Consider the following 65,204-nt stretch of genomic DNA (forward strand, 5'->3'; position numbering starts at 1 on the left):
GCCCTTTAGTCAGAGGCAACGCTATAGTGTTGCCCAGAGGCACTTCATAAGGAAGGGATGGTCATATAAACTTAGGAAGAGGCTCATTCGATTAGAAATTGGAATTTCTAGTGCCCTTTTTCAGAGTCAAAAGTGATCGGCAGGCAACTAGACCCCCCAAGCCCTTTTTTCCCCGAGTCATCTGATAAAAATTTTGAGATAGCCATTTTGTTAAAAATAGTTCAAAATCAGATAGAAAAAACTCTTGGGTCGACACAACCACCCAGAGCCCAGGGGCAGGCGTTTTAAATTATGCCCTGGGGCATATATGGTTCTTATGAAAGGGATGCTTGTATAAACATCAGAGGGGGCTCAGTTGATTGAACATTGAAAGTTATTGTTCACATTTTAACAGTCAAAAGAGACCAGAGGGCAACTAGCCCCTCACGATCTTATTTCCCCAAACACATTTAATAAAGTTTTGAGATAGCCATTTTGTTGAATATAGTTCAAATATCAGATTTAAAAAACTCCAGTGTTGACACAGTCCCACAGAGTCTGGGGGCAGGTGTTGTAAGTTACGTCTCTGAGGCATATTAGGTTTTTATGGAACGGGTGGTCATATAAACTTCAGAGGGGGCTCATTTGACTGGAAATTGAAAGTTCACCTTCTCTTTCTACGAGTCTAAAGTGAAAGGAGGGCAACTAGACTTCCACGTTACACCCTCTTTGCCGCAAGTGCATCCGATCAAAATTTTTGAGATAACCATTTTGTTTAAAATAGTTAAAAGATCAGATAACAGAAAATTCAGGGTCGACCCCCACCCTAGAGCCTGGGGGCAGGCGTTGTACGTTATTCCCCGGGGGAATGTTAGGCTCTTATGGACGGTGTGGTCGCATAAACTTTGAAGGGGGTACAAATTATTGGAAATTGAAAGTTCTAGTTCCCCTTTTAAGATTCAAAGGTTTTCAGTGGGCAACTAGACCTCTCCCCTCCATTCCCTCTTTACCCCTAATGCATCCGATCGAATTTTGACATTGTCATTTGGTTCAAAATAGACCAAAGATCATATAACAAAACTCCAGGGTTAACACAGCCCCCAAACCCGGGGGCAAGTGTTTTAAGTTATACTCCGGGCACCTATAAGGTTTTTATGGAAGGGGTGGTCGTATAAGCCTTGGAGGGGGCTCATTTGATTGGAAATTGAAATTTCTAGCTCTCTTTTTAAGAGTCAAAAGTGACAGGAGGGCAACCATCCCCACCCCACGCCCTCTTGTCCTAAAATCCATCCCAACGAATTTTTGAAATAGCAATTTTGTTCGAAATAGACCAAAGGTTATATAACAAAAACTCAGGGGTGGAAACAACCCCCCTCACACACACAAAAAACAACTTATTAACGATATTTTATTTCGAAAATCATGGCAAACGACCCTGGCCCTCCCTTCATGGCCCGACCAACCCCCCCCCCTCCCCATAAAAAAAATTATTAACGATATTTTATTCCAAAATCAAGACAGCTCACCCTTGGGTGAACTCCAAGGGTGGTACTTTATTCCAGTAATCATGTAAGCTGACCTCTGGCCTTCCATCTGTGGCCTGACCCCCTCCCCCCCCCCAAAAAATACATATATTAAAAATATTTTATTCCAATAAGCATGGGAGATGACACCTGGCACTTTCTCCATGGCTCGACCCCCTCCCCCCCCCAAAAAAAAACTTTAACGATATTAACGATATGTCTTCTAGCAGATCCAAACCGAACGCTTTCTTTAGGTCCATCGCGATGAGGTAGACCCAGCGTTCCTGTTCGTCTAGATGCTTTAAAATCTTATTAAGCAAACTAACTAAGTAATGGCTTGTCGAAATTTTGGGAATATTGCCAAATTTTTGAAGGTTAATTTTATACAGAATAGCAGTTTTCAGCCACCCAGCAATGAAACTGTGTTAGATCTTACTATAAATAGATGTCATCGCAATAGGCCACACACCAGTAAAATCACATGGGGCTCCTTTTTGGGAATAGGGGTTATGAATCCCTTTTTTCAATTTTGCGGATACTGGCCTGACATTGTAATCTTGTTGAATATTAAAGTTAATGGAACACCCAAAAATTCCGGAAAAGCCCTAATGAAATCAACAGGAATATCAAGTGGTGTAATACTGGTCCTCTTTAGTTTCATCAATTTGAAGCAAACTTTGGATTCTGTGATGATTGGGAAATCCATAAAATCTGAGTTGGATGCGGAAAATCCTCCGAGCTTAGTGGTGAAAGTGACTGAACAATCGCTGCCAGGGGAGTATTTAGGCAATCTACAGTTTCTTTGTACGGCTCATCATAGCCAAAATCCAGTCCAGTCTGCGTTTTAGCTGTCATTTGCTTTATCCTTTTGTACCACTATCCAGGCTTTGAATCCAATAAATGAGGTACTTCCTTTCGGTAGTACACTTCCACTCTCTGGTGGGTCATTCCTCTGATTTTATTCTTCAGGGCAGTCGCTTCTTTGTGTTTTTTTATTTCTGAAAAGTTGTCTCATTTTCCTGATTAGTGCTTTTATTTCTATTGTGACGCATGGACGGTCTGCTGAAAAACATTTGTTAACTCCTTCAAGAAAATAGAAATGGTACTTGCCGAGAAGTTTTCGTGAAAATTGGCGGCCATTTCATCAGCATTAGCCGTAGAAATTATGCGGCCCAGTTTTCAGTCTTGAGCCAATTGTCGAAACCAAACAAATCGCCAATTGTGATTGGCCGACTTGTAGTTGTTCCTTTAGTGTAAGTGACCCGGGCTTTGCTTTTAGGGTGTATCTCAAGGGTGAAGTGGTAGCTTCCTCCTATTTGGGGGCCTGGGGAGAGTTTCCTATAGAATTAACACATGTTAGTAGCTTTGCGGTCCAGAAAAGTATCACCTTTTTTTGTTGGGCGATTAACTAACTGTTTTAGACCTAATCCTGCTCCCAAAGACTCAAGGCGTTGTTTGTTAGCGTCACCAAGCAGGAACATACCGCCCGTCAGATATTTACCCTGTGCATAGTCAGTGCTTAATTGAAGATTTTCCCGGAAAGCTTTTTGAGAATTGACATCTTGTCCTGGCGAATAATAAAAAACGCAAGTGGCAATACCGTTATAATGTGAGGGGATGCGTTTAGGATTTGCAAATACCCACAGAATCTCATCATATTAATCAAGCACTGGTACCTCTATCTGGAGAGTAGGAATTTTTTGTAAATATAAATTGCAAGATCTCCTCTTATTTTTCCAAGCCAGTAATCATCTGGGCGTAGCTTTATCATTTAATTATAACCAGACAAACTGAGTAGATCTGGATTTTGCCTATGAACCCTGTTACCGCTACTATTGAGGCCCCAATTACTTGAGCTAAATTCTCCATCTGAATAATCTTATCCGTATTTAAACTTTCCGCATTACTATGCAAAACACTAGGCAGAGCAAGAATGTCAGAAGAGTATTCCTTTCCCTTGGTTTTCACCTTAGTCCTTGGGCAGACAGATCCCTGGTGTTCAAACAAGATTAGTTTCTTCTAATAGCGAAAACCTGTTACTAAGTGGGGCGGCTTGGCTTTTAGTCGAAACGCGGGAGGCTGATATTTTAGGAAGGATAGATCTAGGGATTGCGGGAGGCTCGGTGGGGAGGGAGGAAAAGGGAGACCTCCAAGGGGAGCCGGAGAGTTATGCTGAGCCCATCTGACTCGCGGTGACCGCGAAAAAGGGATCCAGTAACGTGATGTCGGTATTGAAAAAGGTTGTCGTGGGCACGATTGAGGAGAAGGTAGCAGAAAAGGCGGATTTCTTTGGCTCATCTGCTGGCCCCTCGTCTCAACACCTTTTTGGCCCGGCTTGGGTTTAGGATTATTGCTTGAAGCGTTGCTTCCATAAACAACCTGGCTATGGCTTGGTATACTATAATCGAATACTGGATAACGGTTAAAACGATTGAATAAGACAAACGGACAAAATGGTTAAAAGGCACCGAACGATTAATGTACCGTTTTAAATCAATAACACTATGAGGAAAACTGCACTACTTGTTGGCACAAACCATTATAGGGCAAAGATCAACATGATCGAAATTGCAAGTTGTTCCTTTGCACTTGTTCAGTTTGTATTTTGGCATATGTGTAGAAATTTTAAGTTCTACTTTCTGTAGCAGGAACCACTCTTGAAATACTTGCACACTTTATTTTCTCGTTGATTTGGTTGTTTCTTCTTATCAGTAACATTTTTGCTTTCCTGAATAAATGGATATTGTTCACCATGTTTGCATACGTCAGTTGACATAAAAAAGAAACACTTGTTCTTAGTTTGTCTTCTTTCGGTTTTCATTTAAAAAAAAAAATCAAATGAATTTATGGGCAAAATACGCATTGTCAGTTTAATATACATATGCTGATATTTATTCCTTAAAATCTTAATTTATTTTTGTTTTCTTAAAGTTATAAGTGAAAACATTAAAAAACATTTTTTTTCAGTAAAGTACAAATTATATTCTGGCTTTTAGAAAGCAAAGGATTTAGAACCCGACTCAGAATAATTTCTGCTGTTTTGAGTTTAACTTATTTTGATTTCTGTTTGTTTTGGATTTCATTTATTTCTTGATACTGATTAGTTGGTAGTTGGATGCTTGGTAGATTATTTGATTCTATTTTTGTTCGGTTTTGGTTTAATGGAGTTCTTTACTTTTTTTTGGAAAAACTTATTTTGTGCAAATTTTTTTTTGATTAATATCTGTTTGTTTTATTTTGACATTAATTAAAAAAAACTTTTTCCAAAGTTTTTTTTTGGGGGGGGGGCTAGTTGCCCTCCAATCCCTTTTGACTATTAAAAAGAGCACTAGCGCTTTGAATTTCCAATCGAATGAGTTTTTTTTGAATTTTCTACGACAACGCCTTCTATAAAAAAAACCTTATATACCCCCAGGGCATAACTTAAAACCCTTGCCCTGAGGGCTGCGGGGGATTATCCTCCTCAAAAACGTATTTTCTATCTGGAAATCCACTACACTGAACAAAATGGCTATGTCAAAATTTTGATTGGATGTGTTTGGGGGAATGATGGGCGTGGGAGGGGGGGGGGGGCTAGTTGCCCTCCAATCACTTTTGACTATTAAAAAGGGCACCAGAACTCTCGATTTCCAATCGACTGAGCCCCTTCTATATGAAGTACCCTGCTCTAAAGGAAACAAAATAATATATAATAAGTGATACATTGTGCCAACATCGTTCTTATATGCCCTCAGGGCATAAATTAAAACCCTTGCCCCGAGGTTTGTGGGGGAGTGTCCTCGTCAAAAACATATTTTCTATGTGGAAATCAACTAAGCTGAACAAAATGGCTATCTCGAAATTTTTATTGGATGTGTCTGAGGGAATGATGGGCGTGGGAGGGGGGGGGGAGCTAGTTGCCCTCCAATCACTTTCGACTATTAAAAAGGACACTACCCACTCCAATTTCCAATCGAATGAGCCCTTTTCAAAGTTTCTACGACAAATTCTTCGATACGAAGTGCCCGGGTATGGAGAAAAAAAACATTGTGCCCACATCGTTCTTTACTTAGGTAGCGCTATCGCGCTGCCTATGATAGGAAGAAACACAAGACGACGGTGACGGCAACGTTCTTCTGTTCTGAAGACACAATCGCGATGAAATTTCCTACGTCACCGCACTTGCCAGCAAGTTTTTGTCTATTCCTGCGACTAGTGTGACCGCCGAAAGACTATTTTTGGTTGTAGGTCTGATAGTGACTATGATAGTGACTTAGAAAAGAAATGACCTCAGTCCACACAGAGTGGATAAGTTGATACAGTAAATTTTGTATACAGTAGTTTTCGAGGAATAAAAATAATACTAATTTCGATTATTAATTCTGTTAGAACAACATAGCTCTTAGATATTTCAACTATTCTGCAAGGATTCTGAAATGCCACAGCCATTTCGTTTTTACCAAATTTCTACTTCTCTTGATGAATAATGAAGAAGACCAGCGTCCAGCCAGCGACTCGCAAATTTTCTACCTCATGAATCAGTAGAATATCTTGTAAATAAGAATCGGATTTGAGGAAGACTAAAATCTATTCTGTAAATCATACACAACAACTTTCTATAAAAACCTTATATGCCCCCGAGGGCATAACTTACAACCTTTGCACTGAAGACTCTGAGGGGGTTATCATCCTAAAAGACCTAATTTCCAGAACTTTCAACTACGTTGAACAAAATGATATCTCAAAATTTTGATTGGATATGTTTGGGAAAATGGTAGGCGTGAGAGGGGCGTTTGGTGCTATCCAATCACTTTGAACTATTAAAAAAGGCACTAGCCCTTTCATTTTCCAATTCAATGAGCCCTTTTGAAGTTTCTACGACAACGCTTTAAAAAAAAAACTTTATATGCCCAAAGGGCATTACTTACAACCCTTGCCCTGAGGGCTGTGGGGGGAGAAGTTGTCATCCTTAAAGACCTAGTTTTCAAACTTTTGTTTGGGGAAAAGGTGGGCGTGAGAGGGGGGCTAGTTACCCTCAAATCACTTTTGACTATTAAAAAGGGCACTAGCACTTTGATTTTCAAATCGACTGAGCCTTTTTTGAAGTTACTACGACGACGCCTTATATAAAAACCTTATATTCCCCCAGGGCATAATTTACAACCCTTGCCCTGAAGGCTGTGGGGGAGTGTCCTCTTCAAAAAAATAATTTCTATCCCGAAATCAAACGGGGAGACCCGCCCACGTTCATCACTTTTTTAGAAAATAATTTTTTGCTGCTATGCTTGTCAACCTACAGTTAACTTTTTCCCAGCAAAATTTACCTACACATTCAGGACATCAAGCAAAATTTTGATATTTTTTTAGCCTATCAGTTATAGCCATAATTCAAAGAACAATGACCTTGGTCAGATATGGCGAACCTGTACGACCCCGGTACAGCTTCGCCATCCCCCGGTTCTGGTTCGCCAAGCATTGAAAACCACTTTTAAAAAGATCAGAAGAGCCATTCTCATTTAAGAATATGTTTAATACTCATCAGCTATTGGTATAAGAAAATTTAATACAGGTAACTCATATTAAATTTGTCTGATCATTTTATATTGTATGTGGAAAGATCGACACCAAATGTCAGCTTTTCTGATTGCCTTTTAGTCCCTCCGTATGAGACAGGTTGATCAAGTTTAATTTCCACTGATTGTCTCTCTACAAAAGCCTGTTCATCTGTATAAACAAACTTGTTTGGTTCAACCTTTTTGAGAAATTTGACATCAAGAGCACCGACGCAACATAGTATGTTTTCTTACTTCTTTTCCAATCGATTCCGGTGAGAATGAAATCACCGACTGTAATCTCTCCAGATATTTCAGTTTCAGCCTCGACATCGCCAACATTCAGACTCTCGTCACTGCAACAATCAGAATCAACTAAAAAATCTTCAGGGCTGCTTTCATACTCAACTGCTTCGCGAAACCGCTTCCTTTTTGGAAATTTATATTGCTTCGCAACTGTCTTGCTTAGTTTCTTCATTTCTAGCACTTTTTGTTTCTTGTTTTTCTTTTCCACCTCTTGCTGAATTCTTTCCTTTACTGGTGTATGTGTTAGGATTTTTGTTTTCTTTCTATTTGCTGTTCTTCTTTTCTGCTTCCTGAGAAATCCTTTTAGCACTGGGACAAGATCTACAATTTCTGACCAGCTCTTGTTAAAAGACCCAGATATTATAACAGGCAACTGTTCTGGACTCGAGTCTCTTAGGGGTGGTTCACTTGCACATGGTGCTTCTGAATATCCTGCAGAGTTACCTTCTGAGCTGAAAGGGGCCAGTGGCGGTATTTCTGGTCTATCGGAAACGAATGAACTTAGGTATTCGTGGTCTTGAAAAATTTCTGGGTTGAATGGATGAATTCCTGTGCAGCGGAACCCGCTGATTATGCTTTCTTGAGTAACAGCCTTGAAGTAAGATGAGCCAAGAATTTCTGCAACATTAGCAATGGCTATGGTTTTGCATTTGTTTCTGCTCATAAAAGCTGCGGCTTCTCGATTGTAGTATGCCTTAATCGGAAACATAACGGAGCGATCCAGAGGCTGCAGTTTATGAGTCGTATGTGGGGGCACGGTTAAAAGATTAACACCATTCTCCTTAGCCAGCTCAAGCAGATCGCTAGAATATTTGGTAATACGATTGTCCAAAATAAGAAGAATAGGTTTTGATTTTGCTGGTTTTACATGACTAATAAAGTGGTTCAGCCAAATAACCAAGAGTTCAGTCGTCACTCATCCAGAAGCTTTTTCATTTCTAAACCCAATGGTCACTGATGGAGCTCCCTTTAGTAGGATATCAGGGCATGTTTTTCTTGGAAAAATCATCATTGGAGGAACTGTATTTCCGATAGCGCTAACATAGATACAAAGCGTGATACTATGCCCTCTTTCACCAGACGTTACCTTACCGACTTGCCTTTGGCTCTTTTCAGCAATGACAGTGCATGGCTTGTGAACAGTCGATAATCCTGTCTCATTGACGTTCCAAATATTTTCTGGGCTAAAGCAGTGACGATCGTATAGAGTCTGAAGATTTTTAAAGAACTGCTGAACTGTAAAGCGGTTGAAGGCAGTAGCCCTTCCCAGTCTGGTAGCTTCTGCCTGTCGGATTGTAAGCTCGGGGTGTCGCTGCATAAACCCCCGATACTAATCCTCTCCTGCAGCTTGATTTTTCTCACCACAAGTCAATGAATCTGGAATTTTAAGCTGCTTCGACGTGGCATATTTGTAACAAAGTTGACGTAGCTCAAGTGGTGATAGTCCATAATGCATATGGCATATTATTTGCAGGTATTTGACAAGAGCCCGTTCTTGTTCGTCGGTAAAAATTCTACGAGTGGCGTATCGTGGTGAAAAAAAAGAGAGAGACAAACTTCTAACCTCCAGGCCGTTCTTGCTGATTCTTGTAACATAATCTCGTAAGGCTGCACGAGGAATCTGGCATTTTCTCGAAGCTGTTGCCTTTGGAACTTGCTTCTCAATGGCTTCTAGCACAGCTTCACGAAGCAGTTCAGGTTCAGTCATACCTTTTTGTCTTTCTGTAGCAGGCTTTGGCGTTCGCATGATGTCTGAAAACAAAAGAAAATATACTTTTAGTAAAATACAGAATAGTGCACCAATATGCTTGATGTAACATTGAAGACTTTTGCAGAAGAAGTTTACATGTCCAGTCTTAAATTTTTCAAACTTTTCAGCCTTGTCTTTTGTCATGATGTATAACCTACTTATTTTGGCAATGAAACAACATTGACTACTTCAAACTTTTAGAATATGCTAGTTGGATTGCCTACTTTGTTTTTATCAGAAATATGATGAGTTCTGAACTTGAAAGATCAAATAAAATTTCAAGAGCTCTTTTTTACGTAATAACCTCAAGGTAATACGTTTCGTCTAAATATTCTTTGTCGAATGTTACATCAACATAACAAACTCTTAAATTTCGAATCAATGTCGCAACTTTTGGGTATGCAAATCGACTCGATTCAATTGTTTTTATCCTATTATTATTGCCAGTAACAACTCTTCATTTAGATGGGCTAGTAAAATACAGAATATTACTAGTAAAATACACAATATTTCTGAAAAATACATAACTAGTAAAATACAGAATAGTACAACAACACATAACAAAATACTACAATGAAAACAAAATGAAAGCTCACCAGCCCAGGTTCACCAGCCCTGGTTCACCATACCCTAGCCTGGCGAACCTGAGCAGGAAATTTGTGGCGAACGTGGGCAGAGGGTTATCTACATGAAGTTTTGATCTAATTTGTAATTCTTGATAGATGGTGCCAAATGCTTTTGAGGAGAGTGGTAGCATAAACTGAGAGATATATTAGGTAACAGACAATTACCAAATCTTTTAAAATAGCTCTTTAATAGCTTTTTTTCTAAGACATAAAATATAGCATTCTGCAGGAAAAAAATATACCAATTATTAAAAAAATGTACTTACAATTGAAGGCAAATTCTCTGCACTAATAAAGTATCGCTAGTAGATGGCTCTTCCATTGGCAAAGTTTCCTGGGTTTTGAACGCTACGTGTTCGAGTAATTTTGAAATGACGAACCTGGGCCGTGGTGAAGGTGAGCTGGTCTCCCTACGCTAAACAAAATGGCTATTTCAAAATTTTGATTGGATGTGTCTCGGGAAATGGTGGGCGTGGCAGGGGTGTTAGTTGCCTTCCAATCAATTTCCAATTGAATGACCCCTTTTCTAAGTTTCTACGACAACTTTTTCGATACGAAGTGCCCTGCTCTAAAGGAAAAAATAATAAATAGTACATTGTGCCAACATCGTTCTTATGTGCCCTCAGGGCATAACTTATAACACTTGCCCCGAGGGTTGTGGGGGAGTGTCCTCCTCAAAAACATATTTTCTATCTGAAAATCAAGTACGCTGAACAAAATAGCTATCTAAAAATTTTGATTGGATGTGTTTGGGGGAATGATGGGCGTGGAGGGGGGCTAGTTGCCCTCCAATCACTTTCTACTATTAAAAAAGGCACTAGTCCTTTGAATTTCCAATCGAATGAGCTTTTTTGAAGTTTCTACGACAACGCCTTCTATAAAAATCTTATATGCCCCCAGGGCATAACTTGAAACCCTTGTCCGGAGGGCTCTGGGGGAGTATCCTAATCAAAAAATATTTTCTATCTGGAAATCAACTACGCTGAACAAATTGGCTATCTCAAAATTTTGATGGGTTGTGTTTGGGGGATGGTGGGGCGTGGGGGAGGGGCTAGTTGCCCTCCAATCATTTTCGACTATTAGAAGGGGCACAAGCCACTCCAATTTCCAATTGAATGAGCCCTTTTCGAAGTTTCTACGACAACTTCTTCGATACGAAGTGCCCGGCTCTAAAGGGAAAAAAAATAACAAATAATATATTGTGGCAACATCGTTCTTATATGCCCTCAGGGCATAACTTAAAACCCTTGCCCCGAGGGTTGTGGGGGAGTGTCCTCCTTAAAAACATATTCTGTATCTGGACATCAACTACGCTGAACAAAGTGGCTAGCTAAAAATTTTGAGATAGGATGTGTTTGGGGTAATGATGGGCGTGGGGGGAGGGGGGCTAGTTACCCTTCAATCACTTTCTACTATTAAAAAGGGCACTAACCACTCAAATTTGCAATCGAATGAGCCCTTTTCGATGTTTCTACGACAACTCCTTCGATACGAAGTGCCCGGCTATGGAGAAAAAAAAAACACATTGTGCCCACATCGTTCTTTACTTAGGCGGCAATAGCGCGCTGCCTATGATAGTCTTTTTCAGGGAGAAAGACAGAACCTCTTCTGAAGTTAAGCAACCATCCCTTCCATAAGAAAATTTAGTATCCACTGGGCATAACTTGCAACCCTTGCCCCTAATCTTTGGAGTTTGTTTCAACCCCAAAAGCCTTGTTATATGATATTTAGACTATTTTGAATAGAAAGGCTATCTCAAAATTTCTATTAGTTTTACGACAACACTTTCTATACAACATTATATGCCCCCAGGGCATAACTTACAACCTTAGCCCTGAGGGCTGTTGGGGGTTGTCATACTCAAAAACATAATTTCCGGACCCTTCAATTACGTTCAATAAAACTGTTATACCAAAATGATGATCATAAGTGTTTGGGGAAATGTTGGGTATGAGGGGGGGGGGGGGGTATTTGCCCTCCGATCGCTTTTGACTATTAATTAGGGCATTAGCCCTCTCAACTCCCAATTGAGTGAGTCCTTTTTGAAGTTTATACGACAACACTGGCAAAGACCTAATTTCCAGAACTTTCAACCACGTTTAACAAAATGTCTATCTCAAAATTTTGATTGGAGTTGCTTGGGCAAATGGTAGGCTTGGGAGGGGCGTTAGTTGCCCTCAAATCACTTTTGACTATTAAATAGGGCACTAGCGCTTTCAATTTCCAATCGAATAAGTCCTTTTTGAAGTTCCTCTTTCTAGACAACTCTTTCTATAAAATTTTTTATGCCCCCAGGGAATAACTTACAACCCTTGCGCTGAGGCCTGTGGGGGGAGTGTCATACTCAAAGCCATAATTCCGGACTTTTCAACTACGTAGAACAAAATGGCTATCTCAAAATTTTTATTGGATGTTTTTGGGGAGATGGTGGGCGTGGGAGGGGTGTTAGTTTTTGCTCCAATCACTTTTGACTATTAAAAAGGGCACTAGCCCTTTGAAGCTTTCGAAGTTTCTATTACAACGGTCTATAAAAACCTTATATGCCCACAAGGCATAAATTACAGCCCATTGCCCTGAGGGAAGTGGGAGGTAGTTGATCATCCTCAAAAACATTATATCCAGAACTTTAAATTACGTTGAAAAAAATGGTTATCTCAAAATTTTGTTTGGCTCTGTTTGGGGAAATGGTGGCCGTGAGAGGGAGGTTCGTTGCCCTCTGTTCAGTTTAGACTAGCCTATTAAAAAGGGCACTAGTCCTTTCAATTTCCAATTGAATGAGCCTTTTTTGAAGTTTCTACGACAACATTTTCTATAAAAAAACTTATGTGCCCCCAGGGCATAACTCAGAGCCCTTAAGGGCTCTGAGGGGAATGTCATCCTCAAAGATCTAATTTCCAGAACTTTAAACTACGTCTACTTTTCTTCATCTACTTTTAACAAAATGGCTATCTCAAAATTTTGATTGGATGTGTTTGGGGAAATGGTGAGCTTGAGAGGGGGACTAGTTGCCCTCCAATCCTTTTTGACCATTAAAAAGTGTACTAGCCCTTTCAATTTCCAATCGAACGAGCCCTTTTTGAAGTCTCTATGAAAATGCTTTCTATAAAAACCTTACATATCCCCAGGGCATAACTTACAACCCTTGCCCTGAGGGGTTTGGGGAGTTTGTCATGATCAAAATCATAATTTCCAGAACTTTCAACTACGTTGAACAAAATGGCTATTTCAAAATTTTAATTGATTGTGTTTGGGGAGATGGCGGGCGTGAGAGGAGGGTTAGTTGCTCTCCAGTCACTTTTGACTATTAAAAAGGGCACTAGCCCTTTCAATTTCCAATCAAATGAGCCCTCTTTGAAGTTTCTACGACAACATTTTCTATAAAAACCTTATATGACCTCCGGGTATAACTTACAACCTTGCCCTGAGGGCTCTGAGGAGGTTCTGATCCTAAAATACCTAACTTCCAGAACTCTTAACTATGTTGAACAAAATGAATGTCTCCAAATTATAATTGGATGTGTTTGGAGAAATGGTGGGCATGAAAGTAGGGTTAGTTGCCCTCCAATTACTTTCAGCTATTAAATAGTGTACTAATTTTATCAGTTTTCCATCGTATGAGCCCTTTTTGAAGTTTTACGACAACGCTTTCTTTAAAACCTCATATGCCCCCAGGGCATAACTTACAACCCTTGCCCTGAGTGCTGTGGGGGGTTGTCATCCTCAAAAGACATAATTTCCAAAACTTTCAACTACGTTGAATAAATTTTTATCTCAAAATTTTGATTTTATGTATTGGAGGTTTAAGGTGCGGGGGTCACCACTTTTAAAGGCAAAAATGGCGCAAAGGGGTTGCTATGCCACTTACTGGAGGGGGAGATCCCTCGTCGGCTAAAAATAGTGGGATTTCCGCGGTTACTCCAACGGTTCCGTACCTACTAGCGTGATCGAATGGTCCAGGGCCACTTTTAAAAGCCAAGGGTTACCGATAAGATTTCTAACTACCTCTTTAGACTTGACCTAGGCTGAAAAGTTAAAAGAGTATATAGTATAAAAATTCTTACTGTATTCAAGTCACGCTGTATAAGAACTGAACTTAAAAAGGGAATTCTTTCTCCCAGCCCGCTCCGCTAGCCGCGTGCTGCAACATGGGGTACGGGGTGGTAAACAAATTTTTCCAGCCAATCCTAGGACTTACAAACTTAATGGTCAACCTCCCTAACTGCGCAATTTTTTACCTCGTGGTCTATTAAGCAACTATGCAATTAAGAGGACCCAAAATGGCGTCACAAAATAAAAGGAAAATTATTAATTATTACTCGGGGAAGGAAAATTATTAAGGGGCCAAAAGAAAGGAATCTGGGAGGGACATTTATCTGAGCAAACTGGGACCAAGGGTTCCAACACCTCCCTCCTAAGATAAATGACCCGCATCTCCGGTGGATTGGCTGGAAACTCAGACATAACATAAATATCACCAAACTTAAAATCACTAAACTTGTTTATCTTCTCTTCCACCAATGCCTGTGCTTCCTCCGCTTGGCTCTTGATCGGTCGTCCTCGACACGTCTCTACTGTAGGACCACCATGGTCTAGATCGTCAAACATCCGCATTTGGTTATCAAAGTTGAAGTCCCCAAGATTCATAGAAATTCATTGTGCACGGCACAATCAAAAACAAAAATTTTCTTGTTCTCACGAATTTACATTTGAGAGGAGCAGAGAATCAGTTCCTGGCACTTTCGATGATGCCAGCCATCGTGAAAAATTGGCTGCACTAGCCTCTTAATTTCCATCTGTGGGAACAACCCCACATCTCGATAAAAAAGTAAATTGCTTCTTGGCATAATTTCAAATAGTCTAAGGCCGAAAATGCAAAGGCCTGTGAAAGAGATAAGGGTACTGGGAATGAAGTAAAATTTTGAGCAAACCGTGAATCGCCTTTTTTTTCTGGGTTCCCTCACCTGGGATAATCAAATGCAGAATATGCGTCGATGCTAATTGAAAATGAAATTTGGGTACAACTCCCACTGAATACAATTTGCCGGAAATAGTTTTGAGATTGATTTACTTTTCGTTAGTTCACCCGTATTTAGTATATTGCGTGAGTATATGGTCTAGCACATTTTCAGTGCATTTGCAGCAGTTACGTGTGATACAAAATATGGCACTGCGAGTGTTGTCCGGAGATAATCGGAGAACCTCGGTGAGATCCCAATTTTGTACAGTTAAATATTATCCCTGTGTCAGGTCTTGGAAAATTTTACCATGGGTTATTTATGTTTAAATGTTTTTCTAATTTGGTTCCCAAGTGTTTTTAAATTTTTTAAATTTATTTATTTCTGGTGATGGTGCACACAATTATCCTACTCGTCATGCTAGAGATATACGGACACCTCAAGTTACTAGTACTAGATCGCTATTTTCAATACGTCATGTGGGGCCAGTTGTCTGGAATAATTTGCCTGTTTCTTTAAAAAGGTCAGCGAATCTATCTGAATACCGTCGGGACCTTAAAACCCTTTGTCTCCATAGGTATGAGTTTGTATGAATTTGTTTAAAGGGTGGTATAGTTGAGTCACTCTCAGGTTTGCCCGGAACCCGTTTTTCCCGTTTTTCCTATATATTTTTATTTATTTTTTTTTTTTTTATTTATTATTTATGGGATGGCGGCGGGAAGTTTTGGAGTATGTGAAGTATTGATTTTTGGTTATTTCGACCAGGAGCCGAGTGAGTGTAAGATTTTAATTTTTTCTTCTTTTGTTTCTTTTTCTTTCTTTCTTCCTTTTCTCTTTTTTTTCTTCTCTTCTTTCTCTTTAGTATGTTATTATAAGTGTTGATTTTAAGAGGGTAAATACTTCCGAACAAGCGTTAGCTTATGGAAGGTCATTTCTTTTTTTTGTGTTGTGTTGTTTTTGGAATAAACCCTTATCTTATGTATTAAAGCACCAAGATAGAAAAACTGAAGAGGTAGTACACCATAAGAGAATAAAAAAAGGATTTTTTTCATAGAAATCTGATCCTATTTCTTCAGATGAAGAGAAAAACGAAGCAATTGCACCTATAATTGCACCTATATAAGGAGAGCATGTTAATGTTATGACCTTTTTAACGACCAAAATAAATGGGAATAATGGAAGGAGTATCTGGCCCCGTCTTGTCTACAAAATTTCCACAACCAACAAGAGGAAATGAAGTAGGTTCAATGACTATCTCATAGCAGTGATGGAAGTGACGAAGAAGAATTACAAAGACAACCTAAGGATTCAAGAAATAATAAACAAGAGGATGAAACTAAAGAAGCAGAAAAATTTGAAGAAATACAAGAATTGTCTAATTTTCATACACTAGACTCACCGGCAGTCTTGACACAGAAGTGGCTTTCTGAACAAACGCCAGGTACGAGAAGAGAGCTAACAGCCTGTGAAACAGACAACTCTCCTACAGAAACGGATATGCCGAAGCCTGGTCCCTCAAAGAAAAATACTTTAAGAGAAAAACTGTGGAGAAAGGTTAAAAACCGAAAATTCAGCAACAAGTTCTAACTTCGGCCGCTCAAGTAGCCGAATCGCTAATACAAAAGGCGAATGGTCAAGAGGAACAAAGATTACAAAGCTTTGATGAACCAACAAAACCAAGATGAAATTCAGAGCCCTGTAAACCACACAATATGGACCACGGAAAACCTTATCAATATTATAAGGAAGAAAAAGTAAAGTTAGGACTTCAAAACCCAGAAGAAGAAAATGCGAATGGAAAAAGGAAGAACTAGCAATGCCCCCCAGCCACGTAATATTCGAGTAAAGTAATACTAATTTAAAATAAATTAAAATAATTTAAAAAAGCTTCTAAACAACTATCTACACTTTTCTTAATCTACATGTTAATAAGTCAAAATGTGCTTCGTAATATATATTTGCTTAGTAAAGAAATCAGATAGAATGATGCTAATAGTCCCTGTATATTCCAATTAGCTACGAAGAATATTGTCTCCAAAGCAAAGTAGAAATTTGTCACGTGAACAAACACACAGTTATGTCACAATTTCTATTTCAGTAATTAATTATTTTCTCGTAACTTTTGATAAATTAAGTTAAACGAAATAAGTTAAACATATTCAAAATCAGAATTAAAAGACAATTCGTTTGATATGTATATTGAAAAAATTACATCACCCCGACCGAAAAAAAAAGAAAAATAATGATGTAAAAATAAATATAGGCTATTCATATACTTACTTACTTGTACTTGTGGCGGGAATCAGGCGTTTCCACCTCGCCCGGCATCGATGATCTTGGAGACCTTCTTGGACCATGTTGAGCGATCTTCTGCCAGCTGCTCTGCAAAAGTAAGCCACTGAGTTGACCATCTGTGTACGAACTTTCTGAACCCCCTGATAGATTCAAGATCTGATTTAGCCAGGTTCCACCAGTTTTTCCGCTGTCCTCCTTGGTGTCTCTTCTATGAGCTAATAGGCTCGACTAGAAGTATTTGGCGAGGCAAGTATTCTGGCGGCTTCCGTAAAACATGGCCCAACCATTTCAAACGGCGTTCTTTAATAGTGAGCGCAACATCTCTCTGAATATTGCACATTCGACGTAGATCCGTGCTGGAGATACGGTCACGCAGCTGTATTCTGAGAATTCTTCGCAGACAGGTATGCTCAAACACCTTCAGCGTATTCTCATGCTGTAGTTTTACCGACCATGTTTCGCATCCGTAAAGGAGAACGGTGCGGACTAGTGCCATGTAGATTCGCACTTTCGTTCGGACACTGACTTCGCGGCGAGTCCATAAGGGTTTCCGAAGGGAGGCAAAGACTGTCTGCGCTTTCTGTATTCTCTGTTGGATATCAGCGTCGGAAGATCCGTCAATACATATTTGGGAGCCTAAGTATGTAAAACAGTTGACTTTTTCCAGTTGAACTTGATTGACAGTTAGTGTGAATGGTCCTTTGTCGTGGTTAATTGCCATGAATTTCGTTTTCTCTGTGCTGACTTTCAAGCCGATCAGGTCTGCCCAGGCCACCACGTTGTCCAGCATGTTTTGAGCTTCTACGGGTTCTGACAGGAGGCCAACATCATCCGCATAATCGAGGTCAGTCAGTGAGAGATTCTGTCCTATCTGAACTCCTGGATAGGACGACAGTGCATTTTCAAGCACCCAATCGACGCAATAATTGAACAGAGTCGGAGAGAGGATACACTCTTGTTTTACTCTGAACTCAACAAGGAATTCATCAGTTTCTTCACAGTTGACTCAAACTCGGCTCACTGACGCGTCATAGTTTGCCTTCATCAGTTCGACAAACTTCACTGGCATTCCGTCATTCTCTAGGATCTTCCAAAGTTGCTGGCGAGTGACAGAGTCGAAGGCGGCAATGAAGTCCACGAATATCAAGATCAGGGGTAGATTGTACTTTTCAAACTGCTGGATAATGAGGCGAAAAACGAAGATATTATCAGTACAGCCTCTACCTGGCCGAAAGCCGGCTTGATTTTCTCGGGTTCTTTCCTCCCTTGCCCCTTTGAAGCGGTTCAAGAGTATGATCCCGAATATTTTGACCGCAATGTCTATAAGACTTATTCCGCGGTAATTTTTGCATTCGGTTTTATCTCCTTTCTTATAGAAGGGGAGAATGATTGATGTCTTCCAATCTTTTGGGAAAGAATTGGTCCTCCACACTTCTTCGAGAATGCCATGGAGCTGTTCAGTAGTGACCTCAGGGCATTGTTTGTACACTTCCGGGGGGAGGCTGTCTTCACCTCGGGCTTTGTGGTTCTTCAGGGTCTTGATCGCTTTTAGTATTTCGGCTCTGGTCAGTGTATCCAGCTCGACGTCGTAGGGTTCTTTAGAAGCGGCAGGTGGGAAAACATCAGGGGCGGATGATGGGGATGGGTTTAGGAGGATCTGAAAGTGATCCTTCCATCTTGCTAAGCGCTCCTTCTGACAACTGATGATTTTTCCTGATCTGTCTTTGACTATTTCTGAGACAGCAGCTTTCTTACCAACGGACTCTTTCAGGATCTGGTAATGCTTGCGGGTATCATGTGAGCGTGCTGCATTCTCTAACGACACGGTAGCATCTTCCCACGTTTGGCGGCGGTCCAGACAAACAGAGCGTTTTACCTGTCTGCGCAGCTCTTTTGTTTCTTCTTTAGGGCCGCTCATCTTTTGTCTTCGCTCACCGACTATTGACAGGGTCCTAGCGGTAATCCAGTGCTGTCGTTTGTTTTTTTATAGGCCAAGGATCTCATAAGCAGTCTCTGTCATCACTGTTTTAAATGTCTCCCATCTCTTCTCGGGGGGTGGGTTTTGATAAGAACTGAGGGCGTCAAATAGGTTAGTCAGTTCCAAATTGAGGGCCTGCCGAACTTCTTTGTCTTGGAGCTTACCGACGTCGAATCCGGCCTTGGGTTTGTTTTTCCTCCGAGTTGCAAGACGTAGCAAAATTTTTGCAGCAACAAGCCTGTGGTCAGACCCAGACTGCGAGCCTGTGTCCGCGCCGTTGTAAGAGCGAGAGTCCTGCACGGAGCTTCTCCAGCGCTGGCGTACGAGAATGAAGTCTATTTGAGCCTTAGTGACACCGTCATTTGAATGCCAAGTTAAAAGGTGGCTAGGTTTGTGCTGAAATAGGGTATTGGTGACAACAAGGTGGTTCATCAAGGCGTAGTTTACCAACCTTTGCCCATTTTTGCATCTGTGACCATGTCCAAATCTTCCCAGGACTTGTCTTTTGGTTTGGTCAGAGGGACGAACTCTTGCGTTGAAGTCACCTGCAACAATAAAGTAATCACGTGTGACAACAGAAGAAGACACCTGCTGCAGCTCGTCGTAAAAATAATACTTGGTCATATCAGCGGCATCGCGGGCGGGGGCATAGGTAGAAATTATTGACACAGTTGCGGAGTTTTCTTTCAGTCTAATTTCGGCAAGTCTGCAGGAGACTGGTTCCCATTCTAGGAGAGCATTTCTGGTTCTTTGGTTCATGATGAAACCAACTCCGTGGAGTCCCGAATTATCCTCTACTCCGGAGTAGAAAAAATGGAATTGATGTAGCGTTTCAGGAGCTGTAATAACTGTGGACCCAGAACCTGAAATTCTGGTCTCGGATATGCAAAGTATGTCTATGTTGTACTTCTCCATCTCATGGACAAGAAAAATTTGCGTCGCTTCCTGTTTGACGGATCTTACATTCCAGCATCCCAAATTTATGTTAGATTTTGCCTGTTTAATGACTGTAGTGGGTTTTCCTAGATTCATGGCATGAAAAGGATTTTTCAACTTCGCCGCCATATTCGAAGTCGCGTCGCCTGCCGGGAATGCCGTAGTATGGTTTGCTTGTTTACTTCTCGACGCCCGCGCCAATACGGGGGCCGTGTCGCTTGCCGGGGCCACCGTAACCATTTAAAATGTTCTTCGAGGTCTCAGATTCCACAATAGTTCGTGGGGCGAGAGTTGACTACAGGATCCCCAGTTGTGTGGGTCACCCGGTGTGCTTCGGTTACCACAACGCTTAACATGGAGCTAAGTGCTGTTGACACCCTTCCAACACTCTGAAGTACGCCGACGGATTTCCTATGCTGCCCAGGGATAGAAGATCGAGCCTCATTGCCTGTAACCACCATCACTGCCATGGAGGTAGCACCTTAAGCCGAAGTTGAAAAAAAAACTTGGACGAGAATTAAAGTTAATATTAATGAGAAATGCAGCCAGGGTTTACATTAGGTGCCGGCTATGGGTAAAAGCTGGTTGTAATCTTAGTATAAATAGTTATAGTCTAATGTAATAAATTTTTGTATTAGTTACAAAACGTAAAAGGAAAAAAATTAACGGCAATATTTAAGTGCTCCAAAGATTAAAGCGAAACTTGGGTGCTAAGATTAAAGCTCCAAAGATTAAAGCGAAAGGAAAAAGGTGCTAGGTAAAAGAAACCAAAAGTAATATAAAAATAAGCTATAACCTAAAACTTACCAGCAGAAATAGCCAGCAACAAAATCCCTTTAAAAAAATAGCCAAAACTAACTACACTAGTCCATGGAAAAATTTAACACAGACAGGAGAAAAACACCAAAGAATCAAGACGGTTACAACCAGAGTATCAGATTATATTATACTGTATTCCAGCTAACAGCCGTCCTAACAAGTGGTAAACTGAAAAACTCACTAGATTTAAAAACAAAATTAAACATTCATATAAACTCAACAAGGGAACATAGGAAAATGAACAGAAATTCACTTCGTTTAATTTTCTCAGACTACAAGTTATCAAGAAACGACAGACAAAGGCTAACCGTATGCAAAGCTATTTAGTTTGCCAAAAAAAAGTTTTCTCTCTCTTTGGCAAATAAGATCGTAATTGAAGCTAGAATAAAATTTGCAACCAGTATATCGTAAAAACTGCATTTTGTAGTACAAATGAAGGCTAGAAAACTGTCAAGCAAATTCTTAGTTAAACATGCTTTAAGAATCAACTGGAAAATACAGTGCTTTTAAAATCCTAAATAAACACTGTTGGATGGAAAAAAAAATGAAAAATCTGGGGGGGGAGGAAATCACAAATCGTAAGGATAGCAAACCCCCCTAAAAACAAGGAGACAAGGAAATTGATCATAGAATGGAAATCTGCGTAAAAACTTGTAAAAGCTGGTGTATAAATCAGGAGAGAAAAAAATATAAATTTAAACAAAGCTTAGTTTTCTATGTCTTGATCTAGATTTTTGTATAAATAAGTACAAGATCAGTACAAGAATATTCTACTAAATTATTACTAATAAGTAGCATATTATGCTAGGGAAACACCTAGTGGCCAAAGGTGTGACTATGGCCCTGATAAAATAGAAATACTGAAGTTGTGCTTCAGGTAGTGTTGGAAAATTATGCTCTTCATACGGGAGTCGTTTTTGAAAAAAAGACTATCATGGCATAAACAATTATAAAAGGCACATTAATAGCCAAAATGAAATAAGTGGAAGTTGAAATTTAAGGCAGGACTAATTAAAGTTTTGATTTAATTGTTGTGTACATGTTCGTAATAGTCCTTTCAGCATTAGATGTATGACAACAGAACCTGGAAATGTTATAATAAGTTAACAAAAGCAGCCCGTGGTAAGCAAATCTCCAAGTACAAGCACAATTCATTGGTAGTATCATGACAGATAAAAATTTGAATTGCTAAACTTGGAGCCTTATCAAATCTAAGCTGTAAGCTGAGCCTTGTCTAATAAAGACATTAGAGCTAGAAAAAAAAATAGACGACAGGTAAATATTTTATTAAACTGTATTAGGTGCCGATAATTTGAAGACTATTAAAAACCTTAGAAATTGGTATAAGAGTATTGAGAAAGAGAGAGAGCTGAAAGTAATCTCTGAGGAAAGTGTGTTCAATATAGAACAAAAGAAAAAGTTGGAACAGAAAGTTAAAAAAAATGCGAATAGTTAATCTATATAATCAGGGTCGCTAATGTTGAAAAAATATTTAGTTATAAACGTATTTTGCTAAACTTTAATAACTTTGGTATTTTTATATTTAAAATTGCCTATAGTAAAGTGTAATAGCAACTGTGTTATAGTGCATAAATCTACTTGTTAGAGTTGAAATTTTCTTAATGTTTTAATGGCAGTTTAAGGCTTATCGGATCAAAAGTCTTGCTGGGCTTATTTAAAAATTTGTACAAAGAATAAACATTGCAGTGATTAAATAAATTGTAAGGGCACATAATTATTGTTTTTTTTTATACAATTAAGTTGTGTAAGAGCATAAGTTATGTCAGTATAAATTATCAAATAAGCATATTGAATTAATATTTTTAGTATTTTTAAAAAAAGTCTTGCTTTTTGTGTCGTTCAAGAAATATTCTGTATTATTGCTTTATAAACAGTTAACGAAGTACTAATTTTAATTAATTCCAATGCTTGTGTACGTACCGTGTTTTATTTTCATAAGTAACTTTAAATTTTAACCAGTAGTTTAGTGTTCTATCTAAGTTTTGTGAATTCTGACCAATGTATAAATCTTTTTAAAAAAAATAATAATTTTAGTGGACAAAGACTGATGGGCGGTTGAGATAGACTCTCGCTTAAACAATGAAAAAGAATGTATTTAAAATTATGTGTTTTTTTGTTGTTTTTTTTCTCTTATATATACAAACTTTTAGGTTTATTTGTACATTGATATCAAAATTTTTTTCTTTAGATCACATACCTAGTTTTTTTTACAACCAATTTTTGGTTCATTTTTGCCGATATCAGCCATATTTTGATGCAACTTAAGCCAATTTTTGGTTCATGTATTGTTGCCAATAGCAACCAATTTCTGATGCATTGCAAGAGCTTGTAATTAGCATATCCCCAGACAAATTTTTTTTTTTGTATCCAGGACCTAAACGTTTACCTTGTCCGAAATCAACGTCAACAGCATCCAGTAATTAGTGAGAATTTACTACCAATTAATAGACTGACAAGTGAATTTAGATCAGTAATATTCAAAGCTTAAGATTTATAATCAGATTGCTTATAGCCTAAATAGCACTTATTAAGTTAAAGAAAAATGTAATATTTTGCGTTTAAGTGAAATCTGTGATTACTTAACATTGTCATACATAATTTCTCCAAGACATTTCTAACCCCGGAAGATAAATGTTAAATCAACCATATTATTCAAGTAAATTAAAATATTAAGGGGAATTCAATTTAAACTCAAATTAATCAATTACTTTTAAACATAACTTCAAATCTAATTTAAGTCAAGACACTGATATAATTGCTTAAGCCGTTGTGAGTCAAACTAAAAGAGAAGATGAATGTTAGAAAATGGTGTGAAAAGAGAAATTTATTGTCTTCAGGGCGAAATGAAAAAGAGAGAAAAGAGCATAACAAGGATGAATCAAAAATTGATATCCGTGAAATCAGACATGGCATGATATTTGACTTGACTTACTTGACTTATGTCTCCTGCCGGGCGCTGCTCGGCATAGAGAGTGACGTCTGCCTCCTCCATCCACTTCGGTCCATGGCAAGCGTTTGCACATCGCTCAACCTGATATTTACCATCGCCAGGAACTCGGACAGGCTGTCAGACCATCGTTTCTTCAGTCGGCCGCGAGGTCGCTTCCAACCGGCTTTGACAGGGTCGAAGTCATGGATCGTTTTCGCAGGTATGTGTGGAGGCATTCGAAGTAGGTGTCCGAACCATCGTAGTGTTCGGACACCTACCCCAAAAATTGGGGTTGTATGCACAGAATGACCAATAAAGAATGGCAGAATAAGAAGAATATTCAAAGTAATTGAAATTTAATGTTCCAAAAGTAAAACATTTAGAGTTGGGACAACTCTTGCTAAAGGAGGAAGTACTATGGTAACCTGTCCAATTAAGATGAAATAATTTAATATGAAATGAAATATTTATAGTGCAAAAAAAAATACAAGAGGCAAGTTTTGAAATACCACTGTCTACTAAGATAAGAACAACATCATTTTCTGGGGCTTGAAAGTAAATTGCTACTAACCACTTTCGTGGCTAAGTACGTAAATTGGTGGCTTTTTATATATTTGACTTTATAGTATATAATATAAGATTTTTGAGACCAAGAAGACACGAATCTATTTGCCGGGCTAACCGCTGTCCGTTTGTTTTCTATAAATACCTTGGAGTATATGTTGGAACTCCTGCTATTGGAGCAGGAGTTCCCATTGCATATATATTTAGACTGTGTATTTTGGTGGGCTATTGAAATATCCAGTTCCTTTCGTAGCAAGTAATTTCAGGAGGAGGGTTGCTAGCCCAACCGTCCCTAGGTGCATTTAGTTCTCCGGTGGATAGCCGGATATCCAGAGGCACGTGAAGTCAGCTCTGCTTGCGCCATGAATGCATGGGAGCAGACTTCGGACGAGCACCATTATAAATTATAAATCCCAAGGGAATTTATACTCAAATAATTAGCTGTCAAATAAATTGACAATCTAAGTCTCGATTCTGAAACTATTTTCAATAAAAGACCGTTGGGAATTTAAATAACTAAATAATCTAGGCTCAACTATTCTCAAGTTCAAGTCCGATTATGAAAAGTTCACAGGGAATCACAATTGAGTCTTACTGTATAATGAGGTAATATCTAACCTTTCAACCTTTGCCACCCCAACTTTGCCACCTCAACCTTTCATTCATTATAGCCCTAGAGAGCGGTATTGAACCACATTTTTCGTATAGCCTATTGTTTGAAATACGGTCAGTCAGCCGGGTACCCAAAACAATCCGTAAGATATTCTCTGGAATACATCTAATAAAACTTCACCCGCTTTTCGGAGCGCCCATCCTTCAGGGCCATGTTTGACCACTGTCATCACTGTAGCTTCTAATATTCTAATCTCACTTTGCAGACTTATCTTCCTATTCTTCCAAACTATTTTTAACTGTAAAAAAACACCCTGAGCCTTGGCTACTATACTTTTAACATCTTCACTGCTCCCGCCATCTTTACTAATAATGCTACCAAGGTAAGTGAAGCTGCACACCTGATCAATCTTTACGTTATCCAATATCACCTTTTCATCTTCACTTATTCCTAGCCTTAGTGACTTAGTCTTCTTAACATTAATTGGCCAACCTTTTCTAGCACCCTGAACTCGCAAAACCTCTAAAAGTTCATTCATTTTGCACCCACTTTCATCTAGGATGCTTAAATCATCAGCATAGTCTAAATCCAGGAGACTTTTTCCCGTCCCATTTGATTCCCTGGTCTCCCCTTGCCTTTCCTGTGCTCCTTAAAACTAAAAAATCCATTTAAAGCGGGATAGAACATAACCCTGCTTAACTCCTGATTTAATACAAGACCAGCTGATAACCTCATTTCCTAACTTAACCGCAGCAGTGTTATTCTCGTACATAGCACTAATCACTTTAATGTTTTTGTCTGGTATACCACACAAGAATAAAACCTTTGCTAAAGTCTTTCTATCAAAAGAATCGAACTCTTGCTCATAATCTATAAAACTGAGGACCAAGGTGTTTGACAGCTCAGGCACTTCTCAATTATTACTCAGGCAATAATTATTACTTATTAGTTAAAAAAGAAGCATTTGATAACCCAACTTTACGTTCAATGTGAGCACTTAATTGTTGTCACGTGTGCATTATTGACGAACCAATGGGAAGACCAAGATAGGTGATATGATCTATTGGCTTAATAAATAATTTCTGAGACCACACTGGCTAATCATGATAAAACAAAAAATCGCGAAGAAAGGAAGAAAACGAGGACAATTAAGAGCCAGTGAAAAATTATGCAAATATTTCGGTCAAGACCTCCGCTTGACCGTCCTCAGTACAGAATAAAACTAATAAAAATTCAAAAATCAAACCCTAAATTAAAAATACAAAACTAAAATTGGACGACCCTTTCCTAGTAACGGTGAAAGGGTAACTAAATAAAAAACACAAGTCTAAATGGCATTTCAAAATTTCATTTTGCGTAAAGCACTCTTAAAGGCTAATCGCTTTCCAGTTTGACTGTTATCGGAGACTCTATTCGATTGCACAATATAACTTTGTGGATGTATGTAAAAACGATCAGAATTAATAATTTTGTCATAAATGGGACTTAGAAAAATTTCTCCAGTGTCCCTATTGAGAGCTACCTTTTGGTGAATGTGCTTTTTTATTTCAACTACCCCCCTGAAAACCTGAGTGAGACCTTTAACGGGGGCAACAATCGAGGTTTCGTCAAACAAAATGAAATGGTGTGGACTCTCGTACACATGTTGCGACAAAGCGGAATCAAAAATCTCAGGCCTTTGGCGTAGCCCCATTGCGTTGTCAATTGACGACTTATGTACAAATTGCCTCTCTCCCAATTGCTTATGGGTTCTAACAACAAAATTGAAGCCATAAGAACAAGGAACTCTATAAACACCTCTACCCAGAATGGGGCTGGTTTTATCTTTGCCGTTGTTAAAAAAGTTCTGTGTAATATTTGAATTCTTAAAGGCGACGTTAAGTTTATGTTTTTTAAGGATTCTTTTCAATTTGTCACTCAATTTTGGAATGTAGTGTAGAACGGTGAAAAGTTTCTTATCATCCACCAATGGGAGGGTATCTGTTGGGGTTTGTGGATGCATCAAATCACACACAAGACTGCTAAGTCTTGTTTAGAGTGGGAAGGTATTAATAATAGAATACTAATTGCCCATTTTATGACTAAAAAGCTCAGGGTATCAGTTATAGTAGTAAATGCTCCTGTAGAACCGACTGACGGAGATACTAGTGACTCTGATGAATTTTACTTACAGTTACAGGAGCAAATAGACAGGGTACCAGGTAGAAATATGATGTTTTTACTGGGAGATTTGTAACGCCCATGTCGGTAGAAATAGGGATAGATGATTTGCTAGCCTAGGTAAATTTGGTGTAGGAAAAGAAAACAGTAATGAATGGATACGGACTTTTGCAATTTTGTAGGTATAACAATCTATTTCCTTGTTTTCTGATATCTATTTATATCGGAGTAAATGAATCATTTGTTGAGAGTGATCTGATTTCAAGACAAACGAGCAAAAGTGTGTTTAATTGTTTTACCGTTTCTTGTCATATTTAGACTGGTTGATATGATTATCTACTGTATATTTTAAATTCACTGATGATTATTTGGGTTATTTCTTTTTACCAATTGCGGCTTGATGCAATGATGTTCATATTGCTCATGTTTGTTCAGTATTTCTTTCTCTTTTTTGTAATTTGTTCTAAGAGCTGATTTATATCTTACCTCCAGCGCTCGTCACTAAAAACCACATGTATAACTGCTAAGTTTATGTGTATTTCTTCTGTTTCTTTTTTTCGTTTATTGCTCCGTCCTTTCCTTTTTTGTATGACGGGTTTTCCAATAAATAATAATAATAATAATAAAACAAAAATCGTCCGAAACAACCCCAGAGTGCAGGGTTGTTTCGGACATGCCACGGATTGCTTCGGACACCTCGTAATATAGTCATAAAACTGACTATATTACGTCTAATATATATATATATATATATATATATATATATATATATATATATATATATATATATATATATATATATATATATATATATATATATATATATATATATATATATTATATATATATATATATATATATATATATATATATATATATATATATATATATATATATATATATATATATATATATATATATATATATATATATATATATATATATATATATATATATATATATATATATATATATATATATATATATATATATATGAAATTATATGTGTCTTGAACAGTCTTGGACATAATCAACTTAAGTTTTACTCGTTTTAAGATTTACTTATTCATTTATATTGGCACCTATTGTATGTTTGTTTGCTATGATTGTTAATTTAATTTCTGTTCATTTTCGGTTTCATTCATACTTCATAGCAAAATATTTTTATTCGTTTTAAACTAAGTTTTAGTGTTGTTCTTTACTTTTTCTTGAAAAATCTAATTTTTAAATTGAATTCCAAAAAAACGCATTCTTCCGAAGGCGAATTGAATATTTTGAAGAAAATATGTTTATCAGATTGCATTTTTTGCAAAACATACTATGTGGACATTCAGCGTTAGATAGGATTATAGCTTACTGAAAAGATAATAAAGAGCTTATCAGAATTTAAACCAAGGCTACTCCAAACTTAAACAATCATCAGTGCCTGAAGATAATATAAATAAGACATTCCAGAAAAGTTAGTCAATTTTGCTTACTAGAAGTCTTGAATAGTATCATGTTTTCGCACAACATGACATTCTAGTCATTTTTCGCATCAAGAGTATCATGTTTCGCGCAAGACATTCTAGAAAAGTTAGTCAATTTTGCTTACTAGAAACCTTCAAGAGTATCATGTTTTCGAACAACATGACATTCTAGTCATTTTTCGCATCATGTTTCGCATCGAGAGTATCATGTTTCGCACAAGACATTCTAGAAAAGTTAGTCAATTTTGCTTACTAGAAACCTTCAAGAGTATTATGTTTTCGCACAACATGACATTCTAGTCATGTTTCGCATCATGTTTCGCATCAAGAGTATCATGTTTCGCGCAAGACATTCTAGAAAAGTTAGTCAATTTTGCTTACTAGAAGCCTTGAATAGTATCATGTTTTCGCACAACATGACATTCTTGGCATTTTTCGCATCATGTTTCGCATCAAGGGTATCATGTTTCGCACAAGACATTCTAGAAGAGTTAGTCAATTTTGCTTACTAGAAACCTTCAAGAGTATCATGTTTTCGCACAACATGACATTCTAGTCATTTTTCGCATCATATTTCGCATCAAGAGTGTCATGTTTCGCACAAGACATTCTAGAAAAGTTAGTCAATTTTGCTTACTAGAAACCTTCAAGAGTGTCATGTTTTCGCACAACATGACATTCTAGTCATGTTTCGCATCATTTTTCGCATCAAGAGTATCATGTTTCGCGCAAGACATTCTAGAAAAGTTAGTCAATTTTGCTTACTAGAAACCTTCAAGAGTGTCATGTTTTCGCACAACATGACATTCTTGGCATTTTTCGCATCATGTTTCGCATCGAGGGTATCATGTTTCGCACAAGACATTCTAGAAGAGTTAGTCAATTTTGCTTACTAGAAACCTTCAAGAGTATCATGTTTTCGCGCAACATGACATTCTAGTCATGTTTCGCATCATGTTTCGCATCAAGAGTATCATGTTTCACGCAAGACATTCTAGAAAATTTAGTCAATTTTACTTACTAAAAACCTTGAAGGGCATCTTGTTTTCGCACTATAAGGACATAAGTTACAATGAGGACGTGGAATTAACGCATCAAAAGCACAAGGTTTTTTCATTCAGCTTAGGTAGATCCAAAAGAATATGATGATCAGAGTAAGATTGAAGCTAAGAATTAACAGTGAAGAGTGTGGCTAAATATGGTAGAGATAAACAATGAAAAGGAACATGGGCTAGACTTAATTCAGAAAAATTATTTAAGGGTAATATTAAGGATAAGCCTTGGCCATCATTCTAGCAAATAACCCAAAATATGAAATGGAGAAATGTTTAACGCCTGTGTATTGGACTAAGTAGAGAGTAAAAGGAATAACTTGTATATTGGTAGAGACCTTTTGGGAGACGGTGATATCTTTAGCTCAGACCTTTTGAAGATGAGGATGAGTGTCTACAAGTATGTCAACCCCAGGGAGCTAAACAATGTGAAAAGTTTTATAGCAGTGTAACATTAGTAGCAATATGAGGATCTATTCATAGGCAAAAAACCTAAAATTTAAACCAAAGATTTGAAACCAAACATAGTACTACATCAAAAAGCAACTTATATATAAGAATACAGAAATTTACAATTATTCATAAGTCAAAAACTGTAAAACCAATACGAATATAGCAATAGAAAAAGTGTATATAAGTATAAAAGTGCATTGAGAATAGTATATATTATTCACGTACACATTTCTTACACTTAGGAATGGTCACTAGTCTTGATTCCTTCAATAGAGCTAGTCCTGAATATAAGCCTATCCCCATAGCAAACAGGACTTGAATTAAATCTTTCTTCTGACATACAAACTCAGATTGAAAGCTCACCTTAAAAAATACGAAAATGGGCATTTTATATACTTGGACATCCACTGCCCCACGAAATAAGGGAGTGGAATGGTTCATCCCTTTATCCAAACCTTAGAACGGCTTATCCCTTCCCTCAAATCAAAATACAGAACGAAATCTGGTTTGTGTATTTTACAATTTGATACATTAAGTCAAGAAAAGTGACAATTCACATCCATCGGTGCTTATATTATAATGAAGATATTAAAAATAGCAGATTAGGAAATACACAAAACTAATAGCAGTTACAAAATCGGTACAGGAAAAGTTCGAAAGGCAAAAAAGGTTTAGTATCCTAAAAATAACTAGATTTGCGCATTTAAATATGTTTACTCAGCGATTAAAACTGTTACTGTTCAAGGATTTGCTATTTACTTAGCTTATGAAGCTTTTGGAAATCCAGAAACTTTTTGACATATAGTTGTTTTGTTTTTTTTAAACAGTGAAAGTTCCTGGGTTCCGAACAGCCTGGTATTCAGAGCCATACGTAGAAAATGTTACTGAAAATTAAAGCGTTTTGCCTAAAGATGATATTAATAAATATGTCAACTGTGTCCCAGCAAATTACAATATTAGATTTTAATTATACTGCTTAATATATTGGTTACATATAAGAAATATATTATATACGACATTAAATATATTAGTTAATTTCGTAGACCACACAGCCTTTCCTTCGCGATAAATAAACGTGCAAATAGGGATAAAATCCTTCTAATAGACAGTGATGATGATAACAGTGATAGAAATTAACAAAAATACCAGATATTTCGGTCATTAGTAGTAAAACAGTTACTACTGATGACGGTCACTGCATATGTGACCGAAATATCTGGTATTTTTGTGAATTTCTATTACTGTCTATTAAAAGGATTTATCCCTATTTGCACTTTTATTTAGCGTTAAATATATTATAGAGTACGATATTTTTAGTTTAAAAACTAATATCTGAACACTAAGGTAAGAATGTAAACTATAATTAAAGTTGCAAACTCGAGGACAATATTATTACTGATATAGTGCATACTACTTAAATTTCCTGCATAGAAAGACAAATTTTTTATATAATACCGTTGATTACTTTCGTTTGAAAGAAAGAAAAAAGAAAGTACAGAAGCACTGATAAATATGGACACTATAATATTATACAAAATGTCAAAAGACAAATCCCACAGCCACAAAAGGGTCCAAAAACATTTAAAAAGTAATATTGTCTTTGACAAACGCTAAAATATTATCAAGATCAGGGACATATGCATGAAACAGTCTGGAGGGGAGGGTGGTTAAAAAGAACGATTTGTACGAAAAATCATGGCAACGACCGTGAGAATCTTGAGATTTTAAGAGACATGGGCCCAAAGATGCCCCCATCCTATTTTCTACGAACGTGACTTCAGACCACTGAGAAAAGGTTATTCTTACAGTGGGTCGATAGCAAGAGTTTCTGAAATCTGCTTTCAACTACTGTTCTAAGTGCCCTGGTTGATGCTGAGTTTTACTCTTGATTGACACAGCTGATTTTTTTTTCATTGCACGCAAAAGAGTTAACGCACAGTAGATGAATCGAAACCTCAAAAGCGTTCACATCAAATGGTTTTATTCCATTTGTTAAAACGCAAACGAAAAATCTAGAAACACAGGGCTTGTTAGAAAGCTGTTTTGTCTTTTAACAAATACGCCAAAAACGCAGTTGCTGCCACATTTTAAAGGCAATATCATGGTTATAACTACTTCCTAACGTATCCTTCATGTGGGGAATATGTCTATTTGAAGAATATCCTACGGCTATGAGATACTTATCGCCTCTCATGGCATCCATTTAATACCTAGTTGGATCAATTCAGGTCCTCGAAATTCCGGATAGCCTCGAAAAGACATTATTAATATTTACAGCGTGATTCCGTAATTTAAAGAATGTCTCCAAGGCGACAATTTAAAAACTTGAGAGTAAGTATGTACGTAAAGTAAATGATACAGCATTGAACTATTACAGTCCTAATCGGCGGTGCTCATCTCAATGGCCCTTCAGCCAGGAAATGCAATGGGGGGTTGGCCAGCCATTCCTTTGCTTTCACACTTCCTTCCTGCTTACTTTACCCAGATTTCTCCAGATACCCATTTAGAGCTGGGTCGACTCTGGCTGAGGTTACAGAGTCACGCCAGTAACCCCCTTCCCAAACCAAATAACCAATGACACCAGGAATCGAACCCCCGCCCTTCGGACAAAGGATTACAATTCTAGCGCATTATCCACCCGGCTAGGATGACTGAACTTCAGAGTAAAATAAGATAACAGTTTACTCTTTTGGTACTACTGAGCTGGTCAACCCGGTGATTAACATTTTTGAATTAGCAGAAGTTAAAAATATTGGTTACCTCTACTTCCTACTAATGAAGTATTTGAGCGAACAAAACTTTAAATTTGGCATAACCAGTTTTTTTCTTAATTACATAATTTGATCAATAACCTCCACGGAGACAACATTTAAAATTAAAAACACTAGACAGTACTATTATTAAAGCTCATCAGATTCATCAGCAGAGGTAAGAGTGCCATCATTAGATTGTACCCGCTTAAAACGACGCCGAAAAAGCGATTTTTTCCTTGATGTTGGTTGAAGTGTTGCTGATTGTCTTCGTCTGGCTGGTTGTCTTAATGGCGAAAAACGAGTCGGCTCTAGTATTCCTTGAGGCAAAGAAGACGATTTCTCCCTAAAATAGGAACATCAATTTGGGTTTAATGGAAAAATTTGGTGTATAATGATTCATAATGAAAATAACCATTGTCAGTTACAATTATATGTTTAAAGAAAAATAACTCTAGATATTTCTACTAGCCAATGTAAATTCTCACAGTTTCAAATTCAGCTAAATATTTGGTGTGATAATTAAAAAATTATAAAGTGCAAGGAACATCAGAGATTTAGGGAAAAGATTTTAGAGCAACGGCCATTTTTCAAAACTAACAGTTATATCAGAGGCAACGCTCTAGCGTTGCCTTCAAGAGATATCCGAGGGCAACTAGCCCCCCCCCCCCCCGCACATACTCTCTTTTCTCCTATCCGATAAAATTTTTAAAATAGCCATTTCAGTAAAAATAATTCAAAGGTCAGATAAGAAAAACTTCTATGTCGAAGCAACCCCCCCCATGGCCCGGGGGCAGGCGTTGTAAGTAATACTCTGGGGGCATATATCATTTTTATGGAAAATATGCTTGTATATACGTCGGAGAGGGTTCATTTCATTGGAAATTGAAAGTTTTTGTTCTCTTTTTCAGAGTCAAAAGAGATTGGAGGGCAACTAGCCCCCTCCCCCCCTCGACGCCCTAAATGCATCAGATGAAAATTTTGAGGTAGACCTTTGTTAAAAATACTTCAAAGTTCAAATAACAAAAAATCCGGTGTCGACACAGCCCCCCACGGCCCGAGGGTAGGCGTTGTAAGCTATACCCTGGGGGCATATATGATTTTTATGGAAGGGATGCTCGTATAAACTTCATAGAGGGCTCATTTGATTGGAAATTGAAAGTTATAATTCACTTTTTAAGAGTAAAAAGTGATCAGAGGGTATCTAGCATCCCCTCACCCTCCATGTATTTTTTTTCCTAGACGCACTTCATATAGAAGGGGTCGTCGGATAAACTTCAAAGGGGGCTCATTTCAAAGGGGGCAAATTTTTTCACTTTGATATTGTTACTTTGATACCAGGTTTAATACTCTGATGAAGATTTGATTTTTTTTTTTATTTCGATTTTGAAATAAAGAATTTTTAAAAGCTTGAAACTTTTTCCAATCAAAAACGAACAAAATTAATTTAAAAAAAAACTCTCCGAAAAAAAATTTTTTCAAATAAAAGTAAAGGTCATTTTAAAATTTAGCTCATAAGATACAAATACCTGTTAAAATTCAAACTCAAAACGACCAGAAATTACTATTAAAGAATAAATGAAACCCAAAAAGAACAGAAATTAAAAAAACAATCATAGGAAAAAAATACAACAAGCAATAATATAAATGAATAAATAGATCTTAACTGATAAATAGATCTCACTGTCATTGGCGCTTTACTGAAAACCAATTATAGTACGGATATTTTCTTTTGTACTTAATATTGAAAATAAACATTAAAATTATAGTAAAACTTAGAACTGATGAGCTTTCAGCAATTTATATCATTATACATCAAATATTCAGTTTAATTTATTAGTTCTTTCTAAAGTTGTTCAAAACAAATATAGTTTCACTACAAACAAGAATTTGAGCCCCCATCCTTAACTGTAAATAAAAACCAAAAGCCTACTGCGTCATTGGTGCTTCACTGAAAACGAATTATATTACAAATATTTTCTTTTCCAGTTCTTTCAGCATTGAAAATAAAAATAAAATTAGAGTGAAATAAATTATTTAACTGATCGATATTTCAAAAACTAATATCATTATATATCAAATATTCAATTTGATGTTGTTTATACTTTCCAAGACTGTTCAAGACGCATATAGTTTTCAGTAAAGCGCCAATGGCACAGTAGATTTTAGACTATTACAGTGAGAGAAAGAGATGCGATACCAAAACTCTTGTGATTTTTGGTCGTCTCAAGCTTGACTTGCATATTCAATTTAAGTTTCAGTTGTTTTAAGATTTATCTATTCATTTACATTAATATCTATTGTATGTTTGTTTGCGTTGATTGTTTATTTAATTTCTGTTCGTTTTAAGCTTGATTTTCGTATTCAATCTAAGCATTACTCGCTTAAAGATCTATTCATTTATTTTATTACTTATTGTATGTTTTCTCCTATGATTGTTTATTTAATTTCTGTTCGTTTTGGGTTTTATTTATTCTTTAATAACAATTTCTGGTCGTTTTGAGTTTGCATTTTAACAGGTATTTATATCTGCTGAGCTTAAGTTAGCTAACTATAAAAAAAATTTCTCAGGGGTTTCACACTTCGTACGAAGTGACTTAACACAAAAATATATTTGAAATATTAAATTGCTTTTTATAGATGTTTAAAAATGAACATCTTTCAGTTTATTTGTTTCATGGGGTTTTACTTGGATAAGATCTCTGTATTAAAGAGAAATTCATGATTTGTAAGCGTTTAAACGTGTGGTTCTTTTCTAGACTCACAATTACGTCCATACAGGAGTTTATTTACTTGTCCCAGTAATCTAGTCACCGACCTCAGCAAAATTTTAGCTGCCAAGCAATTAAAGGAGTTGAAGAAAAAAACTTGTGCAAGGTATCGAAACAATTTTTCTAAAACAGTTGCAGGATCTGATGAAAATGAGACCGATAACTTAAATTAAAAGCTAACCATGGCTGAATTAACTAGACGACGTAAAAAAAGCCTGTGTGAAAATAAAAGAAGTATAAATTGCTCATTGGTGGAAATGAGAAATTTTACTTCTGACAGGAACTTTTTTTGTGAACCCAGATATTTGTCAGGGATTTTTATTTAGGTGACATTTTTTATTTAATACATTCACTGTATTCGTGTTCACTGTGTGCACACTGATTTTTCAGCTTCAAATCAGATTTAATTTATCTTATCTTAGATCATATATTATCAAAATATCAGTTTTTAATAATGCTAGTTTTGCATAATTCCACAAATATAGTTAAATATTATAAGTCAAATTATTTCAGCGGCTTCTTCTTCATGAAGCAGGAGATCCATGAACACAAAAGGCAGGTTCTTTCGAATCTTTATTATTTTGGATGTAAAACTGGGATATAATTATGACCAGTTAAGGAAAGTCAGCTAGTTTTACAGAAATTTTTTTTCTATTATTAGTTTTTTCTAGTTTTACAGGAAAACTTCAATCTTTTTTTTTATAACAAATTGAAGCTTGACAATGATATAGCTCCGAAATTCTTACTGTAAAGTCACGCTCTTGCCAAGGCTTTCGGAGGAAGAAGAAGTCCCAGCTCGTGACACTTGTTGTCTGCGCTTGCCTGACCTCTCTTTGCCTTTCTTTAAGCTAGTTGCTAATGCTAAAGAACCATCTGCTTGTACTGAAGTACGTCTCTCGCGCTTCTTTTCAATCTTTTTTGGATGACGTTGGGGAGCCACTTCTGGAAAGTCTCTTTGTGTTATTGCCTCTGAACTTGGGTAATCGTACAATGCATCACTAAAATAATATAAAACTTTAAGTTAAAGAAATAATTAGCAAGACAATTGAGTAACATGTACCGGATTTGCTTACAAGGGAAGTGGTACCTTAGCTTGAATACAGGTAACTAAAGCCTCATGATGTGAGACTCGGTCTTTTTGCTCTGAAGAATTCCTAAGCTCTACATCTAATATCATAAAATATATCTTTTAATAATTATCATAATATTAAGAATAGACAAATAAGGTTTTATTATATAAAACAATAGAGAAATCTAGTGCATCAGACTCGGGGAAATCAGGAGCCACATTAAAACGTAATACGAGCTGGAATGAAGTCATTTTTAATTGAGTTATACAAAATGATTCGGTTTAATCGTGGCACGTTGCACCACGATTTTTCCGACGCCTCCAAAAATTTTTATTCGGTTAAAAAAGACAAGAAAATAATTACATGATGTCTACCAAAATCTTTGTCTTCGTCGGTAAACACAGCCATTTTACCGACTCATACCATGATTTTACGGATGAATAAATGAAACTTAAAACGAACAAAAAACTAAATGAATACTCAAGTTCATCACGAAACAAACATAAATTATCACAAATATGAATGAGACAGTCCCCCCCCCCTTAAACGCCCTTAAGGCTAGTTTGCACTGGTCTTTAGCACTTGAACCTGAAAAGTTTCAACTTTAACCTGAAAGTTTGAAGCCGATCGGAGAAAATCAATGTTTGGCCCATTTTGGTTTATCACAAATTGATAGAATCCAAAATTTTTTAATTATTTGACTTTGTTCAGGTCTTTTTGTTCCTGTCTAAGCGCCTGTCTACATGCTGATGTCGTGGAAGAAACAATTTTCAGATATTCCTGCATCATGAACTGAAGTTTAGTTTTTTTTCAAAATTTCTTATTAGATTAATTTACTGGACTGGGAGACAAACAATTTTTTTGTCTATTTTAGGGTTTAATATTCTGATATAGCCAAACTTTAAAGTATGTTGACTTTTCAGTCCTGTCTACATGCCCTGTAAGTTTTAAGTGAATCGGAGACAAAAAGAATTTTGGGTCAATTTTTGGGTTTCATATGCAGTCAAATTTGGTTTCATTGTCTTCTGCCGAGGGGTCCACCCGGCCAGGAAACTTCACCCCTTTTGGTGACATACAGCTTATGGACCAATCTTGGACGTCTCGAATCTAACAAAACATATTATATTAGATTATGACGTATCTAACAAAACATATCATATTATGACGTACCTTCTGAACAAAACATATTACATATCCAGGTCGATGAAAACAAAAAAAATGCAGGTGCATGTTAGAGTGGAAAAAAAAAATTGGTTTCCAAGTTTTTTTTTGTGCTCAGGGATACCCAGGAACCTGACTTGGAGACTTATATTCAAGGGACTAAGTTTCAAGATTTTCGTAAGAAATTGTTGGCTCTTTTCTTGGCACTCTTATCCCCTTTATAAACCAAAGAATTCAAGTCTCCTTGCCGTCGCCCAGTACTCCCCAAAAGTCTCAAACTGATCTCCCAACACATTCTCGAGATATAACAGATACACCATTTTAATAGTCTGGGTTACCTATTGTCTCTCAATTTACCTTTACTGCAAACCTTCACTTACTACTTCGCTGTAAAAAGAAGTCTGACAGGGACACAGGACTCAAGAATGTGTATGCATAGAGGAGACAAAAATGTTTTAGGACCCCTCAACCCTTCCAAAAACATAAAATCTGATCTTCCCTTATACCAGCCGAAGACCAGCAGAATTTTTCAATTCAATCCCTCAAGAGGTTCCCGAGATTTCTTCAGATCCATTATTTTGATTAATTGGGCTCACGTAGTGTTTTCTGATTTATCTGGCCACTTCAATGCCGTAGCAATGCCAAGTGCCACTTCCATAGCACAATACGTTTAGAAGGATGAAAGAAAAAAGTTTTTCTTTTCTCTGGCCACTCTCTCCAAGTCAAAGCATGGTCAAGTGGGATCCCCATAGTTTGTACTTAACCGTGAATAGAATAGAGGCTTACAGAGCAAATACTTTAGTATGGATCGGATACAAGGAATTTCACACCCACCCTTCCTTCAAGTCAAACTTTGAGGTCCACCGGCACCCGAACAGTCCCGGAAGCTTAAACTTGATACCAAAAGCCGGTGTCGTTATATTGCAGATATATTTTTTTTTTTTGAGAAACTAACAGCACATAGTATCTTTTGATTCACCTCAGTAGTTAATTACGAATAGTTTTCCCTTCCTATAGTTGCTTGCGATGCAAAAAAGTTTAGGCGGATCAAAGAATTTTTTCACCTTCCTTCCCCACCAAAAATTTAATTTGCCCTAGCTCCCTCGTAACACTACCTGAAAGTTTTAACTCCATCCGCAAAGCCGGTCCCGACAGATATTGCAGATATGCTATGACAACTTGAATAAATTTACAATTTACCTCCCCCCCCCTCCCTGGGAGTCCAAAATAAAGGTCCACTTGCGCCTCCAACACTCCCTGAAAGATTCAAAGCTTCGTTGGAGGCATAAACATTTAGCCTCTCACCCTCTTCCCAAGTCAAAATTTGGTACTATCCCGACCCATACTTCCAGAAACTTTCAAATTCAATTTCTGAAACTGTTCCGAGGTCGCTATTTTTGATATCCTGGAATCACAGGGTCAGGAATCCTCACACTAAACTGTGAATGGATTCTCATAAGGCTTATGAAGTTCCATAGGGCTTAATCCTATAGGAGCCTATAGTGCAAAAATATTTAGTTTAATCCCAGTCAAACATTTTTAACCTCCCAATCTGCCACTTCTCCCAGGTAAGATTATAAGTTCACTTGCTCCTCTCCTTAAACAATCCATAGAAGTTTCAACTTAACCCCATAAGCCATTCCAAAGATACTTCAGATTAATTGTTTTGATAACAAGGAAACATATAGTGTTTTTTTTATTCATCTTGCTACTTAGCCGTGAATAGATTGAAAGTCCCATAGGGCTTAAAATACAAAAACGTATAGGTGGATTTGAGATTTCTATCCTCAAACGCTTCTTTAAATGTTCAACTTCACCCTCAAGCCGTTCCCAAGATACTGCGGACATGCTATTTTGATAGCCTCTATACACGTAGTACCTTTCGATTAAACTCTGCCTCCCCTCCCTTAGTGCAAAATTCAAAGACCACATGGCACCTAAGCCCTCTCTGATAGGTACCACTCGATCCACCAAGCCATTCCCAAGATTATGCCGATGACATTATTCGTACATAACGCCTGTTAATGTACACAGATATACGTGTTGTTCTAGGTACCTTCTCAAGTAAGACTTAAAAGTTGGGGAGAAACCCTACCTATTTTACCGAAATCTGTCTGTGAATAATGATCTATTCACATAATCTAATGCAATTTCCCCTGAGGCAGTGGGCTGCCATGTTGACCCTGGTGAGCAGGTATCATACAACAAAGTAGCTATCTCGAAATTAGGAAATTAATTTTATTTGAAAAAAACTTCTGTTTTGTTCAGTTTGATCAAAGGAGGACTTAACAGTTACGAACTAAAAGTGAAAAAAGACCATAATTGGAAGAAAAGTAAGAAGTAAAACCTGACCTATCAGTAAATGGTAAATCCCGTCTAGAAAGTCCTAGGTAGATTGAACTAAACCGAAAGCTCTTGGAATCGCTAAGAGGACTTTCACTTCGTGACGAGACTGGACTTAATTTTCTTTCTTCTTCTTTATCATCAGTCAACAAAGTTTGAACCACTATCGTAGGTGGTTTAAGAGATAGAAATGAATCATGGCTTAGCTTGTTAAACATTAATTTTGTATCAAGACTGTCACTTTTTAAGTTTGACATTCGTTGGATTGTGTTCTTAGAATCCAGAGATTGACTCTTCGGGACTATTGGCTTTGGTAGCAAGTCAATATTTGCAATAAAATCCTTCAAATCCTTCGCACTTTTCAATTCTCCTTCATCAATTCTTTCACGAATTCTGTCTACACGGTCATCATCATTGGACTCTAGGGTTGATTCATGCTCTTCAATAACTTCTGCTTGGGGTGCTTCTTGATCAGTAAATTCTGAGTCAGATCGGAAGAAGTGTCTTTTTCTGTTCTTTTGATCAAGAGGTGAATCAATGGGTGGTGATGTAGAATCGAAACTGGGTGTCATGCTGCGAATCCTGTGAGCCTAGAAGAAAAAAAAGAGTATGAAGATGGTGCTGCCTTTCAAATACCTTTTCTTATTGGGATATGCTGATGCTGTAAGTAAAACTTGAACGAAACCTCAATTTAATTATTTCCATGAAACAGGACTGTAGCCCTAGATTTAATAGTGTCCGGCCAATCCACATCCATAAAATCCACCAAACCCCCTTCCTCGCGGACAATACCCCCCACAGATAGTTACCCCCACCCCCCAGGAAACTGTTTCCTACATTTATAATTGATCAGCCAACGGAAAAGTAGGAATAATAAAAGAATCAAGAAAAGAAGGCATTATGGAATATTTTAACTATATCCCAAAATACAACTAGAATATGCGATGCACAATATCTTTTAGGATTGTTTTTGTATTTTTATTTCTTTTAATTCTTTTTATCACGTGTTTGGGGGCTGGTTGTTGTGTAATCATAGCAGGGTAAGATAAAGGTTAAAGAAAATAATGTGCTTGCCTTATCGCCTTAAAGCCTTATCAGACGGGATGAAGACGGAAGAAAACAATTTGCTTGTTTGTTTGAAATAAGGAGTTCTGTCCATTTTAAATTTGATGTGTTCTTACTTGGAGTTTGACTCCATGCTATTTAAGTTAAAATAACAAAAAGGAAAAGAAAAAAAAACCCTTAAAGGCTTATCAGAGGGAAAAAGGAGCTCCTGGACTCCTTAGGAGCTGGCAGGGAAAAAAATAACCTTTGGAAGGCTTACAGGTCCTCTAAGCCATCTTCACGCAATTATCGACTTCAAATTTTTAAAGCTTATAGAAGAGTTTACGATTCGTTTTGCCGGAAGCCCAAATCGTTCTTTTATTATACTAAATTCTCTGCGTGCCGTAAAATCAATTCTGTTATCAGGCCATCTTTTCGGCCCCCTTCTGTCCATTCAAGTGTTTTGATTGATGGTAAAATCGTAGAGGGTGAGCTGAAAGTGCAAGACGCACTTACTCATACTTTGCTAATATCAGGAAAACTACAGCCTCTTCTGTAAGTCCTTCTTCTCTAAATGATATTAGGTCTTAACTTGGACCTCATTGTCTTAAATCAATGGCTTTGGAGCCTATCTATGAAGTTGAAATAGCCAGAATTGTCAATGGTTTGAAGGCTTCTTCATCTTCTGGCCCAGACCGTATTTCTACTAAGGTTGTCAAGTTCATTCTTCCTGTCATCGTTTTGTCAATATGTCTCTTTGCTTGTCCATCGCCTGTCAATATGTCTTTTGAATAGGGTGTCTTTCCAAGTCCTTTAAAGCATGCTCGCATTATTATACTTTTTAAAGGTGGATCACGGAATGATCCTGCTAGTTATCGTCCAATATCTCTTTGATTAGTGCTTAGTAAAATTTTTGAAAAGGCTTACTTTATCTACTTCTTGATTTTCCTAATTTAAAGCACTTGTTTCGTGATCTCCAGTTTGATTTTAGGGCAAAGCACTCACCTGAGTATGCATGTATGAATCGTTTGAATTATATACATACATCTCTTGACTCTATTCTGACACCTGCTGCTCTTTTTCTCGATGTACGGGAAGCATTTGATTCAATAACACACAATATTCTTCTTTCGAAATTATACCATATTGGAATACGAGGGAGTACTTATTCTTGGTTTCTATCATATTTATCTGGTTGAGTCATCTTGATTGAACCGCTCTTTTCCAACCCCTCTGAAATAGAGTTTGGTGTTCCACAAGGATCTGTGATTGGATCAATACTCTTTTTAATTTATGTTAACGACTTTATAAATGGGGTTAAAAATCTAAAATCTACCACTTACTGTCGTCTTTGTCCACCTGTCACTAATTGTGACAAGAGTTCGTCCTTCTCTGATACACTTATAGCTTTTGCGGATGACAGTACTCTTGGCACAGCCGATAAAACTGTGTCCGATCTCCGGTCAAATATGATTGCCCCTTTTGAAAGAGTTAATTAGTGGTTTGATGTTAATTATCTTGCCTTAAATGTTGTAAAGTCGTGTTTTCTTATTTTCTCAAGAGTGTCAAGGGATTGTTCTGGTTTAAATGAAATATATACATGGAGGGGTTCTCTTAATAGCTCTAGGGATCGTTGCGTTTGATTCCTAGGCGTCTTGCTTGATGAAAATCTCTCCTTCAAGCCTCATACTGACCTCATTAAAATGAAAGTGTCCAGAATCCTTGGGATCCTTAAAAATGGAATCACATTTTTCCAGTGTCAATTCTTAGACTCCTATTCTACATCATACTTCAGCCTTATGTGTCATACTCTTATATTATTTGGATGCCAACTTTTCACTCTTCACTGGAGTTACTTTCAAAACTATATGATAAAGAAAGGACTCTGATACAGGATACTAACTGTTCTCTATTTAAACCCTTGATTGATCTCTCTATTTTCTGTCTTGTGCTTCTTTTAATTTTTTGAGGTTACATGGCCAGCTTCCTGCTGTCCTATGTAATATTGTATTTTTTATTTTCGAGCAATCCACTTATTTTTCTGCAATTCCAATGATTTACAAATACCTTATACTCCATCAATACGGTCAGACTTTAACCCTCTGATAGCTTGTAATATGATTTGGAGCACTCTCCCGGAGTCTGAGCGGGGCTGCCCCTCGTTTGGTATCTTTAAAAAGAATGTTAGAGATTTTCTTGCCAATAATTAATTTTTTCCCGGTTCTCCGATGAGTTGATGCCTCCGGATTGGTTCTGTAATTTATTTGTGTGGGAGGATTCATGTATTAATCCCTTGCCTAGCTTGGATTTTTTTGGGTGGGGGGCGGGGTATTGCTTGGTTTGGTGATGTGAATTTATTATTTAAAAATGTTTGATGAATTTATTTGTGTAATTATTTTTTAGTTTTGTTTCTCCCCTGTTTTTTCCTGGCCATAGAGCCTTACGGGGGAGAATATACTGAAGTGTTAGTTATTTCTATGTGTAATTTACCGTTGATTTTGGTATTCAGTGGTATATGTCTTGTTTTGTCTTTTTCAATAAATTCAATTTAATTCAAATTCAATTGTACGCTCAGTGGACGCATTCTTGGTCGCAAGGGGTGAACTGGTATCATGTACAATAGATGTCGGTACCAACCTAAGTCCCTGGTGAGAGATACCAGTCTGTATCTCTGAGCACTTCCATCACAGGGAACCATTTTACAGTCCTCACTATTTTCATATTTTCAAATTATTTTCTTTACCCTTGATCTTACCCTGCTATTATAACCCAACCCCCAAAAATTGTATTTATTCTGCTTTCCCTTTGGCTGCTCAATTTTACATTTTGCGAGAATTCTGACGGGAATTTTTCGCAGGACGAATTTTAGGCCTTTCGTCTTTAATTTTTTTTTCAATTTTCTCGGCTTTTACTCGTCCATTTTTTTAAATCTCTACTTCTCGCTTAATTTTTTTTTTACACCGAGGAACAAACCTAAGCATGTGTTTAAGATATCGACTATTTCTGTCGTTATTATTGGCCTTATCCCATTGTTTCTATTTCAAAGCTTAGATTTCATTTGTATTTTTCTTATATGTCTTGATTGGAAAATTTTGTCTTAAAAATATCTTGATCCATTTTAATTTGTCCAATCTAGGGAAGCATTTTCAAGAGATTGCCATTGCCTATTTAAAATCTAGTATTATATAAATAGGGAAAAATCGGGGTATTACCTTAAACATATAGTTGAATACCTTTCCAAATTCACTACAGAAGCCGTATATTACAAGAAGCAGCTACAAAATCAGCACTAGATAGCACCAATAACCAGAGGGGATTGAATATTGAGCTTAGGCGGGGTAGGCTTTCCCTTTGAGCACTCTAATCAAACCTATTGAAAACCTTTGTATATCACTGATTTCAAAAAGGTATAAACTAACCTCCTTTGTATTAAAAGTGGGCTATAACTGAAGCCCTTTGCCATGGGATTACATAAATTGTGCCACCCTTACAAGCTCATATCTGGGGATTTTCTACTAGTATCGTTCTATGGCGATTTTAAAGTTTTATCTGGTACCATCTGGGCCTAAAGTGGTGTTTGGGCTAAGACAGGGAGTCAAATTGTCCCCTGATTAGTATATCCTGTACAAAAAAGATTTAGTGATCTAAATTTGCGATCAAATATGATCTCTCTGAAGTTTCTACAACCATTCGTTCTTTACAGTAAGCCAAAAAAACATTACATTGGGGATACACCTCTCTTTAGTAAGTCAAGACTATTTCGTTGCCTATGATAATGGCAGAGGCACTAATGCTCAGGGGCGTAGCTGCAGTATTTTTATTGGCGGGGGGGGGGTGAGCAAGAGGGTGCTATTTATGTAGGTGCTATTCAAGTAGTAGTGAAGAAAAGTAACTATTTAACAAACACGCTACTTGATGAATTTTAAAATCGTTATGCAATACCTTATGAACAATAAACACACATTACACAATCATAAATATAAGTGCTCGTGCTCGCCTTTTACTAAAATCGTCAGCAATGAGCTGAGCAGACAACAGTAGTATAGCGTAAACAAGCTTTCAGGTGGGCGAAAGTGAGTGTCGTAAACACTCATCTTTTTCAGCCAGATTCACCACTAATGCTGAAGTACATACCCCCTCCCTTTCCCCTAACCCCCACGCCCAGCACAGGATGTTGAATCTCATAATTGAACCAAGCTCTTTTCTAATAGCCCCGGGTATCGCGCTATTCATTTGCTCATAATTTTGAATGTGTTTTGACTGTGTAAGATTTAATTTGTAGTGCTAAATTTATAATATACGTGATTTACTGACATATTGTTTATGATGTTTTATTAAATTGATTTGTTTGTGGGTTCGCCGATTTACAATAATAAATAGCATGGATACCAGCACCCCAAAGCCGAAACAAAAATCATAGGCAGCACAATAGTACTGTCTAAGCAAAGATACAGGATAAGTCTAAGTATTACCACAGACTGTGTAACATTATATTCTGAATATTCCCCACATTTAAATAGCGACCATATTTTAAATTTGAAAGTATTCAAAAATTAATTTAGAATTATTAACTTATCCGTTGGGTATTGTTTGACAAACAATATCCAGAAAATATTTACAATGCTTTGCATCATTGCGGCAGAAACCTTAAATTAATTAAAAATTGCCAGGGATGCTAACTGGAAGGAAAAATTGACTCATTGAGTTTGAAAATTACATTTACCTTTGTATCTTTAAAAAAAAACACATTTATTAAAAAAAAAAACTCAAGGAATAGAACATTATCAGCACTTATTAGGCATTTCAATGACAAATATGCGAATCGGAATTTCAATTAAATACCGGACATAAAAATTAAAACAATTAAATGATTCCTGGAGTGGATCCCCCACTACTAAATTCCATGACCAAACTATGACCGGTTTGGCCTATCTAGTTGTAGTGCAAACATCATTGTTAAAAGCACCAAGTCTTGTTTTCTTTTTTAATTATTTCTTTTTAATTCAGGAAATTGTATTCACTGCATATCAACCTTCTTATTCTTCAGTAATGCCATTCCAGTCCTGTTTGCAGATGTAGAGGGCGTATTCATTTCCACTTTCGAAAGTTTTAAAATAAGGGAATCTAATCTTCAACTGATAGTTTTAGGATAGTTCTGATAGTTTGATAGTTAAAGCAGTTTAAATACCAGAGAAAAATTGACTTGAGCAAATATGGCGAAACAGGAAACATAGAACATTTTTTCGATTTTTCAATTAACTAGGCCCACTTTTTTATTTGACAATAAGGTTTCAAAGGCAGTATATTAAACAAAAATATTAGTGTGGAACATACTAGCCTACGAAGTGTAGTGGACCCATACTTTTCTCGTTTTCCTTATGTTAAAAACGAGCGCACATCTAGACACCCTACTTTGCTAACCAGCTAAGGGTTTCGGCTTTAGCCAATATGTCCTAATAGTTGGGTCCTTGCTTCAATTTGACGGCAGCTCTGGTTACAATCAGTGAAAACTGGGCCCCTGCTTTGCTAACAGCTTGGGTATTTGGCTCAGCAAAGGGGCAGTAGCTTTAGCCGGGTGCCATTTTGCGATTTTTGTTCCTCATAAATTAAGTCTCTGCTTTTCTTTTGACATCTTCGTCGCCAGGTTTGTTCAATAGTAATCTTTGTTCAATAGTAATCTTTGAGAATTTTGTAAGAACAAAATAATATCAAATTAGGTAGCAAATACTGTGGTAAAGCTTTCTAACTTAGTTAATTATTAATTTAGTAAAAATATATAAGACGCAAATACGAAGTTTAGAAATACCACTTTTTTTATTAAGATAAGGAATATATCCTGCCAAGTTTCTGCTTAACGGGAAATTGAGAAGTACCACTTCCTACCTATTTGCGTCGGTTGGTTAAAGGAAGGTGTGGTTGATAAAAATGTATAAAAGATAGATTTTATGGGAAGGGGCAGATTTAGACTGATACTAACTTTATGACGGACTGACCTCTGGTCCGCTGTTTTTAGAAATACCTTGGAATCTTGTCGGATCATTGTAAGTGTCTGTATCTTATTATATATTATTGTAGTTTCTGAGACTTGTGGTCTACTTGGGACAGCCAGTCCCAGTTGAATATCTATATCTGGAATATTATATGTAAATTGAATAAAAGTAGTGTATTTTAGACAACCTCTCTATGATCTACCTTTAGCCCCTCGAACATACCCAGTCGGTAGGCCTCATTAGTCCGGTCATAGCTTAAGGCAGGCTACCAAAGTTGAATTACCAAAGTTAGGCCAGAGTTTATCTCCCCTATAAAGGGAGAATAAAGGCATCTACGACTACAACCCCCAAATACTATAAAATACACTTTACAACAACTGGTGGTCGCTGGAAAAACTGGGTCAAGAGGGCTAAATACAAATAGTAGATTGACATAAAAATGGCAATACCAGAGGAAAAAATTACTTCCCTATCTACAATACTTGAAATTGCAAAAACTATACCAGAATACACGGGAAATTCAGAAGTAGATGAGTTTATCGAAAAATTAAAAATTTTCGACGAACTAACTGAAGCGTTTCAGGATAAGGTCAAAGAGCAATGCGTTGCAGCCAGGTTAAAGGAAAGCGCCCTTAAACATTTTGAGGCAATTAAGGAAAAAGAGCCCAAGGACATCAGTACTCTAATTGAATCTTTTAAAACAATATTCATAGAGACAAGCATCTCCGAGAGGCTAAGAACATAGGTAGTCACATTCAATACCTCAACTAGTATCAGGGAATATGCAGACAAAATTTGTAGATCCGTGTGTTTACAATTAGAGAAAGGCGGAAATGACGAGACAGTACAGGAAGTACAACTACACACTTTTACCCAAGGGTTACCAAAAAAGTTATTAAGACGGAAACCTGAAAATTTAGAGCAGGCTATAATACTAGTCGAAACAGGTAAAAATTGACGAGGCTATGAAAAGGTTTGATCAGATGTTAATAAATAACACAGAAGCCCAAAAGAGTAAAAAATATGAAAGGGGACAGCAGAGGATGAACTTTGAGGAGCCAACTGGTAAATCGAAAAGGCACGAGGAAGGCCAAACCGTTCCACCATGGACTGACCCCTCCCCATTTGACGACCGATTCCACGATATTAGATCCTTAACCAATTGAAATAACAAGTATTATGGACAGTCACCTCCTCCTCCCAAGGAAAATTATAGATTAAACGGTGACAGATCAAGAATATATAGAAAGTGGTTTATACCCCAAGAGGAATGCCGAATCATAAAGCAATATAGGAAAATATTCAATTGCTATTATTGTGGCAAACCAAATCACTATGCGACAGATTGCTGGCATAAAATACCCAAAGAAGGCCAGACGTACAAGACAAAACACCAGTTCAGAACGCAGGGGGGCAGAAATTTAGGAAGGCAGGGAACAAATAATACTTGGCAAACACCTAATAATGCTGCTGAATTTAGGCCTAGGAGGCAAACGGTTAACAATACCCAGGGTCAAAGTAGTAACGCTGAAGAAAACTGGGATAACCCCAGAAACTTTTGACCAAATAGGGGGCATTTAAACGGAGATACCAGCTTGTAAGGGTCGACAGAGTTGTTTCCTTACAAAGACCCCTATATAGTTTAGAATGTTGTGATACAAATGCAAATAATAATCTACAGATTCTGCGTTGTTTTAAAATTGAGTGTTTTCAAAATTTACCATTTTTACTAGATACAGGCGCATCTAAATCATTAATTCGAGAGGAAGTTTTTGAAAAGTTTCCTCCTAGTGTCAAAAATCGAGTGAGCAGATGCCAGAATACTCTAGCATCAGTGACAGGGCATTGGCTGACAATCTTGGGAGAATGTCCATTAAAATTTAGTACAGGAGATAAAGAAATAACAGTAACAGTAATAATATGCAAGCGGCTACCATTTCCTTGTATTCTAGGGGTAGATACCATCAGAAAATATAGGATCATATTGGAACCATATCCTATACTCTAATCTTTAGTCCGGACAATTAAAATCATATGCAAAATTGTGTAACAACACATAGAGAAGGTGAAGATTCGAATTGTAACCTAAAAATAGGCGGAAAAATCACAATAGAAGGGGGAACAACAGCTCAAGTTCTAGCGACATTAAATGCAAAAGAAGGAAAGGTTAAAACAATGGATGCCATGATAGGAGGATACACCATGAAAGAATATCCAATGATTTTCGTGGAAAATCAAGTTATAAAAATTGAGAATGGTATAACATATATAAAACTATCAAATCTAAGTAATAAATAATGAGAAAAAGCTGAACAAGATAAAACTTTGATCAGTAGAAAAGATTTCTAATTCGGAAATAAAATCTTTAAACATTCAAAAATTAATCGTCAACTTCATTAGTCACGAACAATTATCTGTATTGAAACCAAAACGATACGAAGAATATGGAATATGGAAAACAGATTTTTTTTTGTAACAATTTCATTTAAGATATTTACCGGAAAACGTAAAAACTAGGGTGGAAAATATTCTTTGGGATTTCAAATGGACTTTTGCAAGACACAAGCGGATTACGGATTAATCACGCACAAGATATCAACAGAGGGCCCTCCAATCAAAAAGTCACCGTATAAAACACCTTATCATTTAAAACCATGGCTAGAAGGCCAAATAAAAGAAATGGAAGATCAGAGAATAATTTAAGAAAGTGTTAGCGGTTGGTGTTTTCTACTAGTAAGAGTCACGAAAATAGATAACACGTTGAGATTATGCATAGACTTTAGATCACTAAATGTCGTCACGGTTAAAGACGTAATGAAGTTACTAAGAATTTATATGATTTTACATTCTCTAAGAGGTTCAAAATATTACACTAGTTTTGACTTAATTCCAAGATATTGGCAAATCGCTTTAGATGCAGAAACAAAGCATAAAGCTACAGTAATCTTAGACGATGAAAGAACGTTCACATTTGAACGTATGCCTTTTGGCTTATCATTTAGTCCAAATTGTTTTAGTCGCCTAATGAGTTTGGTGTTAAAGGATATCGAACCAGGAAGGAAAAAAAAGACACCTTGGCTTCTTTAGAAGATGTAATTTTGTTTAATGAGAACATAGAATACCACTTGGTCGGAATTAAAAATATACTTGAAAAGTTTGAAAAAGCAGGACTAGACTTTATACCAGAAAAGTTAAAAATACTGGTAGAAAAACTATTTTTCCTTTGACACCTGATAAATTAAGGTACTATTTCACCAAATGCAGAAAAGCTTACAGTCATAGAAAATTTACAGCCTCCTAAAGATAAAAAAAGCTGCAGATCAGTTTGTGGTTTGTTAAGCTGTTTCAGACGATATATTAAAAATTACGCAACAATAGTGCAACCTTTGATAAACCTTGTGAAAAAATCAGGTAAATTCGAATGTCCAGCGGACGCAAAACAAGCGCTAAATGAATTAAAAAGGCAATTATTACTGGCACCAATACTTAAACTACCAGATTTGTCACAAGTTTTCTGTTTGCAAAGAGATGCTTTAGGGTACGGTATAGGAGCCATATTATGGAATATAAATTCTGAAAGAGTAGAATCAATAGTTCAATACGCCAGTAGGTCACTGTCGGAGGCAGAAAGAAAATATTCAACAGTTGACAGGGACAGTTTGGCAGTTTTAGTTTTTACAGAATATTTTTGACAATTTTTACTTGGAAAAAAATTCATTTTACGAGTAGACCAAAAATCATTAATTTGGCTACATTCGATGCAAAATACTTTAGCCCGGCTGACACGGTGGATACTGCGTCTGCAAGGATATTCATATACTCCAATATATATAAAGGGCCGTACAAACCTTTTACCAGACTATTTGTCACGAAATCCAGATACGGAAGGAAATTTGATAGCAACCATCCAGAACGAACTGGAAGGGCTAGAAATACTGTCTAATGAAAATATTTCGAATCATCAAGATAAAGATGATTTTTGTTTAGCGATGAAATCCTTTTTAGCAAAAGGAACGGAACTGCCAGAGCACTTTAAACATTTTTTAAAGGACTTAGATAATTTTGATCTGGACAAAAGTAAAAATATTTTGGTAAGATATCATAGACCATCGCAAGAATATAGAAAAAATGACTTAAAAATTATTCCAGTAATTCCAAAATCTCTGGAAGGAGAAATTTTACAGATGGCACATGCAACGATTGGCTGTCACACGGGAGAAGCAAAAACTATGGGGAGGCTGAAAGGGAATTTTTATTTTCCAAAAATGTACTCAAAAGTAAAAGCTTTCATACAAATCTGCCAAGAGTGTGCCAAACAAAAATCGCCACCAAACACCCCTAGGGCTGAATTAGGTCAACACCCCGCCGCTTCGGCCTTAGGAGGATATGTATCAATAGACATTTGGGGAACAGGAGGAAGTTTACCAGTTTCCAGGAAAGGAAAAAGGTGCGTACTAACCGTAGTCGACCATTTTAACTCATATTTATACGCTTTTCCAATTAAAGATGAAAAGACAAGAACCATTGAGAAAGTTTTGGTAAATTGCCTATTTCTGGAACACGGAATTTTTCCTAGAGTTTTACTTAACGACAATGGGCCATGTTTTAGAGCCAAATTATTAGACGAAATTACAGAATATCTGTATGTGAAACGATGGTTTACCTCGTCTTATATGGCCGCAGCTAATGGGAAGGTTGAACGTAAGCGTAGGGAATTAGCTTACATCCTGGGAATACATGCAAGAGAGGAAAATGAAAATTGGGATGAAAATTTACCATTTGTAGTCTTTGCAATAAATACGGCTTTTTCACGTTCCTTAAAAGAACCGCCATTTTGTTTGCAACATATAAGAGATCCCAGAATTTGTTTAGATGAAATGCAAAATGATAGAATATATTACAACCTAGACCAATATAAACAAGAGATGGTGATGCGAAGAAAAAAAGCTATGGCACAATTTAAAGACAATCTGGAAGATGCGACAACAGAACAAAAAGAAAAATATGACCGAACAAGCAAAAATAAAACGAGTTACTGTCTAGGAGATTTGGTTTTTGTGTACAAAACTAACCTGGAAGGAAAAAAAAAGTTAAAACCGAAATGGGATGGGCCCTGCAGAATTTTAAAAATTCTACCAAATAGTTTAAAATATGTTCTAAAGCATCAGTATAAGGAAAAGGAAGAAGCAGTACACCATAATAGAATGAAAAAGGGATATTTTTCAAAACCGTGGAAAACAGAACGTATTCCTTCAGACGAAGAAATAGAGCAAACAGTTTCACCAGTATATATCAGAAGACCATATGAATTTTATGACCTTTTTAATGACAACAAAAGTTGGGAGGAGTGGAAGGAGTATTTAGCCCAGTCTTGGCTACAAACTCTACACAACAAACAAGAGAAAAAGGGAAATATTCGATGCTCATCGGATACTAGCGAGGAAGAAAATCAAACACAACATAAGGGTTTAAAATGTGATAAATCAAGGGTAAAATCCACAGAGGAAGAAAAATTAGAAGAAACCAGTGAATTATCTGATCTTTATACATTAGACTCACCTACATTATTAACGCAAAAATGGCTTTTGAAACAAACGCCATCTACCAGACGCGAGTAAACAGAATGTGACCTTGATAATTCTTGTACATAAACCAATATTACTAAACCTGGGCCATCGTCAAGAAAACCCTCTTTAAGAGAGAAATTGTGGAGAAAAGTAAAGAAACCAGAGGGGCAGCAACAAGTTCCTTTGTCAGCAGCACAAGTAGCTAAAACACTTATGAAAAAGGCCAAACATCAGGAGAAACAAAGATTAAAGATATTTGACGAGGCAACAAAACCGAGCTCAAATTCAGAGCCTTGTAAACCGCACTATAGAGACCACGGAAAAACTTGCAAATATTATAAGGAAGAAAAGCAAAAATTTGGGGTCCAAAACTCGGACCAGGAAACGGAGAAAGGCAGAACAAGCGTAGCCTCCATCATATTAATATTTGAATAAAACGATTGTAACGGAAAAAAATAAAACGAGTAAAAAGCCTCTAAAGAAATATCTATATTTTCTTTTTTTTAATCGGTATATAAATAACATCAAAGTTTTCCTCTCAATATATGTTGCCAGTAAAAAAACTATTACAATCCCGTAGAAAAGAAATTCAAATTTTTTTTAAGCCTAAATACTCGTAAGATTCCTAGAAAAAAATAAGCTGCAATCTGAAGTGACATCATGGCTTCCTGCAAAAATCTTGTTTCCGATACGAGATAAAACTTCGCGAACGCTGTAATGACAAGACTTGTCAAAACGAATTTGGCTTTGTTTCATAAAAGAAATTAAGAAGGCCACGTAACTTTTTAATAGGTGTTGTAAAACGAATTAAAGTATACATACTTAGAATCAGCATTAAAAAGCGATTTTTTGATATGTATATTGAAAAAATATATTTTGGGGGGATAATTAAAAAAAAAATTGTTTTTGAAGAAATTTAAAAATAATTATAATAGGAAAAACAGCAAGAGTTTACATTAAGTGCACGCTACATGTACAAGCTAACTGTAATCTTATTGTAATTAGTTATAGTCTAATATAATAATTTTTGGTAAAAAGAAAAAAAAATAAAGACAACAATTAAGAACTATAAAGATTTAAACGAAACTTAGAATAAGCTTAGAAAGCCAAAAAAAGTGCGAAGTAAAAGAAACAAAAAGCAATATAAAAATGAATTATAACTTAAAAACTTACCAGGAGGTAAATGCCAACGAGAAAAATCCATTAAAAATAAGCCAAAAATAAACCTCATCGTCACAAGCAAACCACAGTAGTTCAAGGTAATAATTTTAACTCTAGCGATGTATTGGATCTGAGAAAACGAATTGGCACAGGAGATTCCTAGTTTAAACAATTGGTTTTCACCTGTGCCAACCCAAACATCCTAATCCCAAGCCGTTGAACCCTAACATAAACTAAACATATCCACATTTTCTTTGAAAATAAAAGAAAACATTACACAACAAAAAAACTTGCAGTAATGAACAGAAATTCATTCATACAACGTTCCCAGGTTTAAGCTTATCAATAAACCACAGATAGTGGAAATCACATTCAAAGCTATGTAGCTTTGCAAAGAGAATTGTTGTCTCTCTTTGGCAAATAAAATAAGATCGTAATTAAAACTAAAATAAAATCTGTAACCAGTATGTCGTAAAAATTGTATTTTTATGAAGAAATGAAGACTTGCAAATGCGGGGCAAAACTTAATTAAAGATGTTCTAAAAATCAGCTGAATAAATACAGTACCTTTCTAACACAAACACTTTTGAAAAGAAAAACTTTAATAATGTAAAAAAAAATACAGGTTGCAAAAATTAGACACCCCCCCCACCTTTTAAAAATAAGGAGATAATGAATTTGACCATAGAAGGGCCATCAGCATAAAAAATTGTTAAGGTTATTTAAAAAAACATGAAACATATAAATATAGGCTTAAAAAAAAGGCCTATTTTACTGAAAAAGCGGAGAAAGACTTGAAAAAAAAACTTTAGGCTTCATTGAAGTAAATAATCACAAAAAAAATAGAAGGGTTCAAGTTGAAAATATAGTCAGACAAAATTAAAGGAAAAGAAACTGAATGGAGTCAGTTAAACTCTGTTATACGCACATATTGAACTGACCAAACGAGACTTGTATGAAAATTGTACTAAATAGGTACAAAATAAGTAGCATTAATACTACAGAGCCACCAGTACAGTGGTTAACTTAGCTTGATAGGAATAGAACTATTGGGGAAATGTTTCAAATAAGCATGACCACTTTTCGGTCTCTATTGTGGGAGTCGTTTTCCTAAAAAATTAAGAAAAGGCCAAAAAAAGTAAAATAAGGGCCGGCCTTTTGATTCAGAATGGCCACTTTTCAGATAAAAAAATAACCCAAGAGATAACTCTGGCCACAAAAAAAAGTGGGGCAATACTATAGATAATTAATTATTGTGTGTCCAGGTTCAGAATAGTCCTTTTAGCTGTATCTGATGACCAGAAGACCTGGAAATGTTATAAGGAGCTACCAGAAGGCAGCCCTGGTAAGCAAACCTTCAGAGTACAGGCAAGAGTCATTTGATAATAGCATAAGAGGTATAAGGTGAACAGCAAAAATTTTAGCTTATCAGGTCTAAGCTGTAAAGGGAGCCTTATACCAAAAGGACATTAAAGCTGAAAAAAGAAAGATTACAGAGAAAAACGTTATAAAACTGTCTCAACTACTTAAAAAAATTCGAAAAGAATGAAAAAGCTCAAAAGTCTGAATAAACAAACAGGCATATAGTAAGCTAATGACAGCTAATGACACAAGTGGGTTCGAAATAGAACCAAAATTGTAAATATAGAAATGTAAATAGCAAAGTTATGTTATATTAACTACTGCCAAACCCTTATATAGAGGCTAATCACAGTTATCAGTTATAGAGCATAAATCTATTCGTTGGAGTTGCTTTTGTTTTGTAAATATTTTCATTGCATTTAGGACTTATCATATAAAAGTCTTGACGGACTTATTTAAAAGTTGTACAAAGAATAAATATTGCAGTGATTAAATAAATTATCAGAGTACATAATTATTATTTGTTTTTAACAATTAAGTTATGTATCAACATAACTTCTGTTAATATATATATATATATATATATATATATATATATATATATATATATATATATATATATATATATATATATATATATATATATATATATAACCTAAACTATCCATGCAAATACAGTGAATCAATATGTTGAGTATTTGTGTTTTTTATTTTTATATCATTCAAGAAGTATTCTACATTAATACTTCATAAGCAATTCATAAAACACTAATTGGAATTAATTCCAATGCTAGTCTATACTGTGTTTTATTTTTTTAAATGCTTTAAGTTTTAACCAGTAGTTAAATATCCTATCTAGCCTTGCGAATAAAAACAATACTTGTGTAAGTTATTACACATTGCTTGTACATATATGCTCCGTTTTAACTTAATTTAAGTTTTAACTAGTGATTTAATGTATATGTAAAGGTTTGACTTCGAGTCAACGTATAAATACTTTTTATTGTGAAATAATCCGTTAAGTATTATGTTTGAAAGAATAATCCAGCAAGAACATAATGTTTCGATTTAAGCGGGATATTATTTTTGGAGTAATTAAAAAGAGGAGACAGTAATTAAAAGTAATTAACTTTCGTTAAAAAAAAGAATGCAGTGATATATACAAATTTTAAGTGTTTCTTTTTACTATACATAGGTAACAAATTATGCCTTATGTGTATACTAATGTGAATACTTATTTTAGATACAGCCTTAGCAATTTTTTTTGGAAATCAAATTTTTCGTACCATCCTTTCGGATCCATTTTTCTTTCAATCATATTTTGACACATTTTTGGAAAGTAACAAATTTTGAAGCCACTTCAAATGTATCCTGATACTATCATCTCATACCATCAGAAACCAAACCATACTTGATCAACTGATATTTTGGAAACTATACCAGTATTACAGACTTTACTACAAGTTCATCAGAAAGTGAGATAAAATCAGAACTTAATTTAGGCCTAGAGAATATATACACAGCCCAAATGGCTTATATTATTGAAATATGTGAAAATGCTTTGTGCTGGAAAAATATGTGAAAATTTAAAAATCAAAAATATTATGTATAATTTATCCAAGGTATTTCTAAAACGAAAAATAAACGGTATATCAACCACATCACAAAGATAAATTAAATTATTAAGGGGAATTAAATTTAAAATCAAATAATTCATAAGCTTGTCTAATATAATTTGAAATCTAATTTAAGCAAAACCACTAATATTATGTTTAAGCTGCTTGGGGTCAAGTTAAAACAGAAGATGCATATAAGAAGGGTAAAAAGAGTATTTTTCAGTCCTAGAGACAGAGAAAAAGAGAAACAAGGATGAATTTCAAATTAAAATCCTTCGACAAAAAAAAGAACATGGCCTATATTGGACCATAAACATGAACCTAAGGAAACCCATTGAGGGTACACGCAAATAATGACCCAAAGAAGGCAGAATAATAGCTGTAAAAAAAAAAAATAAAAAAAAAATTATTAAGTTGTTTTATAAGTTAAATATTGAGAATTGGGACAGTTCTTCTTTAAATGGGTAGTACTGTGGTAAGGCTTTCTAATTTAGTTAATTATTAATTTAGTAAAAATATATAAGACGTAAATACGAAGTTTAGAAATGCCACTTTTTATTGAGATAAGGAATATATCCTGCCAAGTTTCTGCTTAACGAGAAATTGAGAAGTACCACTTCCTAGCTATTTGCGTCGATTGGTTAAAGGAAGGTGTGGTTGATAAAAATGCATAAAAGATAGATTTTATGGGAAGGGGCAGATTTAGACTGATATTAACTTTATACCGGACTGACCTCTGGTCCGTTGTTTTTAGAAATACCTTGGGATCTTGTCAGATCACTGTAAGTGTCTGTATCTTATTATATATTATTGTAGTTTCTGAGAGTTGTGGTCTACTTGGGACAGCCAGTCCCAGTAGAATATCTATATCTGGAATATTATATGTAAATTGAATAAAAGCACTGTATTTTAGACAACCTCTCTACGATCTACCTTTAGCCCCTCGAACATACCCAGTCGATACGCCTCATTAGTCCGGTCATAGCCTAAGGCACGCTACCAAAGTTTAATTACCTTAGGGCCAGAGTTTATCTCCCCTATAAAGGGAGAATAAAGGCATCAACGACTACAACCCCCAAATACCATAAAATACACTTTACAACAACACAGTAGCTAAATATAAGGTTAAAAAGACATCACAATAGGTTTTGTGTAAAAAATACTGCAAAATCTATGCCAAACTAGCAAATCTTAGAGTTAAACCAAATTTATTGAATTTTCAAGCTGTTAAACAAAATCAATGAAAAAATAATTATTGAGTAATGGAAAAGAATTGCCGAGATTCAGGCAAAACGACTTGCGTGGCCAAATATTCTCAATTCGAAAATAATGAAAGGCTAAACCATGTAGGAAAAGCAATACGAACGAAAACGGATAACCTAATAAACAAGGCTAAAGAGAAAAAATAGAGAATTTATCAGGCTCTATCGGTATTTAGGTCTTTAAAAAAAAACCAACAGGGCCCCTTTGTATATTTAATACTATAACTTAGAGATATACCGCTAAAGAGATTAGGAAAAAAATGTCGTTGCCATGTGAAAGATGCACTTAAATTTTTCTGTTAAATCCTCAAATTCTTTTAATCAGATAATATATTTGCGCTAAATCAATTATAATAAATGTAAAGATCAAATTACATTTGGCAAGAACTTCAAATACATTTAATTTTGCTTTTTTCGCCCATGTTTTTTTATTAGAGGTAAAGATGAAATAAAATGTCAGTTATAATTATATTGAAAAGATACAACAGATAAAACAAAATAGCAAGTTTCATCTTCAAAAGCACTGGAGAAAAGCACTTGGTTCGCTAAAAGAACAGGTTGGGCTGAATTAATAAAGGATAATAAAAAAGAGTGATAGAATGAGAAAATACTCTTATTCCTACTGATAGTTTATATGTGCGGTGTCCCTGAGCTTTCACGAATGCTTAGACTAAGGTTTTGAACTTGCTTATGAATATTTGACACGAATTTCCTTTGTCACTTTTGATATCAAACGGCAAAGTTTGGCAAAAGTTGGAACGATGATAGTTCTAAGAAACTTCGGTGTATAATTGAACCGACTAAGAACATTAGGGCAAATATAGACTGCATAGTAGAATTCAATATTATAAGCCAGAGGAGATAAACCAGCGCAAGGGAACAGTCATACTAGATGTTTAACGACTAAACCTTCAAGATGTCCAGCGAAAGCCCTCAAGCATCTATTTACACACAATTATGCTTCTTTATGATACTGAAGAAAATATGTTAATTTTAAGCTCACTTTTAATATAAGCTCTTAATTAAGGCTTATGCCAAATTAAGTTAAGTTCAAGAGTTTCAAGGTTAAAACATTTCCAGATTATCAAAACATTTCCAAAATTGTCAGTAACAAGCAACAGCGAAAATATAACAATTTTTAAGCTCAAATGAAGCCAATTTCGAAGCAGAATTTTGTTTTGTCATATAGGCAAATCAATATTTTGATTCAATAGGGGTTTAGATCAGCATGACTAGTACACAGTCAACATCTTCTTGATGACAGGATAGCCAGTAAGTAACTTCAATAGTATATTCTTGAAATCTAAGACAATGTTGACAGTTAAAAGTTTCTCACTTTAAAATTCGATTCTAATAAGTGATAAACTCTAACTATATCTGCCAAGATTTTCGTAGTACGGTCAAAGGAAGGTTTCTAGGCCTCCCGCTTTGAGACACAAAACTACACATAGATACACAGTTTTTTCTTAAACTTAAATTGTAACCGTAGTTTTCACACCCACAGGAAATAAATGGATAAGCTCCTCTGAATACTGGCTAAGGTCCGTTAAAATAACCCGCTTCTAGGGCTGCTTTCTCAACAGTCAATAGCCAAATATAGTGATATATCAGGACGCTTCCTTCATCCAAAGTTTGCATGGATTTTTTTTTGTACATTACAGAATATAAAGAATCTTGAAGTTAAGACATGTTGGATTTAGAAAAAAAAACAAATTTTCAAATGTGTAGCATTGCACCAATATGTTTTAAAGTAGATAAAACAGATAAGCGAAATAGATATAAAATCTAATATAGGATTGGCTGATAGTAAAACATAGGGTATTAGATGGCCGTAAACTTTTCGGTTGGCAATGGAAATAAATAAAATTTGGCAATAATTAAGTTCGAATTTGAATGTATTTCATTTCGACCCGACACGCTTTTCTTGAGGTCTTAGGCAATTTTTTGAATTCCCATAAACTTATTTTTGAAATAAACTTCATCATTAAGATTAATCACAATAATAATTAGCCTTCCCAGAATCAATTTCAACTGGCGATACATCTTCACTTAGAAGTTCTTTCCAAAACCCTTTTTAAAATTGTCGGTTAGAGTTTGTTCTTTACTAGGTTGCGTCTGGCCTCTCAACCAAGAAGAGTTTATGTTGGGGAATATTAAGAGCTAAGTTACTTTGAGTCCCCTCTCTCTGCTACCCATTCCCTTGTTAGAACCTTGCTTAATGAATTACGAAGTATCTTATTGCGTTGTATGCTAGTGCATTTGACTTCGATGCCAGAGCTCCACAAAACATAACTTACATGTGAGCACAGTGTCAGTAGCTTAGGCATTCCTGTCATTGCAGAATATTCCATAAAGGTTAGCCTGTTTTGAATGTTGTGGAATTTGACTCACGAAAATACTAAAAAATCACCCCTTTAGTATTTGAGCAGTTGTTCTTGTTTTTCTTCTTTTTTTTACTTTCCAGCAGTTATCAGTGAAAATACTCATTAAAAGTTAACTTGTTTTGAATGTTGGCAATTGTATTGACGAAAACGCTAAAAAATCACTCCTTCATTATTTGAGCAAATTCTTTTGTAATCTTTAGTAACCTTTCATAATTCTTAAAAATCTTGTTTTTCGTCCTTTTCTTTTCTTGTTCTAACTTAGATAGCTTAGAAATAAATCCGTTCAAGCACTTAAAGTACAACATTTAAACTTAGGGGAGTACAAAAGGCTACCTCCCTCCTCCTGAAATTATGGATTTCTTTGGGGATAGATTATAATGTCCATGGTCATAACAGGTTTGTTTTTAATGTAAATGATTATCAACACATCATATGTAAAAAATTGAACTTAATTCTATGCAGATGGATAGTTTTATACTTACGTCAGATTTCATAAGTTTACTTTTGACATGCTTATGCCTATACATGCTTATCTTTCTGGAGTAAGAAATGGAAATTAATTTTTGTGGGTAACCCCAACCCTCATACAAGTTGAATATTTGAAATAAAAGTATAATAGGACAGAAGAAAGATGGGAATGGAGAGAGAGGGAGAGAGAGAGAGAGAGAGAGGGGGAGAGGGAGAAAGAAAGAAAGACAGATGGAGAGGGAGAGAGAGAGAAAGAAAGAGAGAGAGAGAGAGAGAAAGAGAGAGAGAGAGAGAGAGAGAGAGACATCGAACATGCTTTTTGGGTTCTCTTAGGGATCTGTGATCAAAAGTGATCTGACAGGCTTCGCAAGAAAAGCAGGGAAGGTTTTACGCCTAAAAAACATTTCATGAAGGTTAAAACGTACTCCTCACCCCGAGAAAAGCCTAATATCCCCATTGAAGCTGACATGAGATCATTGTCTTTTTTTGTTCCGAGATATACCGGATATTAAATAGAAAAATATTTTTAATAGGACACACGCATAGGGCCTTGAAAGGGTAACTTCCAACTTCAAAAAGTGTCTCCTATATATGTTGCGTATTTGGAATCTGCACAGACAAAAGGTCTAGTTTTTTTCTAAAGAGTAAACTCTTCAAAACCAAAGAATAGCTCAAGCATCTGTTCCATCAAGAAAAAGGGAAGTCATCACAAAATTTTATTTAGTCAAGATCCTGATCAACTGATTGTTTGTGCTGTATCCGGTCAGACCACAATGGTTGTTTTGCTGCGCAAAATGTTCCTTTAAGGGAATTCCTATTCGTTAAAGTTTTGATTTCATTGTCTATTTTGGCATGAGAAAACATTTTTCTTTATTTAATGAGAAATGATGAATAAAGTTTTTTTTACTCCAAAAATATGCTTAAGAACAGGAAACAAGCATTTGAGAATGGGTCCTTGAGACATCCTTCAGAGTGTGCATTTGAGAGTGTGGAAACAAGCATTGGAGACTGGGATATTTTAGGTGGCTCTTCACTTCTGAAACAGAATAGTTATTACGTAATGTATGTTCTTTTTACATTTTCACCCAATTAATGCTAAAATTCTGTTATTCGGCCTAAACAAACATTTTAATGCGCATTGTCTCCATTGTTTGTTTAAAATTAAGGGTATAAAGGAGGTTGTGAACTATCGGAAAATGATTTTTCAGGCCAGGGTTTTCCAATTTTCAAGGAGTGAAGTTCCTCGGACAGATATTAAAAAGAACATTATAATGCACATAAAGCTTTTAATCAGATGCAGCACAATAACTCTGCCTAAGTAATGGACCATATGTCTTCAATTTGTTGAAGGCATAACTTACCCTTAGCTTCAAGCTTTAAATTTCTTCACAGATAGAAAATTTACAGGGTAAATCTTACAGGGATTTAAAAAGAAAGTTGAACATTCTGGTCACAAGAATACCCTTTTTGAGGCACATAAATGAATGAATTTTCAAGCAAATCAACTCAGTCGAATGTAGTCTATAAATAATTGTGTATATCAAAATTTCCTTGATCTTTTTAGCAATACGATCCCAAAATAGGTTAAAAAAAAGACAGTCTGCCTTTCACATTCTCTTGATAACAAATTTATAATTTCAAACCAATTATAGTTTTTATCTCTAGATCTAATGAAATTTATGGTTTCTATTTATCAAAATCTATTGAACAGTAATAAAGGCTCTTTTGTACATTAGCAATTATACATTTCTGATCAGCGGGGATCCCTATGTAGGTCTCTCTAGACGAACAATGGACTATTTATATTCTTACCGCTTTCATTTTAGACTTAGGCATATACGTATGTATGTTGGGGGATGTAGCAATATTTTCTATTTTCATAGGTGAAAGGCTAAAATCACCTTTATAAAGTTTTCAGATTTGACAGTGTTATGTAATACAGGCAATTGCCCCTTTCCCCTCCTTTTCCTGACACTATGCATTTCCTTATACCTAAAGCTTTTTATAGGTGACTTTAAGGCTTAACAGACTTTCATATTTGTATCGTAACTAGAAAAATTAAATTGATTTGACGTATGTATTAACTCAAAACTTCCGGGTTTTGGAGTTTTTGTTACTGTTGATAAAGGTCAGTTTTTTGATTGCCCTTCATAATGGTAAATAGTTTGTCCAGAGTTGACATGCTAGAAAGGGCAAAGCTGGCACGGAAAGCTTTAATGGAGGCTTTTTATTCACATCCAAATTTTTGAGGGGAAAGATATGAAGCAAAGTAATTTTGCACCTACACCCCACAAATGCAAAGTTTACATAATCTACTGCGCTTCATATGAAAGATGATTAGTTGCTAAGACGACGCTGAATGGAGCAAGAAAACAGAGGCCTGAGAATTACTTATCGTCACGAAACTAGTTTTGTCTCGATAGCTCTTACTTTGCAAACAATTAATAGCGTTCTTTAATTGTATTTACCTGGATCGTCGCAGTAGTTCTAGATATATTTGCAGTAGACTCATTATGCAATGTTAAGAAACTTCCAATATTTTTACTCCAATAGTTTAGGCTTTAGAGGTTTGAAAAACCGTATGATTTGAAGAATAATATAATTCCAATCAATTAATTTTAGTTTAATATAATTGTCAATTGAAAAAGTATAAGACATTTTTAAGACGAGTCCTCGTAAGCCCTTTCTGTTTTTGTACAATCACTGTTTTACTACGACTACCCCTGGCAAAAAAGGGAACAAAATTGTAAAATTTGATTTTCCCTGTTGCTCAAGTTGGGGGGGGGGGGTTGGGGGCCAGCCTTCAATTGATGTTTATTTAATGGTTATTTTAATTATGTACTTTCTGAAGGGGTTCAGGCTCTTTGTCGAAATTAAAATGAAAGAAGAAAACTTCTAATAAGTAACCTATAGCCTAATTACTGTTACCTGAATCTGAACAAAAACTAATACTTTCTAAATAGGTTTCCATGGGAAATATTGGTCACAAAAACTTTTCTACGTGTAGGCGTGGGTTGCCTTTTGCTAGGCTGCAGATTAAATACTTTGTTATGACTAAGAAACTGCTCCAAGCGGTGACTAAAAACTTTTTAAGAGGACCCCAGCTAAGTAAAATTAATTAATTTTAAAGTCACTCATGCGAAGTTATTATTATAAGAAAATTTACATGAGATCTCATGTTCCTAACCCCATATTTTCATATTCAGAATTTTGATGGTCACGGATGTACGTTTATTAGTTAGTTTATTTATTTTATTAGTTGGTACCTATACCGAGGGGTGATCGTATCGAACCAATGATTTTAAAATATCAAGAGAATGCTCTTCCAAACGGATATAAAAGTCCAAGGATCTGTTTTAGCCAATAGAGAGATCGTACTAGAGCAAAGTGGCATTCTTGGTAATTTTGTGGAGCAAAACAACATTTAAGCCTCAGTTGAACCAAAATGCTAAGAAGTGAACATTCCAAGACTGTCAATCTATTTACAAATATAAAAAAGCTATCCAATTAAGCTCCCAGCTTCAGAGGATGAAACGGCTGCGCATTTGTTTCTGAATATAAATTTAGTCCCTAAAAATATATGGTTATTATAGATTTTTGTTTTTTTAGCTTCATTTGACTTAGTTGAATCGGCACTTGTGCATTATATCCTACACGGCGCTATAGACTGTACAAGGAAATACTACAGTAAACCAGTCAAACGGGTATTTGCAATGGATAAAGCGATTGCAAAGCGTGATTTCTTATTGCGTTTATAATATTTAAACTATTTTTTGGGGGTTTGAGGGGGAAAAGATACCTAGGTTAGATTAGGTTACGTATTTAATATATGCTATGCTTTACCCCCCCCCCCTAATATGCAAATATATAGCCCAAATTTTTTTCTAAACTATTAAATTTTCATCCTATTTTTATTTTATTTCATTAGAATTAACCAAACGTGACTTCTTTCGTGTGTATGATATAATGCACAAGTACTGTTGAATTTTTTGAAGCTTCATTAATTTGTGTACGGTGACACTTAGGTGCGCACCAGCTGCTAGAGATAATGACAATGGACCTTTCTGCTGGGGAAGGGTAGCCGGAGTCTAATAAAATTCAATTTTATGTGAACACTTTCTAACTTTCAGTGAGAGGTGCTTCAGGCAGAATGAGGAGAGGGTCAGAGAAGAACTTACCACCTAGCCTCCCTTTATTATGAGAAATATTTTTAGACTAAGCCCACGATATGGATACTTGGGATGACAGCTCACCTGTCATTGCAGAAATTATCTAATCCTAATATTATATTAAACG

The 65,204-nt window shown here is 36.1% G+C and overlaps 1 protein-coding gene across 1 annotated transcript; it reads right to left on the bottom strand.

Moving 5' to 3' along the window:
* Nucleotides 1-31,215: 31,215 nt before the first annotated feature.
* LOC148946183 (uncharacterized) lies at nt 31,216-40,643 on the bottom strand. Its single transcript, XM_089098260.1, has 3 exons — nt 40,064-40,643; nt 36,227-36,478; nt 31,216-33,055 (listed from the first exon to the last, which is right to left on the bottom strand). Exons 1-3 carry the CDS (start codon nt 40,624-40,626, stop codon nt 32,860-32,862), a joined length of 1,011 nt encoding a protein of 336 aa, XP_088954386.1. The 5' UTR covers nt 40,627-40,643; the 3' UTR covers nt 31,216-32,859.
* Nucleotides 40,644-65,204: the final 24,561 nt, after the last annotated feature.

This window comes from Artemia sp. Qi Xiang Cuo, chromosome 12, assembly GCF_049724085.1.
Source record: "Artemia sp. Qi Xiang Cuo chromosome 12, ASM4972408v1, whole genome shotgun sequence".
Lineage (NCBI taxonomy): Eukaryota > Metazoa > Arthropoda > Branchiopoda > Anostraca > Artemiidae > Artemia > Artemia sp. Qi Xiang Cuo.

What these genes read in the sequence shown, in the direction of transcription:
- LOC148946183 (XM_089098260.1), bottom strand. Translation starts at nt 40,626, where the DNA reads ATGACACCCAGTTTCGATTCTACATCACCACCCATTGATTCACCTCTT. An exon ending in GATTTACCATTTACTGATAG is followed by an intron (nt 36,479 to 40,063) that starts GTCAGGTTTTAC and finishes ATATTATTTTAG; the next exon opens with TGATGCATTGTACGATTACC. An exon ending in GGCAAGAGCGTGACTTTACA is followed by an intron (nt 33,056 to 36,226) that starts GTAAGAATTTCG and finishes TTCCTATTTTAG; the next exon opens with GGAGAAATCGTCTTCTTTGC.